A 72,089-nucleotide genomic window follows, 5' to 3' on the forward strand; every position below is an offset into this window, starting at 1 on the left:
TAATTTGATTTGATTTGTGTGTTACTTAGTACAACTGGCCAGAGATGGGAGGAGTTTCAAAACTGTAACTTGGGAACTGGGTTTCCAGGTTAAAGTCTAGAGTTTAATTTAGCTTCACATCATTACATGTTGAATAAATGAATCTATTTTCTTTAACTATTTAACTCTGAAAATATCTAATTGGTTTGTTGTAGAGTGTAGAGTGTGGGACACATGTTCAACATGTGTGAAGAAACCAAGAGAAAAGTTACAGGGGAAAGCAGTTACAGACTTTATCTTTAGTTGGTATGCTATGGTAAACATCTGGGGTTTCTTATCGCCCCCTTCAGGGACAGGCCTGTAACTACTCCACATTCTTGTGGATCACAATATCGAAACTAATCAATCAATCAATCAATCAATCAAATGTATTTAAAAAGCCATTTTTACATCAGCAGATGTCACAAAGTGCTATACAGAAACCCAGCATAAAACAATAAACAGCAAGCAATGCAGATGTAGAAGCACGGTGGCTAGGAAAAACTCAGATCGGTAAGCGCAATGTAAAATATATTATATAGATTCATTTTTTTCACATTTTCAAACAGTCCATTTATATTTTCCAACGGGGCTATACATTTAGGTGAGTTTTTTTTCTCACCTGAGAAGTCTCGTTTCACTGCCAAAAATAAAATGAAACCATCTAGTGTTCATCGAAACAACAGCACAATGTCAAATACAGGGAGCCTAGTTAAATAATTAACATCCAATCACATTAACTGTTACTCTCTCGCGGGAATTCCACTAATGGTTAATATGTAGCCAAACGTAGCTGCTGCTCATTCCGTTTGCTCGAAAATGTATAAATGGTTAAAAAGTAAGGCCCGCATTCATAGAGACACATACCAGCTCTACTGGTAGTACTAATACTACCAGCAGTACTACACCTGCACCTGTCAATGACACAAGTTGTTCTGCTTCCACGAGCACATCCAATGCTAGCATCAGTAATTCTACATTTGTTGTTAGACCAGCTAGCATGGGCACTGACAGTTGTGAATCTGATGCAGCCGAAGAGCTACTGCCCCCTTACCCGGGAAAGCACCGAACAACAGACAGGGACCATCGAAGAGGCGCAAATATGATGAGAATTACATTGATTTGGGGTTCACTTATATTGGGAGCAGTGCTTTTCCTTAGCCACAGTATGTTATGTGTGCAAAAGTACTATCTCACAACTCGATGAAACCTTCAGTCTTGCGCAGACATTTAGAAACAAAACATGCCAATTTGAAAAATAAGCCACAGGAGTTTTTTGAGCGAGAATTAAGACAACTTTCGAGTAGTACGACATGTATAAAATCAACAGATACCATTAATAAGAAAGTGCTAGAAGCATCTTATGTTGAGCTAAAGAGTGGCTAGGACAGGCAAGCCCCCCCATACTAATGTGGATGACTTAATTCTTCCTGCTGCCGTGGATATGGCTGGGGCAATGATGGGGGAAAAGGCAAAAAAAAACTATACAGACAATGCCTTCATCAAACAACACTGTTTTAAAACGCATCAGTGACATGGCAGGAGATGTTTTGAAACAATTACTGCTTCGCATACAAGCCAGGGAATTCTATGCGTTACAGCTGGATGAGTCAACAGACGTGGCGGGCTTGGCACAGCTCCTGGTATATGTCTGTTACGTTTATGTGGGGTCAATTAAGGACCTACAAACCACTGGAAACCAGGACAACAGGAGAGGATATTTTTAAAATACTGGACAGCTTTGTGACATCAAACGGACTTTGGTGGTCAAGATGTGTTGGTATCTGTACTGATGGCGCAAAAGCCATGACAAGAAGACATAGTGAAGTGGAAACGCGCGTGAAAGCAGTTGCTCCCGAAGACACTTGGGTATACTGCAGCATCAACTGAGAGGCTCTTGCTGCCAAGGGAATGACTGACAGCTTGAAAGACCTTTTGGACACTACAGTGAAAATGGTTAACTTTGTTAAAGCATGGCGCCTGAATTCTCGTGTATTTTCTGCACTCTGCAATGATATGGGCAGCGACCATGTAACACTTTTGCAACATACAGAAGTGCGCTGGTTATCAAGGGGCAAAGTATTGACAAGTTTTTTTTAATTGAGAGACAAGCTTAAAGTTTTCGTTACTTACCATAATTTTCACTTGTCTGACCGCTTGTATGATGACGAGTTTCTCACACGACTGGCCTATTTTGGTGATGTTTTTTCTCGCCTGAATGATCTGAATCTAGGATAACAGGGACTCTCCGGCAAATATATTCACAAAAATTGAGGCTATGATTAACAAGGACAACACACAGGTCTTTCCATCATTGTATGATTTTTTGTGTGCAAATAAACTCAAGCTTACGGACAATGTCAAATGTGATATAGCGAAACACCTGAGTTGGGTTCGCAATTACGCAGGTACTTTCCCGAAACGGAGGACACAAACAACTGGATTCGTTATCCCTTTCATGCACTGCCTCCAGTCCACTTACCGATATCTGAACAAGAGAGCCTGATCAAAATTGCAACAAGCGGTTCTGTGAAAATTGAATTTATTCAGAAGCCACTGCCAGATTTCGGAATTTTGCTGCACTCAGAGTATCCTGCCTTGGCAAATCGCACTGTTCAGACACTGATGCCCTTTGCATCCACGTACCTATGTAAGAGTGGATTCTTGGCCATCACTAGCAAGAAAACTAAATATAGGCACAGACTGTGTGTGGGAAATGATCTAATACAACCCAACATTGCAGAGTTATGTGCATCCTTTCAAGCATACCCTTTTCATTAACCTGTGATGAGTTATTCACAATTTTCGATGAACAAATAAGGTTTTATTTGTAAGATGGTTGAATAAAGAGCAAAATAATTGATTATTATTATATTATTATTTGTGCCCTGGTCCTAAAAGAGCTCTTTGTCACTTCCTATAAGCCGGGTTGTGACAAAAACTATTAAGTTTAATAAATGTATTGTATAGTGTGTGTGTGTGGCAGGCTTACAATGATGCCAAAAAGACAACATTTGAGAGTGCGCTGACCCTGGTGCTAGAGGGAGTACGCAGCTGGAGTTTGAATGTTTGAAGGGGTACGGGACTATAAAAAGTTTGGGAACCACTGGTGTAGACCAATTAGGGTTTCCAATCTCTCCAAAATAATGTGGTGATCGATGATGTCAAAAGCAGCACTAAGGTCTAGGAGCACGAGGACAGATGCAGAGTCTTGGTCTGACACCATTAAAATGTAATTAACCACCTTCACGAGTGCAGTCTCAGTGCTATGATGTGGTCTAAAACCAGACTGAAGCATTTCGTATACATTATATTTCGTCAAGAAGGCAGTGATTTACTGCGCAATAGCTTTTTCTAAAATGTTTGAGTGGAATGGGAGACTCGATATAGGCTGATAGTTTTTTACATTTTCCGGGTCAAGGCTTGGCTTTTTCCAGAGAGGCTTTATCACTGCCACTTTTAGTGAGTTTAGTACACATCCGATGGATAGGCCACCATTTATTATCTACAACATAGGAGGGCCAAGCACGGGAAGTAGCTCTTTCAGTCGTTTAGTTGGAATAGGGTCCAGTATGCAACTTGAGGGTTTAGAGGCCATTCCTATAGAGTCCGTAATTTACTTTCTAATGATCATCCTCTTTTCATCGAAGAAGTTCATGAATTCATCACTGCTGAAGTGAAAACCATCCTTTCTTGTTGAATGCTGCTTTTAAGTTAGCTTTGCGAAAGTGTTGAAAACACATTTAGGATTGTTCTTATTCGCCTAAATTAGGTTGGAAAAATAGGAAGATCGAGCAGTACTGATATTGCACGGTACTGTCTTTCCAAGCTAGTCGGAAGATGTTTTGTGGAGCGACATTTCCGTTCTAATTTTCTGTTTCCCAGGGAGCAAATTTCTTTTCACAAATATTTATTGTTTTTAGCTGTGCGACTACATCTAGGGTATTACGCAAGTTTAAATTTAGATCCTCAGTTAGGTGGTTAACCGATATTTGTATTCTGACGTCCTTGGGTAGGTGGAGGGAGTCTGGAAGGGCATCTAGGAATCTTGTGGTTGTCAGAGAATTTATAGCACGGCTTTTGATGATCCTTGGTTGGGGTCTGAGTAGATGACTTGTTGCGATTGCAAATGTAATAAGATGGTGGTCCGATCGTCCAGGATTATTTAGACCTACAATATGTATTCCACAGGACAAAATTAGATCCAGGGTATTTTTATATATATATATATATTATTATTTTATTTTTTTTCACCTTTATTTAACCAGGTAGGCAAGTTGAGAACAAGTTCTCATTTACAATTGCGACCTGGCCAAGATAAAGCAAAGCAGTTCGACAACATACAACAACACAGAGTTACACATGGAGTAAACAACATACAGTCAATAATACAGTAGAAAAAAATAAGACTATATACAATGTGAGCAAATGATGTGAGATAAGGGAGGTAAAGGCAAAAAAATGCCATGGTGGCAAAGTAAATAAAGTATAGCAAGAAAAACACTGGAATGGTAGATTTGTAGTTTGAAGAAAGTTCAAATGTAAATAATATGGTGCAAAGGAGCAAAATAAATAAAATAAATAAATACAGTAGGGGAAGAGGTAGTAGTTTGGGCTAAATTATAGATGGGCTATGTACAGGTGCAGTGATCTGTGAGCTGCTCTGACAGCTGGTGCTTTAAGCTAGTGAGGGAGATAAGTGTTTCCAGTTTCAGAGATTTTTGTAGTTCGTTCCAGTCATTGGCAGCAGAGAACTGGAAGGAGAGACGACCAAAGGAGGAGTTGGCTTTAGGGGTGACCAGAGAGAAGTACCTGCTGGAGCGCGTGCTACAGGTGGGTGCTGCTATGGTGACCAGTGAGCGGAGATAAGGGAGGACTTTACCTAGCAGGGTCTTGTAGATGACCTGGAGCCAATGTGTTTGGCGACGATTATGAAGTGAAGGCCAGCCAACGAGAGCATACAGGTCGCAGTGGTGGGTTGTATATGGGGCTTTGGTGACAAAACGGATGGCACTGTGATAGACTGCATCCAGCTTGTTGAGTAGGGTATTGGAGGCTATTTTGTAAATGACATCGCCGAAGTCGAGGATTGGTAGGATGGTCAGTTTTACGAGGGTATGTTTGGCAGCATGAGTGAAGGATGCTTTGTTGCGAAATAGGAAGCCAATTCTAGATTTCACTTTGGATTGGAGATGATTGATGTGAGTCTGGAAGGAGAGTTTACAGTCTAACCAGACACCTAGGTATTTGTAGTTGTCCACAAATTCCAAGTTAGAACCGTCCAGAGAAGTTATGCTGGATGGGCGGGCAGGTGCAGGCAACGATCGGTTGAAGAGCATGCATTTAGTTTTACTTGTGTTTAGGAGCAGTTGGAGACCACGGAAGGAGAGTTGAATGGCATTGAAGCTCGTTTGGAGGGTTGTTAACACAGTGTCCAAAGAAGGGCTAGAAGTATACAGAATGGTGTCGTCTGCGTAGAGGTGGATCAGAGATTCACCAGCAGCAAGAGCGACATCATTTATATATACAGAGAAAATAGTTGGCCCAAGAATTGAACCCTGTGGTACCCCCATAGAGACTGCCAGAGGTCCAGACAGTAGGCCCTCCGATTTGACACACTGAACTCTGTCAGAGAAGTAGTTGGTGAACCAGGCGATGCAATCGTTTGAGAAACCAAGGCTACTAAGTCTGCCGATGAGGATGTGGTGATTAACAGAGTCAAAAGCTTTGGCCAGGTCAATGAATACGGCAGCACAGTATTGTTTCTTATCGATGGCGGTTACGATGTCGTTTAGGACCTTGAGCGTGGCTGAGGTGCACCCATGACCAGCTCTGAAACCAGATTGCATAGCGGAGAGGGTGCGGTGGGATTCGAAATAGTCGGTAATCTGTTTGTTGACTTGGCTTTCGAAGACCTTAGAAAGGCAGGGTAGGATGGATATAGGTCTGTAGCAATTTGGGTCAAGAGTGTCACCTCCTTTGAAGAGGGGGATGACAGCAGCTGCTTTCCAATCTATGGGAATCTCAGACGACACGAAAGAGAGGTTGAACAGGCTAGTAATAGGGGTTGCAATAATTTCGGCAGATAATTTTAGAAAGAAAGGGTCCAGATTGTCAAGCCCAGCTGATTTGTAGGGGTCCAGATTTTGCAGCTCTTTCAGAACATCAGCTGAATGGATTTGGGAGAAGGAGAAATGGGGGAGGCTTGGGCGAGTAGCTGTGGGGGGTGCAGTGCTGTTGAATGCAGTAGGGGTAGTTAGGTGGAAAGCATGGCCAGCCGTAGAAAAATGCTTATTGAAATTCTCAATTATAGTGGGCTTATCGGTGGTGACAGAGTTTCCTATCCTCAGTGCAGTGGGCAGTTGGGAGGAGGTGTTCTTATTCTCCATGGACTTTACAATGTCCCAGAACTTTTTAGAGTTGGAGTTGCACGAAGCAAATTTCTGTTTGAAAAAGCTAGCCTTGGCGTTTCTAACTGCCTGTGTGTATTGGTTTCTAACTTCCCTAAAAAGTTGCATATCGCGGGGGCAGTTCGATGCTAATGCAGAACGCCACAGGATATTTTTGTGTTGGTTAAGGGCAGTCAGGTCTGGGGAGAACCAAGGGCTATATCTGTTCCTGGTTCTAAATTTCTTGAAAGGGACATGCTTATTTAAGATGGAGAGGAAGGCATTTTTAAAAAATAACCAGGCATCCTCTACTGACGGGATGAGGTCAATATCCTTCCAGGATACCAGGGCCAGGTCGATTAGAAAGGCTTGCTCGTTGAAATGTTTCAGGGAGCGTTTGACAGTGATGAGTGGAGGTCGTTTGACCGCTGACCCATTACGGGTGCAGGCAATGAGGCAGTGATCGCTGAGATCTTGGTTGAAAACAGCAGAGGTGTAATTAGAGGGCACATTGGTTAGGATGATATCTATGAGGGTGCCAGTGTTTGCGGCTTTGGGGTTGTACCTGGTGGGTTCATTAATAATTTGTGTGAGATTGAGGGCATCAAGCTTGGATTGTAGAATGGCTGGGGTGTTAAGCATGTCCCAGTTTAGGTCGCCTAGTAGCACGAGCTCTGAAGATAGATGGGGGGCAATCAGTTCACATATGGTGTCCAGAGCACAGCTAGGGGCCGAGGGGGGTCTATAGCAGGCGGCAACGGTGAGAGACTTGTTTTTGGAGAGGTGGATTTTTAAAAGTAGAAGTTCAAATTGTTTGGGTACAGACCTGGATAGCAGGACAGAACACTGCAGGCTATCTCTGCAGTAGATTGCAACACCGCCCCCTTTGGTCGTTCTATCTTGTCTTACTGTGGCAATGAGTAGGTCCGGAGACATGTTGGACAAAACCCACTGTGTCGATGATGGCTCCGAAAGCCTTTTGGAGTGGGTCTGTGGACTTTTCCAGGTGAATATTAAAGTCACCAAAAATGTGAATATTAAATGCCATGACTACAAGGCCCAATAGGAATTCAGGGAACTTCGTGAGGAATGCTGTATATGGCCCAGGAGGCCTGTAAAGAGTAGACGTAAAAAGTGATTGATTATGTTCCATAGATTTCATCACTAGAAGCTCAAAAGACGAAAATGCAGTTATTATTATTTATTTTTAAATTTGCTGTCGTAAATGTTAGCAACACCTCCCCCTTTACGGGATGCACGGGGATATGGTCACTATTGTATCCAGGAGGAGAGGCCTCATTTAACACAGTAAATTCATCAGGCTTGAGCCATGTTTCAGTCAAGCCAATCACATCAAGATTATGATCAGTGATTAGTTCATTGACCATGACTGCCTTGGAAGTGAGGGATCTAACATTAAGTATCCCTATTTTGAAATGTGAGATATCACCATCTCTTTCAATAATGACAGGAATGGAGGAGGTCTATATTCTAGTGAGATTGCTAAGGCGAACATTGCCATGTTTAGTTTTGCTCAAACTAGATTGAGGCACAAACACGGTCTCAATGGGGATAGCTGAGCTGAATACACTTACTGTGCTAGCGGCAGACTCCACTAAGCTGGCAGGCTGGCTAACAGCCTGCTGCCTGGCCTGCACCCTATCTATTTGTGAAGCTAGAGGAGTTAGAGCATTGTCTATGTTAATAGTTAAGATGAAAGCACCCCTCCAGCTAAAATGGAATCCGTCAATCCTCAACAGGAAAAATTCTATATTTTGGTTTTCAACCAGCGATTGAGTTGTGAGACTCTGCTGTAGAGCTCATCACTCTCCCCAACTGGGAGGGGGCCATTGGTCACATAGCAACAACATAACCCCTCAGTCTACTGGGTCTGTCCTCTTATTCCTTCCTCTCTCTATGGCATCATATTAGTACAGACATGGACCACTTCTGAATGGGTTCATATCAGTAGAAATCAAATCTTAATTTGGTTTACAGAAGACTGACAGCAATATGGTGCATAAAGTACCAGTCAAAAGTTTGAACACATCTACTCATTCCAGGGTTTTTATTTTTATTTTTACTATTTTCTACATAGAATTATAGTGAAGACATCTGAACTATAACACATATGGAATCACGTATTAACCAAAAAAGCGTTAAACAAATCAAAATATATGTTATAATTTAGATGCTTCAAAGTAGCCACCCTTTGCCTTGATGACAGCTTTGCACACTCTTGGTATTCTCTCAACAAGCTTCATGAGGAATGCTTTTCCAACAGTCTTGAAGGAGTTCCAACACATGCTGAGCACTTGTTGGCTGCTTTTCCTTCACTCTGTGGTCCAACTCATCCCAAACCATCTCAACTAGGTTGAGGTCGGGTGATTGTGGAGGCAAGGTCATCTGACGCAGCACTCCATCACTCTCCTTCTTGGTCAAATAGCCCTTGACCCAAAACACAGCCTGGAAGTGTGTTTTGGATCATTGTCCCGCTAAGAGCAAACCAGATGGGATGGCGTATCACTGCAGAATGCTGTGGTAGCCATGCTGGTTAAGTGTGCCTTGAATTCTAAATAAATCACTGACAGCGTCACCAGCAAATCACCCCCACACCATCACACCTCCTCCTCCATGCTTCACGGTGAGAACCACACATGCGGAGATCATCCGTTCACCTACTCTGCATCTCACAAAAGACACGGCGGTTGGAACCAAAAATCTCAAGTTTGGACTGCTCAGACCAAAGGACAGATTTCCACCGGTCTAATGTCCATTGCTCGTGTTTCTTGGCCCAAGCAAGTCTCTTCTTCTTATCGGTGTCCTTTAGTAGTGGTTTCTTTGCATCAATTCGGCCATGAAGGCCTGATTCACTTTGATTCCTCTGAACAGTTGATGTTGAGATGTGTCTGTTACTTTAAAATGGTGTAAAATAGTCATATGTTTGAAAAATTGAAGTTTTTGGATTTCTGAGGTGTTTGTAATTCGCGCCACGCTCTATCTTTGGATATTGGCGAGGCGTTCCGCTAGCGGCACATCTAGATGTAAGAAGTTAATCTTCATCAGAAGGCACTTCCAGAAACCCCAGGTCCACAACAAATGTTGTTTTGTTCGATAAAGTCCATAATTTATGTCCAAATAGCTCCTTGTTGTTCGCACGTCCAGTGAGCTACTCCAAATGTACTAAGCGCCCGGACAATTTCACGACGATAGTCCAAAAAATATATATTTACGTTCGTTCAAACATGTCAAACGTTGTATAGCATCAATCTTTAGGGCCTTTAGAACGTGAAGATTCAGTAATATTCCAACCGGAGGAAACCAGTGTCGTGAAAAACGTTTTGGAAAACAGCTAACTCTCGCGTGGACGCGCACCCAATGAACAGATGTCCTTCCCTGTGTGACCAACTTTCCGGCCTTCCTGTTGGGTCTCTGTTCACCATAGAATCCTCAAACAACTTTGTAATGACTGTTGACATCTAGTGGAAGCCTTAGGAAGTGCACAATGATTCCTGAGTCACTGTGTGATCAATAGGCAAAGACTTGAATAAAGCCCACACATCCAGATTTCCACTTCCTGTTAGGATTTCTCTCAGGTTTTTTTTGCCATATGAGTTCTGTTATACTCACAGACACCATTCAAATGGTTTTAGAAACTTCAGAGTGTTTTCTATCCAAATCTAGTAATATTATGCATATCCTAGCTTCTGAGTTTGAGTAGGAGGCAGTTTAATATGGGCACATATTTTTTCCGGAATTCTCAATACTGCCCCCTATCCTTAAAGAGCTGTAAGAGGATGATGGATCATATCTGCAGTAATTGTATCTGCTTTGTATTGTGTATTAAATTGTGTTGTTGATAGAATAACATATTTGTATATGAATTTCCCAAAAAGTATTATTCACGTTTTCTTCTAACGGCCTGTACTTTTACAATATCTTTGCATTGTGCTTTTTTAATAAACAATTTTTTTATCCACCAGATGGTATGAGTGCTTTCTTACAGTACATGGATATTGTCATCTTCAATTTTTTCATACAACCTAATTTGGACAAACCTCCTTTCAGCCTAGTATAGATCTTATGCTCCACAATGTGTGATTTAAAGGGGCAATCTGCTATTTCTACATAAATATTTGGACTTTTATATCTACCCATTGAATCTTGATAAATATAACATAAACGACCCATGAGTAAAGTTCAAAAGCCGTACCCAATCAACTGAAGACCCATTGAGATTTTCAGAATTACTTTTGGGGAAAGAGTGTGCCTGAAAATAACAGTTCTTCTCAGTTTTATGATGTCATATACTCTGCAGGAGTTCTGAGGAGCTGGTTGGTACTGGTACTGTGTATCACTTCCTTTTTAATATTGAAATGTGGACATGCACGTCTATGATTGCAAAAGGATCTTCCAAGTAAGCAAAGGTAAGACACATTAGCCAGGGTGTGGTATTTAAATGGAAACAATATTTAATATTTTAATTTCTGTATTGAATTCTACATAGTAACCTACGTATGCATGACTACCAGTTCTCCCATATTGCCTCCTTATCCTACAGACAGGTCATGATGATTAATGACATTAGTGTTGTATGACTCTGACTGCTATTTTCAGTGTCCCTGCATGGTCTGGAAGGTTACTGTTCCAGTTAGGGTGTTTCCGTGTCTATGTGTTTATGTCTATGTTGTCAGACAGACACCCAGCAGCCTGGTCATTGTCACTGCTCCTGAGAAACAGAAACAGGTCGCCACAGAGACCACAAGTCACAGGAAGTGACATCACCACAAGAGGGCCTTTGTCAGTAATCTGGGACCCACTACCTCCCGATAAAGTTGGCAGGTGTTTCATGTCCCTCAACCACACTGACCTATGAGCATGCAGAAGATGTCATGCAAACAATTCTGTAGGCATATGAAGCCAAGATGAAAATGAACACACTGTTATATTTTTGCTCTCTCTCGCTCGCTCTCTCTAACCCCCCCTTTCTCTTTCTCTTTTGTTCTCTCTCTCTCTGTATCTATTTCTCTATCATTTTTTCTCTTTCTCTCTCTGTCTCACTCTCTCTTCCCCCGAGACCTCTAGCTCCCTCTGTCTTTCTCTACAACTTTGAGTGGTCTGCTCATAAAGTAACTAAGCTACCGGTATCTGTGAAACGCCATGACCATTAACCACACAACCAGCAGCTAGGAAACACATGCTCCAAAACCCCCACCATCAGACTGATCAACACAGTGACAGACCCCAAACACACCCACGCCTCATCTTCTAACTCTCAAGCTGAGTGAAGTGTTATTTTCAGAGAGCAACTATAGAATGTGACTTCCTTTTCAACTAACATACAGGAATTATTTTATAGAACAGCAGCCCTCATCAAAAGGAAGTCTCTGCTCCTTCTCCTCTTTCTTCTCTGTGTGTTTTGGTTAGTCAACTGCTAGCTATCAGTGACAGTGATAGATACAGTGCCTTGCAAAAGTATTCACCCCCTTGGCATTTTTCCTATTTTGTTGCAGTACAACCTGCATTTTAAATAGATTTTTATTTGGATTTCATGTAATGGACATCCACAAAATAGTCCAAATTGGTGAAGTGAAATGAAAAAAATTACTTGAAAAGTGGTGCGTGCATATGTATTCACCCCCTTTGCTATGCCTTCCCTAAATAAGATCTGGTGCAACCAATTACCTTCAAAAGTCGCATAATTAGTTAAATAACGTCCACCTGTGTGCAATCTAAGTGTCACATGATCTGTCACATGATCTTAGTATATATACGCCTGTTCATACGCCTGTTCTGTTCCAACATCTAGCGGAAAGCCTTTCCAGAAGAGTGGAGGCTGTTATAGCAGCAAAGGGGGAACCAACTCCATATTAATGCCCATGATTTTGGAATGAGATGTTCGACGAGCAGGTGTCCACATACTAAAAGGCTGAGGAACTTTACATTAGGTCACAGGTTTGTCATAGTTGAGTGGTCATGGTTTGCTCTCTTCCTCTTCAGCAGTGTGGATTTGTGAAGAAAGGCATTGTGTGAAGCTTTCTTTTCCCATCGTGATCAGAGTCAAATAGAGAAATGGTTGCAATCATATGCAAAAACCTGTGAAAACCTAGTTGTTGGTTTGATGAGTACACATGAAAAGGTGTGTAGGGATGTATGTCCTTTCAGAGAGAAGAATGACAATGTTCTTTCAGCATACAGTTCACTTTTTAATTTCTCTTTTACATTCAATCCTGTGATCACTACATTGCTGGGTTATTACTTTGAACAGTGGACAGACTGTAACTCAAGAACATCAACAACATGCAGTTGACCTCCAAGTAGCTAAAACATAAACTAAATTATAAATATGCCATGAAGTCAAACTTTTGACACCTCTCCTAGTGACATTAAAGATTGGACTAAATATGTTTTTATCCACAAAATTCATCCCCCAAATCTTTACTAAAGTTTATTTCCCTCTTCCACCCACAGAAAGACCACATTGTTGCTGTGTCCACGCCTTTCACAGTAAGATGAAGTTGTGTAGACATCAGATGCTATTTTTTTCTGTTTCGCTTTAAGCATCTGTACCTTTGTAATTTAGACAAAACCCCATTCGTGTCACAGCCGCAGGAACTGTAGGGGTCCGGAGGACATGCTGGTGTTGACAGTCACTTACCAGCGGCTCAGAATGGAGCACACTTCACTTTACGTGATACTCTGTGAGTGTGATTAATGTATTTATCTGTATTTTGAATATTGTTAGCTAACTATTTCCTTTATTGGAAGAGAAAATGTTTCATTCATAGTATATGAAGTATGTCATATATGCACAATAAATGTGGTAACAGATGATGACGTTGTTTGATTACACTGTGTTGACCGACTACAGAGAAATGGAGTTGTCTCCAATAACAGCTCAAATGTGGAAATGTATCCAAATAAAGTAGAAATAATTGCATTAATAATAAAAAATAAATAAATTGCCCTGCCCAACAGCTACACTGACTATGAAGCAAAATCCTGCGGCCAAATCTGAAGATGGAGAATCACCAGAATGCTGGGTGACAGTGAGAGGTGTGAAGAGCTGTGTGTGTGTCTAGATGGTAAAACATGTGTTACGCTAGTCTGTCTAGGTTCTGTTGTCTCCATCTCTATGCTGCCTAGGCTGCTGTGTGGTCTCCCTTGATATTCTCCTTCTTTATGTAATTCTCTTATATCCCTGTTATCAAGTAATGTTGACTCAAATGGTTCATTTCAAATGTAAATAGACAAAGTGCCCAGGGGCAGCTATTTCTGTTAAATGTCTTTTATAGAAATCTTCTACCCTCAAAAAAGGCAAACTAACATTTTCATTACTTCTGATGGATTACATGTTAGAGCGGTGCAGTTGGAAGAGCAGTTGAATCAGTTACATATTTCTAAATGCATGTGTTCAACAGCCAAATCTGCTCAAAACGAGGATACAAAATATTACTTACCTCTCTTTGATTTCAGTTTGTCAATTAAATAAGAGTGTATTGTCTGTTTTTGTTTAACGAGAGTCTTGTCTTTAAAATGGTGTAAAATAGTCATATGTTTGAGAAATTGAAGTAATAGCATTTCTAAGGTATTTGAATATCACGCCACGGGATTACACTGGCTGTTGAGTAGGTGGGACGCAAGCCCAGAGAGGTTAACTGGGGCTGTACCTGGCTTCAATTGAGAATAGACCGAATCTACCTCATGTGGGGTTGTATAACAGTTATATACAGAATATTATGCATCTAGTCAATTTGGGGTCAGAGGTGTGTGGTTATGATAGGGGGAAAATGAAAGGAGGGATGTCCAATCTTACCTTTCTTCTTCTTGGCTTTGGCTTTCTGTTTAAGGTCAACCTCAGCATAGGTCACATCAACAAGTCCAGTTGCTGCTGAAAATGGACATTTCCAGTCAATAAATTAAGGAATTAGATTATTCAGCATCTTTTTTGAAACTCCAAAAACACACATTTAGATTTCACTGACTGCCAACCTGTAGAATGGGTCTCACCTTTGGTCTTCCCGGTCTTGACCTCAGAATAGATTGGATTTTCTTCTGGATCAGCTGTCATTTCTGAGGAGGAGGAGAGAATTTGTTCGTTTTTATCAAATTTGATGAGTAAAAAACACTGCTACATTTTATATTCATTTATGTGACAGTTGAGAATTACTTTTCTTTTTCTTGTCCAACTTTTTGAGTTGAATCTGTGCGTACATCACATCACTTGATCCAGCAGTAGCAGCACCAGCATCTGAAATATACAGGTAATACACTAATATCTCTACTTACTGTTAGTATATTAGTAATATTAAACATATGAAGAACAAAAGCAACAACAACTCCATACGGTATCCATGCTAAATTTAAAATACAGGTAGCCTAGTGGTTAGTAACCAAAAGGTTGCTGGGCCAGTAACCGAAAGGTTGCTGGATCGAATCCCTGAGTTGACAAGGTAAAAATCTGTCATTCAGCCCCTGAGCAAAGCAGTTAACCCACTGTTCCCCAGGTGCCGAAGACGTGGATGTTGATTAAGGCAGCCAACCGCATCTCTCTGATTCAGAGGGGTTGGGTTAAATGTGGAAGACATATTTTATTTGAAGGCACTCAGTTGTACAACTGACTAGTTATCCCCCTTTCCCAGTACCATTGTCATTATTGTCTGAGGGTGTGATTGTGTCATAGATGTTAATGCCACCTGTTGGTCAAAGAAGAGAGAGAAAGATTCATAGGTTGGTTTTCCCTCAGCTTGATAAGGGACATAGAGTACAGTAACATGTATGTAAAGTGAATGGTGAAAAGTCACTATGTGAAGTTACAGAGAGGAGAGTGACCATGGTGTAGATGTGTATACTCAGCATCAGGAGCCTGGCCCTGGGTAGATCGTCGGCCCTGTTGGGGGTCCAGGTTGGTCCTCTGGGGCTGGGGGGCCTACAGGGAGAGAGATACTCATGAAACACACAGATTATATTTTACTGTATGAAAAGGATCGTAGTTGAAAGACAGGTGTACTCACCAGAATATTCTGTTGCAAAAGGAACCTGTAATGAGAAATGTATAATATTATACTGTATCAAGTCGTTACTGTTTTAAACTTTTGGAATTAGATATTTTCTCCTAAACATGAACCAAAAAGTTCATTGAGAATTGATAAAAGCCTCACCTTTGGCTTTTTTATATCGACACAGCAGTACCAGGAGAATGGCCAGTAGAACACCAGCAACAACCAGGCCCACAACCACTCCTACAAGGACTGATGTAGAGGGTCCAGAAGTTACGCCTGAAGAGAGAACAGCAAATTACCGTCAGACTCTGAGGTAGTTGTAGAAAATTTTAAAAAGTAGTGGACAAAGCAAAACATTACTACACATTTCTACACAGACATGTACACACACACAACATCATTCACAGTGAAAGTGACAGGATCACTGATGATTGATGATATGGATCTGGACTGGATCTCTCCCTGACACCAGTAGAGACCCTGGTCAGACTCAGCAGCTCTACTGATGGTGAAGGTGGCTCCTGTTGTAGTGTGTCTGCCAGACAAGGTCACTACTTTCTTAGTGTTGTCTTTGTACCATGTATAGATCCAGCCACTGTCAGACCCCACTGAACATGTCAGAGTTACTGTCTTTCCAGTGTCTGCAGGGTTTGGATTTACGGTCAGCGTAGTTTCAGGCAGAGCTAAGAAAACAAAGATCAGAATGTAAAATTTGGATACATGCATGGTTATTAAAAATAATATATCTGTTGTAGTTAAGTTTTGATGAAAGTTGAGTTTACAAACTGTAGGGGTATGTTGACTCTATTCAGTTAGAATTTACAGTGTTTACAGTACGGTATTTACATTAACCCTCCTTGGCTCAGAATTCAGAAAGTCCAGATAGTGATTGAAGATAAATAATAATGAACTCATCAGTGACGTTGATGTGGAGAGATAAGCTGAGATATGAATTTTGATGCGGTCTTGTCCTTGTCCCCTCGCACTGGTTCTGACCAGCCTGGTCAGAGAGAGAGATGGTGATGGTTTTACTGGTCTGACCTGAAATCTGTTCTTTATTTATTAACCAGTGGTAAGTCCAGCCTGTGAAGTCTGATATGTCACAATTCAGCTTCTATCAGATACAGAGGTACCATTCTGGAATTCTTATCTTCACATTGTCAAAACCTCATCATCCCTCAATAACTTCAAGCGAAGACTGGGGGTCAGCCTGATGAACCAAACTACCCAATAATCCCCTTCATGTTGCCTAACTCTCACTCACACACACAAACAAATGTACACACATATAATCAAATATGTTTTTTCTTGTTTACTGAATATATTATGTACACTTGTAATTAATATGCTTTGTTTAACTGATTGAACAAACTTTTTTTTAACTTATATTTGTGGTGGTGTTTTTCATATCAGCCATTTTGGGCTTCTAACCTCAATAAACAAAAGATAGATAGATAGTGTTGGCCTCCCCTCAAACCGTTGCTAAGTTGTCAGGTGGCAAGCCTAGACAGCTAACCTTAGTTGTCCCCCCACACACACAGAGTGTAGTTTAATTTTGCTTCACATCATTACATTTTGAAGACATGAATCCATAGTTTTTTTTTTACTATTTACCTTGTAGTGTGTAGAGTTTGAGACGCTGTGTGAAGAAACAAGGTAAACATCTGGGGTTTCTTATCGCCCCCTTCAGGACAGACCTGTAACTACTCCACATTCTTGAGGAACACAACATAGAAACTAAGATGTGATTGGTCACATAGCAACAACATAACCCCTCAGTCTACTGGGTCTGTCCCCTTATTCCTTCCTCTCTCTATGTCATCATATTAGTTTATATTATATGTTTCTCAGGCTCATGCTACAACCTGATTAAAAGCTGTAGTGACCAACAACTCCATTACTCTGCAGTCGGTAAACACAGTGTAACCAAACAACGTCATCATCAGTTACCACATTTATTGTGCATATATGACATACTTCATATTCTATGAATGAAACATTTTCTTGTCCATCAAAGGAAATAGTTAGCTAACAATATTCAAAATACAGAGAAATACATGAATCATCATCATTGCAGAGTTGCACATAAAGTGTACTCCATTCTAAGCCTCTGGCAAGTCTTCCGGACCCCTACAGTTCCTGTGGCTGTGACACGAATGGGGCTTTGACAGAATTAGAAAGGTACAGATGCTTAAAGAGAAATAGAAAAAATTGCATCTGATGTCATGTTCATCTCTACACAACTTCCTCTTACTGTAAAAGTAAATGGAAACATCAGCACTATGGTCTTTCTGTGCGAGGAAGAGAGAACTATAGTATATATCAGAGAAAGAAACTTAGTGGATAAAACATAGTTGTACAAAAAGTGAAGTATATATGGCATTTATCATACCTGGTCATGTTCACATGTTCAGTACAATCTTTAATGTCACTAAGAGAGGTGTCAAAGGTTTGACGACATGGCATGTTTATCATTTGGTTTATGTTGTAGCTATTTGGAGGACAACTGCATGTAGATGTTCTTGAGTTACAGTCTGTCAACGATAGATTGAATGTAAAAGAGAAATGAATAAGTGAGCTACAGAAAATGTATGCTGCAAGAACAATTGTCATTCTTCTCTCTGAAATGGACATAAATCTCTGCACAACTTTTCATGTGTACTCATCAGCCCTGCAACTAGGTTTTCACAGGTTTTTGCGTATGATTACAACCAATTCTCTATATGACTCTCTCTGACCACGGTGGGAAAAGACAGCTTCACACAGTGCCTTCCTTCACAAACCCACACTGCTAAATTTGGAGAGCAAACCATGACCGCTAAACTACGACAAACTAGTGACCTAATGTGAAGTTCCTCAGCCTTTTCATTTCATACACTTTGCACTGGAAAAAGTCAAACTTAAAACTTCTTCAGCCTACCATCCCGTTAGCGGGATCATTTTCCAGCGAAAACTCCTAGCGACATTAGCATAACGAAATTCAATATTTTTTTTTTTCAAATATAGGGCTGTCTCATATCGTTTTATAGATACACCTCTCTTGAATCGACCCTCGTTGTCCGATTTCAAAAAGGTTTTACAGGAAAAGCACAATATTAGATTATGTTAGAGGAGTACATTGTAAAAGTCGCATCATATGAATTTTCCGAGCAAGCACACCCATCACATATAACCAAAAAACAGCTAAATGCAGCACTAACCTTTTACAAACTTCATCAGATGACACACCTAGGACATCATGTTACACACAGCATGCAATCTTTTGTTCAATAAAGGTCATATTTCTATATAAAAACAGCATTTTACATCGGCACCTGAGGTTGACTAACTATTTTCCCAATATAATGCGTCCCGGGAAACAGTGCCACAATTTTATAAATTACTATTCGAAAACGATTTTTTTAATATATATTGTCAATCTAAGATTTATAGATGAATATCTCTTGAAAACACCTGTCAAAACAGATTTTAAATTAACTTTACAGGGTAATCACACTTTGAGATCAAATGGGATGCGATACCCAGAAATTGAGCTCGAAAACCTAGCTCGGCGCCATCTTTGAACATTTGAGCAAGTAACATCTGATATTGTATAATATCGCCAATAATCCCTCACCTTTAGTTGTCTTCATCAGAAAACACTTCCCGATGTCCCAGGTCCATGACAAATGTATTTTCGGTCGAAAAAGTCCATGCTTTATGTTCCATTAGCTTCCTGTCGTTAGCGCGTCCTAAGGCTGTAATCAAATGTTGTTCCGTGCGCGGCACCTGTCTAACGCAAAATGACTGTTTACGGTTAGTTAGGTTCGTTCAAACATGTCAAACGTTGTATAAAATAATCGTCAGGGCCTGTTTCAACAAGAGAGCCAATCAGATTCGAGTGGGACGATGTCATTGTGTTTCAAAAGGCTTCCAAAGGTGGGGGCAGACACGGCCGCCGACGTCACAATGCTCATGGCCCTACTACTCTGACCAATTGCCACATCGTCTCTTTCACTGAGTTTCTACCGCAGAACCCTCAAAACACTTTGTAAAGACTGGGGACATCTAGTGGAAGCACTGGAAAGTGCTCAATTTTCATTTTTTTACGTTGTGATTTATAGGTAAGGCTGTGAAGTCGAGTCCACAATTCAGATTTCCACTTCCTGGTTCAATCGGTCTCGGGGTTTTGACTGCCATACGAGTTCTGTTATACTCACAGACACCATTCAAACAGTTTTAGAAAATTTAGGGTGTTTTCTATCCATATAAAATAAGTATATGCATGTCTTAGCTTCTGACTTTGATTAGTAGGCCGTTGAAAATGGGAACGATTTTTTTCCAAAATGCGCTGTGGCGCCCCCTATCCTAGGGTAAATCCAACAGGTTAACCAATTGCTTATTTAGCATTATTATGCAAGTTGAGTGGACTTAAAAATGACAAGAATTCAAGCCAAAGTGTTAGAGTCTTTAATCAACAAACTCTGCTTGAAGTCAGTTGTATTTGAACAAGCTTGTTGAGTAAAATACAAAATTAATGTTTGCTCAAAACAACTCAAAACGACACCAATCATCATCATTATTTTATTCCAGCATGATCTCTTGCAGGTTGATTTTCAGAATGGTTTGTTTCAATAACTGTGTATTTGTATGTACTATGATTGGTTGATTAATCTTATGCTACACAAACACAGAGAACATAGATTTTTGTAAACTAATCCAATCTGTTAGTAGTTGGACTTATTTCACCCATTACTGATATGTTTGTTCCAGTTTATATGAATTAGATAATCTCAATAATCAATCTTCCCTACCCCAACAGTCATTCTGAATGCAGGTTGCGTGTGACTGAAAGTTTCAATTGTTGGATATTGTCACGGTTGTCGTAGGGTAAAGTGGACCAAGACGCAGCGGGAATATGTGCACTCATCTTCTTTTTATTAAATGGACAAAGAAGGTAAACCAAAACAAACACGTACACAAAAAATCCACAACGACGAATAACAGGCCGGTAAGGCACAAAGCTATACACAGCACATAATCTCCCACAAAATACCAAAACAAACACATACCTATTTATAGGACTCTCAATCAGAGGCAACAAGAAAACACCTGCCTCCAATTGAGAGTCCAACCCCCAATTACCTAAACATAGAAATACAAATGACTAGACTAAACATAGAAATACATAAACATAGAACATTGCCCAAAACCCGGAATAATAAATCAAACACCCCACTAAACACACAACCACCCCGAACCACATAAAACCCTCTGCCACGTCCTGACCAAACTCCAATAACAAATAACCCCTATTACTGGTCAGGATGTGACAGATATCCTAACTTTAGCTGGATTCCAATAGAAATGACACATCACTTTGCAAGCCGGCATAATTTGACTAAACCAGGAGTTTCAGACCAGTGTGTTAGGGTGTAACTAGGCCCTCAGGGGCTTTATGATATATGTAATGTGTTGTCATAATGAGTTTAATTTTAAAGATAACATATTCACTTAGACATTCACTAGGTGAAGGCTACAGTACTGAAAACCATTCAATACAACAATCATGTCTCTGTCGCTAACAAATACAGTCGTGAGTGGTAATTGCAATTCACTCTAAATGCAAGGCACTCAAGGTATGCTAATAAAGTATAATTATTTTTAATTCACTGAACAGCATATTTTTTTAGAATGAACTGAATTCCATCTGGTTATTGGGACAGACATGAATGCCATTTTGGAAATGCAGACAAATCAAATAAGACCATCTACATTTCACACGCTCCTCAGCATATACTCCCTGATTACAACCTCATTGATGCCTGCGAGCACATACTCCTAATGCAAAAGAGTACACAGGCATAAATCAACCTCACTAATCAATGTCTTACTAGTATCTAACACAATTTTCTTTCATCTAGAAAATAGAAATTCGACATATGAGCTTGTCTATATCACCACGCCTTCTACTGCCTATTACACATTTCAGAATCTCCTAATTGTAACTAGGCCCTCAAAGAAAGGCATACGGCCTGATGATATACTGTATATATGAAAATCAACAAAGGGAGAAGGAAGTAAAAGTAAGCAAATAGTGTAGTTTGTGATGAAATTAAAGAGTAACATCTCAGCCTATTTACAGAATATACACGTGTAAGATGCAGAGGATGCAGAGGGTCCTATATTTATGGAATGCCAAGTTTATGACCACATCCTGTTCAGCTCACATTACTTTCTGGCAGGGAGAGGAGGGTTCATTCTGGGCGTCCAAATTTGATCTTGTCATGTAGAGGCTGTCGCTACATCTGACAGATAATCAAGAAGAAACTGTTTCAGCATCAAGAAAGGTAGTGACTATTCTCAAAGTAGACTACATAGTCTTCCATTCAATCACAGACATTTTACCATTATGACCATTTATATCTTACCTTGTTCAATCTTGGGATAACCAGATCATTGACAGTTTCATAGATGGATATTGGGTTTACATGACTGTTTGATCTTGTCTGGAATCAAAATACAGCCAATTACAATACAGTACATACAACTTCCACACATTCAGATACATGATAACGGCAATGCATACTTACATCTCTAATTCCTGTGTTGTCCTTAATAACCTGTTGGGGCTAGGGGGCAGTATTTACACGGCCGGATAAAAAACGTACCCGATTTAATCTGGTTACTAATCCTACCCAGTAACTATAATATGTACATACTTATTATATATGGATAGAAAACACCCTAAAGTTTCTTAAACTGTTTGAATGGTGTCTGTGAGTATAACATAACTCAATTTGGCAGGCAAAAACCTGAGAGATTCCTTTACAGGAAGTGGCCTGTTTGACCATTTATTTGCTTTCTTTGACATCTCTTCCAAAAACTCAGGATCTCTGCTGTTACGTGACACTTCCCACGTCTCCAATGGGGTCTCAGAGCCCGGGAAAAACCTGAATGACGTAATTCAAAGCCCTGGCTGAAACACAGGAGCGCTTTTGCTAAGTGGTCTATCAGAGGACAAAGGACTTCATGCTCGTGCACTGTCCGCCCCCGTCTTTTTGTTTTTCCCTCTGTTTACAGACAGGCAGATTCCCGGTCGGAATATTATCGCTTTTCTACGAGATAAATTGCATAAAAATTGATTTTAAACAGCGGTTGACATGCTTCGAAGTACGGTAATGGAATATTTCGAATTTTTTTGTCACGTTATGCGCAATGCGCACGACCGTGATTTACCATTCTGATAGTGTCTAGAACGCACGAACAAAACATCGCTGATGGAACATAACGATGGATTATTTGGGACCAAACCTACATTTGTTATTGAAGTAGAAGTCCTGGGAGTGCATTCTGACGAAGAACAGGAAAGGTAAGACCATTTTTCTTATAGGAAATATGATTTTGATGAAGGCTAAACTTGCCGGGTGTCTAAATAGCTAGCCCGTGATGGCTGGGCTATGTACTTAGAATATTGCAAAATGTGCTTCATCCGAAAAGCTCCTTCCTTAAAATCGGACATATCGAGTGCATAGAGGAGTTCTGTATCTATAATTCTTAAAATAATTGTTATGCTTTTTGTGAACGTTTATCGTGAGTAATTTAGTAAATTGTTAGTAAATTCCCCTGAAGTTTGCGGGGGGTATGCTTTTTCTGAACGTCACATGCTAATGTAAAAAGCTGTTTTTTGATATAAATATGAACTTGATTGAACAGACATGCATGTATTGTATAACATAATGTCCTAGGTGTGTCATCTGATGAAGATCATCAAAGGTTAGTGCTGCATTTAGCTGTGGTTTGGGTTTTTGTGACATTATATGCTAGCTTGAAAAATGGGTGTCTGATTATTTCTGGCTGGGTACTCTGCTGACATAATCTAATGTTTTGCTTTCGTTGTAAAGCCTTTTTGAAATCGGACAGTGTGGTTAGATTAACGAGAGTCTTGTCTTTAAATAGCTGTAAAATAGTCATATGTTTGAGAAATTGAAGTAATAGCATTTCTAAGGTATTTGAATAACGCGCCACGGGATTCCACTGGCTGTTGAGTAGGTGGGACGATTTCGTCCCACATACCCTAGAGAGGTTAATAAAAGTGTGCAGCGCATCAACTCTTTCGTTTAACGGATTACAGTTTGAATCAGACAACAGCCAATCAAATTGTGCCAGCTGAGAAAAAGTTGAGCGTGGCAGTGCAGAGGAACGTCGGCGGATGAATTCAGATGGAGCCTTTGGAAAGATGATACCCAAAAGTATTATTTTCGGATATAAAGACGACGCTGTATAAACAAAAAATGGATTGCAACTTGCAAAACATGCGGGAAGAAAATTACAGACGGATGCGCAACAATTTCCAACTTTGTTTGACATTTGAAGCTGCACAAAGAACGGTAAGTCGTGGCTAAAATAGCTGCCAGCTATATAATTTACAACTTTTCTAGTGTAGCATGAAGGCTAACGTAACGTTAAATCAATGAGCCGCCACACAGTCAGTCAGTGATGGAACGTGATCATTGCACCCAAGATTGAGCTACAACATCGCCCGATTGTGCCCCATAGCAATCTTCGACAGTCGATCACTATTGGGGGGGGGGGTCTTTCTCATGGCTACCCATGTATTTCCATGGAAATATAACGTTTATTCGGAATGTAATAAATATATAGATATTTTTAAAAGCATTCATGATTTGCGTAAATGTAATATATTAACTATTACTCTTGTTAAAAATATGAAATGGTAATACATTTGGTGAAGAGCACATTATGAATTGTTTAGGACTCGATACTCAAAGTTTAGGACTTGAGACTTGACTCGTACTAGCCTGTCTTGACTTGGGACTTGACTGGGGACTTGAGTGCTAAGACTTGAGACTTACTTGTGACTTGTAAAACAATGACTTGGTCCCACCTCTGCATCACACCAGAGCCAGTGTTGCCAATATGAGACCAATGCTCTATAGGTATCACGCCTGCTCCCGCTCCCCCTCCCTGGAGCACGAAGGCGCCAGGCTCCCCAGCATTACGCACTCCTGCCACCATCATTACGCAACCTGCCATTCCCCCGCCACTCGCATTATTGGACTCAGCAGGACTCAATCACCTCTGTCATTACCTACCCTATATCTGTCTGGTTCCCCGCTCTATGGGGTACGACACATCACTTGGTCCAGCAGTAGCAGCACCAGCATCTGAAATATGCAGGTAATACACTAATATCTCTACTTAATATTAGTATGCTAGTCATGTTAAACATATGAAGAACAACAGCAACAACACCTCTATACTGTATTCATGCTAAATTTAACATACAGGTAGCCTAGTGGTTAGGTTGCTGGTCCAGTAACCAAAAGGTTGCTGGATCGAATCCCCGAGCTGACAAGGTAAAAATCAGTTGTTCTGCCCCTGAGCAAGGCTGTTAACCCACTGTTCCCCAGACGCCGAAGATGTGGATGTTGATTAAGGCAGCCCCCCTGCACCTCTCTGATTCAGAGGGGTTGGTTTAATGTGGAAGACACATTTCATTTGAAGGCATTCAGTTGTACAACTGACTAGGTATCCCCCTTTCCCAGTACCATTGTCATTACTGTCTGAGGGTGTGATTGTATCATAGATGTTAGTGCCACCTGTTGGTCGAAGAGAGAGAAAGATTAATTGGTTGGTTTTCCCTCAGCTTGCCTAGAGACATAGAGTATGGTAACATGTATGTAAAGTGAATGGTGAAAAGTCAGTATGTGTAGTTACAGAGAGAGGAGAGTAACAGTGGTCTGGGATGAGAGACTGACCACGCTGCAGATTATCAGGAGCCTGGCCCTGGGTAGATTCTTGGTCCTGTTGCGGGTCCAGGTTGGTCCTCTGGGGCTGGTTGGGCCTACAGGGAGAGAGAGAGTCATGAAACACTGATAGTATTTTACAGTATGAAAAGGAACATAGTTTAATGACAGGTGTACTCACGAGAATATTCTGTTGCAACAGGAATCTGTAATGAGAAATGGATACTATTATACTGTATCAAGTCGTTACTGTTTTAAACTTTTGTAATTAGACGTCTTTCTCCTAAACATGAACAAAAAGTTTAATGAGAATTTATAAAAGTCTCACCTTTGGTGTTTTTATATCGACACAGCAGTACCAGGAGAATGGCCAGTAGAACACCAGCAACACACTACAAATGACTGATAACCACAGATATTATCCTCATGCATTGTGTCCCACCACCCGCCAACCCCTCTTTTTACACTACTGCTACTCTCTGTTCATCATATATGCATAGTCACTTTAACCATACCTACATGTACATACTACCTCAATAAGCCTGACTAACCGGTGTCTGTATAAAGCCTTGCAACTCTTATTTTCAAATGTCTTTTTACTGTTGTTTTATTTCTTTACTTACCTACACACACACATACACACACACACACATACCTTTTTTCGCCCTATTGGTTAGAGCCTGTAAGTAAGCATTTCACTGTAAGGTCTACTACACCTGTTGTATTCAGGGCGCACGTGACAAATAAACTTTGATTTGATTTGATATTATGAAAAGGTCATGTGATCATGACCATTTTCTCACCTCTCACTGTCCCCCAGCTCTCTGGTGATTCTCCTTCATTAGATTTACACTTATAGAAGCCTTCATCTGACTTGGATACTACAGGGATGGTCATCTCTCCTGTGGTCGCATTCCTGATGAGTACTCCATCTTTGTAGAAATCAACCTTGGGGATCGGGTTTGTTTGCTGATATCTATATGTACAGTGTAGAGTCACAGAGTCTCCCTCAGTTATGGGATAGGGAGGGCTCTGCAGGATCAGAGGGCCATCTGTGTAACATAACATATCAATAAAACTGTAAATCTGGAGTACAGAATTGAACATCATTATCATACATTGTAATGTAAAAAAGGTTAATGAATGTTGTACAACAGACGTACCAGCCACTGTGATGTTGACAGCATTACTGTACTCTCCTGATCCAGACTCACACCAGTACACTCCACTGTCCTTTTTACGTGTTGACCTGATGGTACATGTGGACCCTGCTATTGATCCCCAGTTAGAGCCACACTCTGACTCCACTGCTTTCTCTCTGTATCTCTTCAGTCTCCATCCAGTAGAGTTACTCTTCTCCTCACAGCTTAGTGAGAGAGACTTTGATGTAAAGTGTTGAGTTCTGTTAGGTCTTATTTTGAGAGACACTGAAGTTTGCGGATCTGAAACAAAGAGTGACATAGTCAAAGGTATACAGTAGTTATATATACACATGATGGTGATTTAAATATGATTAAATGCAGTTTCAATGCAGTTAGTTACCTCCTGACCAGAAAAACTGAGGTTCACTGTAGAGTGTGTCATAGACTGGGTCTCCTCTCCCAGCTCTACACACATATCCTCCTGTGTGACTTGGACCAGCAGGGATCAGAGTGTAGGAGTCTTCACTAGTACCATTGCCAGATAGAGGCTCTACAGAGTAGGACCTGCCTGATAGGGAGAGTAACCCAGCTGTGTAGGGAACAGTTTGGTACCAGAAGAACCTCCAGCCTGTAGATGACTCTTTAACCCCACAGCTCAGAGTAACTCAGTCTCCAGGGTTCAGCCACTGAGGAGAGACAATTAGGACAGCTTGGGGTTTATCTGTTATGAAGAAAATGACACAAATCAAATGTTCAGTCTTTAAAATGTTTACCCATTTTGTTATTATGGGATAGTACATTACCCCAAAATCTAACTATAGTTTTGTTCCATCATTGATCTCACTGTCTGCTATTTGACCTCATTCCTTCTGTCTTTCTCTTGCAATCCCATAAAAACAGACTTACCTAACATGGTCAATTGTATAGCATTACTTGTCTGGGAGTGTTTTAAGCCATTTCTTTTCTGAAGACCTTCACAGGTATATAGATCATTCTTTGCAGGACTGATTCTGTACTCAGGCTCTGTTTTGGAGAAGACCAACATCCCACTGTTATTAAAAATAATGCTCAATCTCTTCTCTCCTGTATGTCATATCTGAGAGTGACAGTCTCTCCACTGAATGTCTGTGGCCAGCTGGGTTGGATGGTCAGAACAGGCACAAGTCAGTCTGGACAGACACAACACAGACAACTAACTGAATGAACATTTGCACAATTTTATCACACACCTTAGAAAGTAAAATAATGTGGATCAGTATTTATCACAAAATGAACATATCAAAAGTTGTCATTTCTGAACATACAGTATGCAGTCTGAACTGTCTGACTTACCAAGATCTATCAGAATACATATACAGTGATGTCCGCACACACACACACACACACACACACACACACACACACACACACACACACACACACACACACACAACAATAGTAATTTACAACATTAACAATGTCTGAAAAATGTGCTTTTCTTTCAAAAACAAGGACATTTCTAAGTAACCCCAACACTTTTGAATGGTAGTGTTCATCAGAGGCAGCTGTGCGGAATGTTTTACCACTGACCAGAGACGGGGGGAGTTTGAAAGTTGTAACTGGGGAACTGGATTTCCAGGTTAAAGTTTAGAGTTTAATTTTGCTTCACATCATTACATGTTGAATACATTAATCCATTTTTAAACTATTTACCTCTGAACATATCTAAGTGGTTTGTTGTAGACTGTGAGACACAGTGTGAAGAAACAAGGTAAACATCTGGGGTTTCTTATCACCCCCTTCAGGACAGGCCTGTAACTACTCTACGTTCTTGTGGATCACAATATAGAAACTAATATAGTCATTGGTCCATAGCGACAACATAACCCCTCAGTCTACTGTGTCTGCCCTCTTATTCCTTCCTCTCTCTATGGTCCCGTGTGGCTCAGTTAGTCTAGCATGGTGTTTGCAATGCCAGGTCTGCAGGTTCGATTCCAATGGGGGACCAGTAGAGAGAAAAAATGTATGAAATGTATGAATTCACTACTGTAAGTCGCTCTGGATAACAGCGTCTGCTAAAATGTAAATGTATAGTTATCATATTAGTACAGACATGGACCACTTCACAATGGGTTCCAATCAGTAGAAGTCAAGTCTGGATGTGCTTTACAGAAGACTGACAGCAATATTTTCAAAGGAATACAATGATGTAGGGAATCATCACTTTTTGTTTGACATATGAGATTTAATACAACATTTAAAATCCAAAATACAACACACCCTCCATTGTCTTACGTTGGTTTGCGTCACTCTTATGCGATCATCATCGTGCGGAATCATTGCGCTATCTGATGTAAGACAACAAACACTCTCTTCATTCAAGTTCCATAGTGGAATACTAATCTGGCTCCTATAATTACTGTAAAAATGCAATTTTACAAAAAACATAGAGACATAGAAGTGAAAATGATGTACAATGTATAAAAAAAAATTATATATGTGCCAACTTAACTGTTAAAGTTGTATTAGCAGGTCAGCCAACCAAGTATAAACCCACCTTTAGGTTTTTTTTTTTATTATGAAAATGTATATAAAAAGCTTGACATTATGTAAAACACAAAAGAAAAAAAATGGAAATTCAGCTTTTAAACAAAACAAGCACTTCACTATTGTTTAATCAACAAACTGAAGTCAAAGAGGGGTCAGTGTAATATTTCAAGAAAATGAACAACAATCAAAAATAACAAAGCCAAGCATACAAGCCCCCAAAAGCTGAAAACGGCAACTTGCTAAATCATAACATTTAGTATTTGTAAAATTACATTCAGTGATATTTGACTCAGTAAACACTGTCATAAATCAATGTAAAGGCAATGGCAAAAACGTAAAAATCCCAAAATGGTTGTTCAGTTTACAGTTCTTACTGTAATGATCACACGGATGATTCAGTCTGTTCAATGACATCATCAGATCGTAACTCATATTGAAGAGATTTGGCTGTTGAACACAGGCCTATGGGAATATAACGGACAGAGAGTAGCATTGGAGTTAAACTGATTCAACTGCTCTTTCAACTGCTCAGCACTAAAATGTAATCCATCAAAAGTAATAAAAAGGTTAGTTTGCCTTTTTTGAGGGGAGAAAATTTCCATAGAACATATTTAACAAAAATAGCTGACCATGGTCACTTTTCTATTTACATTGGAAATGAATCATTTGAGTGATATAAGAGCATGACATAAAGAAGGAGAATATCAAGCTGGATAAGTTGATTGTCGATACACACTGAAATAAAGAGGTCACCTCGAGCCCTGCAGCATTTCACCAAAAGCACGATAGACACCAGTAGAAAGGGAGACACCACCAGCAGACTACAAAGCAGCCTGGGCAGCAGAAAGATGGAGAGAACAGAACCTGGAGGGACAAGCATAACACATGTTTAACCATCAACACACACACACACACACACACGCACACACACACACAGTCACAATTACTCACCTTTCACAGTGATAGTGACAGGATCACTGATGATTGATGATATGGATCTGGACTGGATCTCTCCCTGACACCAGTAGAGACCCTGGTCAGACTCAGCAGCTCTACTGATGGTGAAGGTGTCTCCTGTTGTAGTGTGTCTACCAGACAAGGTCACTACTTTCTTAGTGTTGTCTTTGTACCATGTATAGCTCCAGCCACTGTCAAGCCCCACTGAACATGTCAGAGTTACAGTCTCTCCAGAATGGAGGGGACCCTATGGAGAGGCTTCACTGAGGCCGTGGGCAGAGCTGTGGAAACACAGTTATATATGAAGACAAATGCAGTCAGTGCACAAATCTCTCCAACGTATGATCATACTAGGTAGGTCGTACTGTAACTATTCATTTTTCCATTCATACTGACACACAGACCACATCTACATGATTGACTCAATATAAATAGTGTCCATTTGTTTAATTAAAAAAACACATAACAAAGTAACTCACCAATCACAGTTATAGTGACAGGATAACTGATGATTGATGATATGGATCTGGACTGGATCTCTCCCTGACACCAGTAGAGACCCTGGTCAGACTCAGCAGCTCTACTGATGGTGAAGGTGGCTCCTGTTGTAGTGTGTCTGTCAGACAAGGTCACTACTTTCTTAGTTTTGTCTTTGTACCATGTATACCTCCAGCCACTGTCAGACCCCACTGAACATGTCAGAGTTACAGTCTCTCCATTGTATGCAGGGTTTGGATTCATGGTCAGTGTAGTTTCAGGAAGAGCTAAGAAAACAGAGAACAGAATATCAAAACATCTGGATTCATGCTTGGTCATTTAAAATAATTGATCTGTTGCAGTTAAGTTTTGATTAAAGTTGTATGTTGACTCCATTCACTTAGAATTTACAGTCTATACAGTATATCTGTGTTAAGATTAACCCTCATTGACTCAAAATTCAGAAAGTCCAGATAGTGATTGAAGATTAATAGCAAGCTCACCAGTGACAGTAATGTAGAGAAATGGGGCCCTATGTCAAGTGGTTATGTGTATGGAGGCACTGATGAGAATGAGAGATAAGATGATATACCTGTTACTGTCAGTCTGACTGCATCACTCCACTCAGAATGCTTCTTCTGATCAATATGTGTACCCAGACACCTGTAGTCCCCATTGTCTGAAATCTTAACCTCACTGATCTCATATTCATTCTCCCTACTGATTGAGTCTACATCATCCTTGCGCCATGTGTATTTCCAGTCAGTGACTTTTCCCCTCTGTATGTTACATCTGAGAGTGACAGACTCTCCACTGAATATCTGGGAGTATTTGGGGTGTATGGTCAGAACAGCCTTTGCCTTTCCTGCACAAAATAAAACCAGCATGATACAATTGTTTTTTTGAGACACTCAAAACTAAAAATATGTCTAGTCAAAAGAAGCTTTAAAAATCTAAAATAAAACATTTGATGAAGCATTAAGAGATGAAGGCTTGATCAAGTGTACACATATCTACCATCATCATCTTCAGAGTGTCCAGAGTAGATGTGTGTACTCAGCACTACAACAAAGAAAGTCACATTGCTCCAATATTAGATAGAACTAAATAACACCACGCCATATTCATGTTACTGATTACCAAATCCATCCTGTACTTTATTTTAATGTTGCAATCTATGATTTCTACAAACATTTTTTACCTTTAAATTAGTAATATGCATTTATTCTTGAAGAGTATAACTTTTAATTCCCTCAACTTATCTTATCCCATCATAAACCGAAATATATGGTTATTTTATGACAATTATTATAAACAATATAAATGAATGAATTTCCTTTGCCCCATCCCTCAGCCATATACCACAAAAAGTGTCAGGAAGGCCATTTTGTGGCAGCTTGAATTACGGACTGCAGCTTTAAATGGCAGCTAACTTCCCATGTTCTGCACACAGAGAGTGTACAGAGACCAAAAACACCAAAACACCACTCATTAATCTCTTAACACAGTTTACTATAACTGTAGTGAAGGAACCCTCAACCATTTACAATAATCACAACTTGATACTACAACACATCCAACAAATATTGCATTTTATATTCATTGACAGCACATTTTGCAACCACTGAGTTAGCACCACTCTTTAGTTCCTGAGTGATGAGCTGGTTAAATGCACACAACCACACTAACAAGGTCTACATGGCATCGGCTATACAAGCTCAGGTTCTCAAAGTGATGCAACATCAATGTAGAATGGTCACTTTCTACACCATATTTGCTGCAATTTCCTTTGAGTGACTCTTACTAAAACTTTCTTAATAAGTGCTGAAACACCAAAAACAAAGCTAAAGCATGAAACTGTCTTCATTTCGATTAATGTCTTATTCCCTTTTCCCTTAAATTCTTAGTAAATGAGGTAATTAGTGTTCATAAACAAACACACTAACTCAGTACTTACATAGTAGCAAACAGAGCAAGGTGTGCTCCATTCTGTCCCTACAGACAAGTGACTTTCTCTACAACTACAGTCCTTCTAACAAACCCCTCTACTTCCTATATGATGACAGTCTGCTTAGATCACACCACATCATGCTTAGATCACACCTCTTCACCGTACACAGAAAAGCAGAGAAATATTCTAGAGAATTGTAAAAATAGATAGATAGTGTAGGCCTTCCCTCAAACCTTTGCTCAGTTGTAAGGGGGCAAGCCAAGCCAGCTAACCTCACAATGGAAATGGACATCTCCAGCCACTTCTCACTCACTCACTCACTCATTCACTCACTCACTCACTCACTCACTCACTCACTCACTCACTCACTCACTCACTCACTCACTCACTCACTCACTCACTCACTCAATCACTCACTCACAACCTCAGATGGTTCTGTTATGAGTAATATGTTTAGCTACTGTCTACATAGATATGTTTGTTATTGTGTTGTTTATGGTTGTATTTAAATGTGTCTGTATATGTGATGTGTATCAGGGCTATTGTTCATTTACTGTATTGTGTGTTTGTGTGTGTGTATGTGTGTATATATTGTTTGTTTTTGTCTATTGTTTATTATTTTCATAATGTTTTACTTTTTTTCACTTGCTTTTCTTTATGTAAATTATTTTTGTACTTATTTATTTTTATGTACATGATTTTTTTACTTTTTGGGGGGTATTTTCTAAAAACTGCATTGTTGGTTAAGGGCTTGTAAGTAAAGTGTAGAGTGTAGAGTGTGGGACACATGTACAACATGTGTGAAGAAACCAACATGGGGAGAGAAAGGTTACAGGAGCAAGCAGTTACAGACTTCACCTTTAGTTGGTATCCTATGGTAAACATCTGGGGTTTCTTATCGCCCCCTTCAGGGACAGGCCTGTAACTACTCCACATTCTTGTGGATCACAATATCGAAACTAATCAATCAATCAATCAAAATGTATTTATAAAGCCCTTTTTACATCAGTAGATGTCACGCTATACAGAAACCCAGCCTAAAACACCAAACAGCAAGCAATGCAGATGTAGAAGCACAGTGGCTTGGAAAAACTCTGTCTCTGAGGGGTGGCCAGTCTGCTTCTGGCTGTGCCGGGTGGAAATTATAAGAGTACATGGCAATTAAGGCCAGATTGTTCTTCAAGATGTTCAAATGTTCATAGATTACCAGCAGGGTCAAATGACAGTGGTTGAAGAGGGTGCAACAGGTCTGTACCTCAGAAGTAAATGTCAGTTGGCTTTTCATAGCTGAGCATTCAGATGTCGAGACAGCAGGTACGGTAGAGAGAGAGAGTCGAAACAGCAGGTCCAGGACAAGGTTGCACGTCAGGTGAACAGGCCAGGGTTCCATAGCCGCAGGCATTTTCAAACAGTCAAGAAGCGTCTTATATGTTGAGCTACCGAATGGCTAGGACAGGCAAGCCCCATACTATTGTGGAGCACTTAATTCTGCCTGCTGCCGTGGATATGGCTGGGACAATGCTGGGGGGAAAGGCCCAAAAACTATACAGACAATGACTTCATCAAACAATACTGTTTCATGACGCATCAGTGTCATGGCAAGAGATGCTTTGAAACAATTACTGCTTTGCATACAAGCCAGTGAATTCTATGCGTTACAGCTGGATGAGTCAACAAATGTGGCGGGCCTGGCACAGTCCCTGGTATATGTCCATTATGTTTATGTGGGGTCAATTAAGGAAGACATCCTCTTCTGCAAACCACTGGAAACCAGGACAACAGGAGAGGATATTTTTTAAGTAATGGACAGCTTTGTGACATCAAATGGACTTTGGTGGTCAAGACGTGTTGGTGTCTGTACTGTTGGGGTAAAAGCCATGACAGGGAGACATAGTGGAGTGTTAACGCGTGTGCAAGCAGTTGCTCCCGACGCCACTTGTAACGCTTTTACAACATATAGAAGTGCGGTAGTTATCAAGGGGCAAATTATTGACACGTTTTTTTAAATTGAGAGACAAGCTTAAAGTTTTCTTTACTGACCATAATTTTCACTTGTCTGACCGCTTGCATGATGACGAGTTTCTCACACGACTGGCCTATCTGGGTGATGTTTTTTCTCGCCTGAATGATCTGAATCTAGGATTACAGGGACTCTCCGCAAAAATGTTCAATGTGCTGGACAAAATTGAGTCTATGATCAAGAAGTTGGAGCTCCTCTCTGTCTGCATTAACAAGGACAACACACAGGTATTTTCATCATTGTATGATTTTTTGTGTGCTAATAAACTCAAGCTTACGGACAATGCCAAATGTGATATAGCGAAGCACCTGAGTGACTTGGGTGCGCAATTACGCAGGTATTTTCCCGAAACAGATAGCACAAACAGCTAGATTCGTTATCCCTTTCATGCCCTGCCTCCAGTCCACTTACCGATAACTGAACAAGAGAGCCTCATTGAAATTTCAAAATGCAGTTCTGTGAAAAATGTATTTAATCAGAAGCCATTTCTGGATTGGGCTGCTCTCAGAGTATCCTGCCTTGGCAAATCGCGCTGTTAAGACACTGAGGACCTTTGCAACCACGTACCTATGTGAGAGTGTATTCTCGGCCCTTACTAGCATGGCAACTAAATATAGCCACAGACTGTGTGTGGAAAATGATTTAAGACTGAGACTCTCCAAAACAACCCAACATTGCAGAGTTATGTGCTTCCTTTCAAGCATACCCTTCTCATTAACCTGTGGTGAGTTATTCACAATTTTTGATGAACAAATAAGGTTTTATTTGTAAGATGGTTAAATAAAGAGCAAAATGATTGATTATTATTGTATTATTATTTGGTGCCATTGCCCTATATTAGCTCTTTATCACTTCCATGAGCCGGGTTTTGAGAAAAACTCACTCTTATTCTTATCATTAATAAATGTATCGTATAGTGTGTGTGTGGCAGGCTTACAATGATGGCAAAAAACAACATTTGAGAGTGCGCTGACCCTGGTGCTAGAGGGGGTACGCAGCTGGAGTTTGAATGTTTGAAGGGGTACGGGACTATAAAAAGTTTGGGAACCACTGGTGTAGACCAATTAGGGTTTCCAATCTCTCCAAAATAATGTGGTGATCGATGATGTCAAAAGCAGCACTCAGGTCTAGGAGCACGAGGACAGATGCAGAGCCTTGGTCTGACACCATTAAAATGTAATTTACCACCTTCACGAGTGCAGTCTCAGTGCTATGATGGGGTCTAAAACCACACTAAAGCATTTCATATACATTATATTTCTTCAAGTAGGCAGTGAGTTGCTGTGCAACAGATTTCTCTAAAATGTATGAGTGGAATGTTAGACTCGATATCGGCTGATAGTTTTTTATGTTTTCAGGGTCAAGGTTTGGCTTTTTCCAGAGAGGCTTTATCACTGCCACTTTTAGTGAGTTTGGTACACATCTGTTGGATAGGGCGCCATTTATTATGTTCAACATACGAGGGCCAAGCACGGGAAGTAGCTCTTTCAGTAGTTTAGTTGGAATAGGGTCCAGTATGCAGCTTGAGGGTTTATGGGCCATGACTATTTTAATAAATGTGTCGAGATAGGATTAAAAAACTTGATTGACTCTATTGATCCTAGGTCCTGGCAGTTCTGTGCAGACTCAGGACAACTGAGCTTTGGAGAAATATGAAGATTCAAAGAGTCCGTAATTTGCTTTCTGATGATCATCATCTTTTCATCGAAGAAGTTCATGAATTCATCACTGCTGAAGCAAAAACCATCCTCTCTTGTTGAATGCTGATGTTTAGTTTAGCTGTCAACTCTTGTCATTTTAATCCGTTTCACATTTGCTAGCTACCTTTTAGATCGAAGCCCAAATAGAATGATAAAAGATAAGATGATAGAAGCCCATCTCCTACTGTAAATAACCTACACACTGTGTGTGTGTGTAGCCAGCCAGCCAGGTAGAAAAATGGCAGAAAAATAAAAGACGGACATCAGAGTATTTTTCAGTACACCAAAACGTAAAGAACCCTAGTAGCCTAATATCTCAAAGACTAGTTGATAAAATGTTCATAAGAAAGAAATGAAATTCTAATGGAAATGTTTCACAATGATGTCATTAGGCAGAGCAGGCAACAGATGGCACACAGACAGCAGAGTTGGGGACAGATATGCAGGGACAGACTGGCAGAGACGGAGTCTCAGGTAAGTTTGTTGAGTCTTTGTTTGGCAACATTATGAAAGGTTCTCAATTTTTTTGACTTGTAAAATAGGAACATAATTGGAAAATGCCATGGATACCCCCACTCTCAACTTAAACTGGTGACTGAACTAAGATTTGTTAAAGGCAATGGTATTGCTGTTGTGAGTAGTTGTGTAGTTTTGGGTACCGGTAGTTAGGAGTACGGCAAACACCTTATTTCTTTGGTTCCTCAATATACATTTACCATATTACAATGTAGGCTATGTGTTACAGCACTACTTTTGGTGTCCCCCTCAGGAATTGCTCTTGAGAAAATTTCATGTAATTGTCCCCCCCAAAGTTGATATCAGATTTTTGCCCCTGGATGTGGCATGTAAACCAGGAGTTTCAGACCAGTGTGTTAGGGTGTAACTCGGCCCTCAAAGGCTTTAAGATATTTGTAATGAGTTTAATTTAAAGATAACATATTCACTTAGACTCTCCCTTGGTAAAGGCTATAGTACTGAAAACCATTCAATACAACAATCATGTCTCTGTCACTAACAAATACAGTCATGGGTGGTAATTACAATTCACTCTAAATGCAAGGCACTCAACATATTAAAGGTATAAAAAAAAAAATAATCTGTGAACGGCATATTTTTGGGAATTAATTGAATTCTATCTGGTTATTGGCACAGACATCAATGCCATGTTGGACATGAGGACAAATCAAATAAGAACAACTACAATTCACATTTAACAAAGGCTCTACAGCAAATGCTCTCTGATTACAACCTCATTGATGCCTGGCGAGCACATAATCCTAATGCAAAATAGTACACTTTCTATTCACAGGCATAAATCAACCTCACTAATCAATGTAATACTATTAACTACAACATTTTCTTTAATCTAGAAAATAGAAATTTGACGTATGAGCTTGTCTATATCACCACGCCTACTACACATTTCAGAATCTCCTAATTGTAACCAGGGAAGTCAGTTAAGAACAAATTCTTAATTTCAATGACGGCCTAGGAACATTGGGTTAACTGCCTTGTTCAGGGGCAGAACGACAGATTTTTACCTTGTCAGCTCGGGGATTCAATCTTGCAACCTTTCGGTTACTAGTCCAACACTCTAACCACTAGGCTACCTGCCGCCCTACCATAAATGAACCCTACCATAGCCATACCACCAGGAGAAAGACAACTGGAAAATTTGATGGATATTTAACAAAGCATGGTGAGTAAGGTCAGTATAATACCACAATACCTGTGTTATAGTGTAAAGATCATCAGCCATGGTTATGGATATAAATAAGAATGATGTCAAAATAGGATGCAAAAATGGTGATAACAGCCTACTGTGAACCTTCAGAGTGATGGTCTTACTGTCAATCTGACCTTTGTCCCCTTCTCCTGTAAGTAGAAAATCCCCTGAGTCTTGCAGTGTCAGTTCTCTGACTGTTAAACTGAAGTTTTTGGTGCTCATCTTTAGTCTCCCCTCAAACTGGGATCCAGGTGAATATACAACTTCTGAGATGAATTCTGCAATATCTTTTCCCATATACTTCCACACCAAGGATTTGAAATGTTCCCTCTCTAAGCCTGCCAGCAGCTCCATGGAGTCCCCCACTCTCTTGTTGATTATCAGAGGAACACCTACACCTGAAACACACAAATACACACGTTATTCTGACATCAATCAATGGTTGCACACTATATTACATATTATTCATGTAGTACAATGTAGCAAGTGTTGTAGTTACTCATTGTTACACTGTAATACTTGTAACAGTGTGACTGCAATACTTGTTACAGTGTGTCTACATGAATAATTACACAATAATAAACTGCAATGCAAAGTCCTACCTAATCAATAATAGATTATAATGGATTGGATTTATATAGCACATTTCCAGGTTTCATTTATGCTGTACGTGGCACTTTACATATTATAACCTTATATCTTTACGTATCTGAGTGTGTGGGTCATTTTTGACTTCATTAAAGTCCCCTCCTCCCCCACATTCAGTAGAACAGGATTAGATGACATAAAAAAGAGAAGTGGAGGTGGATCTGATAACCCCTCAGCTCACAAGAACAAATACCAATGTGTTTACTGTGTACTTATTCACCAGAAATGCATAATATACTGCATGGGCAACATTATAATTACATATCAGTCTGAAGTAATGTTTTATAAACCCTTACACTAAAAAATGTCAATGAATTAAGAAAAAAATAAAGTTACAGTTCATTGATGTATTAAAGACGTAACTGCAGTTATCCTAGTCTGGCAATGTATCATATTATGTAATAGAAACAGTAATTTGATACAGTCCCATATCGCCTTAAGTTTAATGAATGACAGCCATTAGGCACAGGGTCTTAAGATCTGTTGCGTTCTAGAAGTACTGCAACAGCTGCTGATCCAACCACACCATTGGCACTCATTCAAAACTGCAGAATACATACATCATGACATGTTCCTGAATATATGTATTATGTAGGTGTTAGCAAACAGTAATAAAGCAAAATATTCTAAATATCCAACCAATCACTGATGACTTGGCATTCTACAGTCAACACACACCATGTAGAGACCAACAATGACGTTAGAGAAAGCTGACGGTTTTCATTACTTTATCATGCAAGCATGCACATGCAATAGATCCTGTTTGGGGATGATTCTACCCTCTTGTTTTCACATTAGAATTAGGAGACCGTTGAAAAGACCCTAAGCAGCCAACTGACTAAAGTCAGTATGTGGTTATCCATTTAGGCAAGACAGAATGGGTCCTGTTTGGGTCCAAACACAAAGTGAAAAACTCTCCAACTTCTCAGTCAAGTTTAATGGTGTGGCGATGAAGGAAAACTTCACTGTTTCATACATTGGGATGTGAACTGGACCAACACATGACATGCGAACTTGTGGCTCTGAAGGCCATTGGGTATGTTCTCTCCAGGACAAAGTTCCTGGGAAGGGTAGCCAAGTTCCTGGATAGAGAGACTATGAGGACCCTGGCAACATCTCTGATACAGTGCCACTATGACTATGTTTGTATCTCATGCTTCAGTGGCATAACAACAAATCTGAAGGACAAACTTCAAACGGCCCAAAACAAACTAATGAGAATTATACTCAAGCTCAGCCATAGAGACGCACGTTGGTCCTAATCATTTCAGGGAACTGAACTGGCTTCCAGTTGATCTGGTGGTGGTGCAGATTAAACTGTTGATGGTTTTTAAAGTGATACATGACCTTTCCCCAGTTACCTGTCTGGTTATTTTAATTTCATTAGAGACTCTCATAGCCATCACACCAGAGCCAGTGTTGCCAATATGAGACCGCTGATCTATAGGTGTCACGCCTGCTCCCTCTCCCCAGCATTACGCACTCCTGCCACCATCATTACTCAACCTCATCCAGCGATTATTGGACTCAGCTGGACTCAATCATTTATGTCATTACCTCCCCTATATCTGTCTGGTTCCCCGCTCTATTCCCTGTTGCAGCATTGATTGTCATGTCCTTGTTTTCCCGTGTGCTGACGCTGTGCCTGTCTTGTTTCATGTCTGTTAATTAAATGTTCAACTCCCCGTACCTGCTTCTCGACTCCAGCCTCGGTCGTTACAATAGGAGCATGGCTGGAAGAAGCTATTTACTTAACACTGGTGCAGTGGAATGGTGTACCAAACCATATTAAAACCATGAATAAGCTTGGGAGTTTTATGATTAACCTTAAGAAACTGTGCAAGAAAGAATAATTGTTTCAATGCTTTTACGGTTTCCTCCCTATTAATGAGACATATTTGAGATATATTGTGTTTTCATGTTACCTTGTGTATTTTTTTTTTTTCAAGAGGACCACAATGGGGATACGTTTTTTAACCTGTTTGTGTCATCCTCGTTGCGGTTTTATTGTGTTTAAAATGTTCAAATAAATAAAAATAGTTACAAAACTTACCATAGTGGAGGTTGGAGAGTAGGAGAAGTAGTATTCCCTGTTTGGAGAAGCAGGAGAAGGGACCATCAGACATCTCTTTAAGGCGTTGACTGTTTCCTCTGGCTGTATGTCCTTATCTATCACTGTCACTGATAGCTAGCGGTTGACTAACCAAAACACACAGAGAAGAAAGAGGAGAAGGAGCAGAGACTTCCTTTTGATGAGGGCTGCTGTTCTATATACAATTCCTGAATGTTAGCTGAAAAGGAAGTCACATTCTATAGTTGCTCTCTGAAAATAACCCTTCACACTCGTTAGACAATGAGACGTGTGTGGGTTTGGGGTCTGTCACTCTGTTGATCAGTCTGATGGTGGTGGTTTAGGAGCATGTGTTTCCTAGCTGCTGCTGGTTGTGTGGTTAATGGTCATGGTGTTTCACAGATACCGGTAGCTTTGTTACTTTATGAGCAGAACACTCAAAGTTGCAGAGAAAGAGAAAGTAGGGAGATTGAGAGAGAGACAGAGACAGAGAGAAAGAAGGACAAAGAGCGAGGGGGGAGAGAGTGTGTGGGGGGGGTTAGAGAGAGAGAGAGTGAGAGCAAACTGTCATAACAGTGTCTGTGCAGTTTCATCTTGGCTTCATATGCCTGCAGAAGTGTTTGCATGACTTCTTTTGCATGCTCATAGGTCAGTGTGACTGAGGGACATGAAACACCTGACAACTTTTTCGGAAGGTGGTTTGTCCCAGGTTACTGACAGAGGCCCCCCTTCTACGTTTAAGGTAACATCTTGTGGTGATGTCACTTCCTGTGACTGTTTCTCAGGAGCAGTGACAATGACCTGGCTGGCTGCCGGCTGTCTGTCTGACCACATAGACATAAACACATAGACACAGAAACCCCATAACTGGAACAGTGACCTTCCAGACCATGCAGGGACACTCAAAAAAGCAGTCAGTCATACATCACTAATTTCATTATTCGTCGTGACCTGTCTGTAGGATGAGGAGGCAATATGGGAGAATTGGTAGTCATTCATACGTAGGTTACTAGATCCTCAGAACTCCTGCATAGTATATGACATCATAAAACTGAGAAGAACTGTTCTTTTCAGGCACACTCTTCCCCAAAAAGTCATTCTGAAAATCTCAGTGGGGCTTCAGCTGATGGGGTACGACATTTGAACTTTGCTCTTGGGGCATTTACATTTACATTTACGTCATTTAGCAGACACTCTTATCCAGAGCAACTTACAAATTTTATGTTATATTCTTCAAGACTCAATGGGTAGATATAATTAAGTCCAAAAATGGATGCAGAAATACCAGATCGCCCTTTAACTCACACATTGTGGAGCCTGAGATCTATACTAGGCTGAAAGAAGTTTTGATCAAATTAGGTTGTATGGAAAAGTTGATGACGATGACAATATCCATTTACTGTAAGAAAGCACTCATGCCATCCGGTGGATAAAAAATGGTTTATTAAAGAAGCACAATGCAAAGATATTGTAAAAGTACAGGCCGTTAGAAGAAAACGTGAATAATACTTTTTGGGAAATTCATATACAAATATGTTATTCTATCATCTGAATAAATCAACAATAAAACTCAATAGAAAGCAGATACAATTGCTGTAGCTGCAGATAATATGCATCATCATTGCACCATATAGTAAAAAAAGAGAAGCTTTTACAGTGAAACACTGTAAAACCATGCTTAAATACAATAAAATAAGAACTCCTTAATGTACAAGGTGTTATTGCGTATGTGTTTGTGCATGTGTGTGTTTGCTTGTGTGTGTTGAGCGTACAAAATCCATGTTCCGGGTTCCTTCTGCTCCTCTGATGGTCTGTCCTTCCATCCTTCCATCCCTCCAACCCTCTTTCCCTCCACCCTTCCATCCCTCCATCCCTCCATCCCTCAAGTATCTGCAACATATCACCACACAAAGTTGTTTAGGACATGCAGTCAAAGAGACATACTTTAAATAGATACATTATACTTTGATATCAGAGCATTAGTTCCATATTAGTATCATATTAAGTATTAATAGCATATGGCTATTAGTCTAACCTGGGGCTGTACCTGGCTTCACTTGAGAATAGACTGAATCTGCCTCAGATGGGGTTGCTGTTACTTTAAGGTCAACCTCAGCATAGGTCACATCAACAGGTCCAGTTGCTGCTGAAAATGTACATTTCCAGTCAACAAATTAAGGAATTAGCTTATTCTGCATCTTTTTTGAAACTCCAAAAACACACATTTAGATTTCACTGACTGCCAACCTGTAGAATGGGTTTCACCTGTGGTCTTCCCTGTCTTGACCTCAGAATAGACTGGATTTTCTTTTGGATCAGCTGTCATTTCTTAGGAGGAGAGAATTTGTACGTTTTTATCAAATTTGATGAGGAAAAAAACACCGGCACAATTTGTATTCGTTTATGTGATAGTTGAGAATTACTTTTCTTTTTCTTGTCCAACTTTTTGAGTTGAATCTGGGCGTACATCACATCACTTGATCCAGCAGTAGCAGCACCAGCATCTGCAATATACAGGTAATACACTAATATCTCTACTTAATGTTAGTATGCTAGTAATATTAAACATATGAAGAACAACAGCAACAACAACTCTATACTGTTTTCATGCTAAATTTAACATACAGGTAGCCTAGTGGTTAGTAACCAAAAGGTTGCTGGGCCAGTAACCCAAAGGATGCTGGATCGAAACCTTGAGTAGACAAGGTAAAAATCTGCCGTTCTGCAACTGAGCAAAGCAGTTAACCCACTGTTCCCCAGGCGCCGAAGACATGGATGTCGATTAAGGCAGCCCAACCGCACCTCTCTGAAACGGAGGGGTTAGGTTAAATGCGGAAGACACATTTCATTTGAAGGCATTCAGTTGTACAACTGACTAGGTATCCCCCTTTCCCTTTCCCAGTACCATTGTCAGAGGGAGTGATTGTATCATAGATGTTAGCGCCACCTGTTGGTCAAAGAAGAGAGAGAAAGATTAATAGGTTGGTTTTCCTCAGCTTGATAAGGGACATAGAGTACAGTAACATGTATGTAAAGTGAATGGTGAAGAGTCAGTATGTGAAGTTACAGAGAGGGGAGAGTGACAGTGGTCTGGGATGAGAGACTGACCATGCTGCAGATTATTATACCCAGCATCAGGAGCCTGGCCCTGGGTAGATCCTTGGTCCTGTTGGGGGTCCAGGTTGTTCCTCTGGGGCTGGTGGGGCCTACAGGGAGAGAGATACTCATGAAACACAGATTATATTTGACTGTATGATAAGCAACGTAGTTGAATGACAGGTGTACTCACCAGAGTATTCTGTTGCAACAGGAACCTGTAATGAGAAATGTATAATATTAAACTGTATCAAGTCGTTAATGTTTTAAACTTTTGTAATTAGACGTCTTTCTCCTAAACATGAACCAAAAAGTTGAATGAGAATTGATAAAAGTCTCACCTTCGGCTTTTTTATATCGACACAGCAGTACCAGGAGAATGGCCAGTAGAACACCAGCAACAACCAGGCCCACAACCACTCCTACTAGGACAAATGTAGAGGGTCCAGGAGTTACACCTGGAGAGAGAACAGCAAATCACTATCAGGTTCTGAGGTAGTTGTAGAAAATAAATAAAGTAGTGGACAAAGTGAACATATATTTGACAACTGACTTGAGATCAGATGACCAGCCTGAGCTTGCAACTCCAAACCTACAGAATGCTTTTTAACACTACAAATGACTGATAACCACAGATATTACCCTCATGCATTGTGTTCCACCACCCGCCAACCCCTCTTTTTACACTACTGCTACTCTCTGTTCATCATATATGCATAGTCACTTTAACCATACCTACATGTACATACTACCTCAATAAGCCTGACTAACCGGTGTCTGTATATAGCCTTGCAACTCTTACTTTCAAATGTCTTTTTACTGTTGTTTTATTTCTTTACTTACCTACACACACACATACACACACACACACACACACACACATACCTTTTTTCGCACTATTGGTTAAAGCCTAGAAGTAAGCATTTCACTGTAAGGTCTACTACACCTGTTGAATTCGGCGCACGTGACAAATAAACTTTGATTTGATTTGATATTTTGAAAAGGTCATGTGACCCTGAACGTTTTCTCACCTCTCACTGTCACCCAGCTCTCTGGTGACTCTCCTTCATTAGATTTACACTTATAGAAGCCTTCATCTGACTTGGATACTGCAGGGATGGTCATCTCTCCTGTGGTCTCATTCCTGATGAGTACTCCATCTTTGTAGAAATCAACCTTGGGGTTCGAGTTTGTTTCCTGATATCTATTTGAACAGCTCAGAGTCACAGAGTCTCCCTCAGTTACGGGATAGGCAGGGCTCTCCAAGATCAGAGGGCCAACTGTGTAACATAACATATCAATAAAACTGTAAATCTGGAGTGCAGAATTGGACATCATTGTCATACATTGTAATGTAAAAAAGGTTAATGAATGTTGTACAACAGACGTACCATCCACTGTGATGTTGACAGCATTACTGTACTCTCCTGATCCAGACTCACACCAGTACACTCCACTGTCCTTTTTACGTGTGGACCTGATGGTACATGTGTACCCTGCTATTGATCCCCAGTTAGAGACACACTCTGACTCCACTGCTTTCTCTCTGTATCTCTTCAGCCTCCATCCAGTAGAGTGCCTCTTCTCCTCACAGCTTAGTGAGAGAGACTTTGATGTAAAGTGTTGAGTTCTGTTAGGTCTTATTTTGAGAGACACTGAAGGTTGCGGATCTGAAACAAAGAGTGACATAGTCAAAGGTATACAGTAGTTATATATACACATGATGGTGATTTAAATATGATTAAATGCAGTTTCAATGCAGTTAGTTACCTCCTGACCAGAAAAACTGAGGTTCACTGTAGAATGTGTCATAGACTGGGTCTCCTCTCCTCTCCCATAGACTGGGTCTCCTCTCCTCTCTACATATTCCTTGCGCCATTTGTATTCCCAGTCAGTGACTTCTCCCCTCTGTATGTTACATCTGAGAGTGACAGACTCTCCACTGAATACCTGGGAGGATGTGGGGTATATGGTCATAACAGCCTTTGCCCTTCCTGCACAAAATATAACCAGCATGATACAATTGTTTTTTTGCGACACTCAAAACACAAAATATGTCTTGTCAAAAGAAGCTTTAAAAATTACAAATAAAACATTTGATGAAGCATTAAGAGATGGAGGCTTGATCAAGTGTTCAAATATTTACCATCATCTTCAGAGTGTCCAGAGTAGATGTGTGTACTCAGCACTACAACAAAGAAAGTCACATTGCTCCAATATTAGCTTGAAATAAATAACACCACGCCATATGCATGTTACTGATTACCAAATCCATCCTGTGCTTTATTTTAAAGGTGCAATCTATGATTTCTACACACATTTTTTAACTTTTAAATTAATCTTAGGCATTTCTTCTCGAAGAGTATAAATGTTAATTCCCTCAAAACTGTCTTATCCCACCATATACCAAAATATATGGTTATTTTATGACAATTATTATAAACAATGTAGATTAATGAATTTCCTTAGCCCCATCCCTCAGCCATATACAACAAAAAGTGTCAGGGTGGCCATTTTGTGGGAGTTTGAATTACGGACTGCAGCTTTAAATGGCCGCTGACTTCCTATGTTCTGCACACAGAGAGTGTACAGAGACCAAAAACACCAAAACACCACTCGTTAATCTCTTAACACAGTTTACTATAACTGTAGCGAAGGAACCCTCAACCATTTACAATAATCACAACTTGATTATACAACACATCCAACAAATATTGCATTTTATATTCATTGTCATTGACAGCACATTTTGCAACCATTGAGTTAGCACCACTCTTTAGTTCCTGAGTGATGAGCTGGTTAAATGCCCACCACCACACTAACCAGGTCTGCATGGCATCGGCTATACAAGCTCAGGTTCTCACAGTGATGCAACATCAATGTAGGGTGGTCACTTTCTTTCTTCTTATCTACACCATATTTGCTGCAATTTCCTTTGAGTGCCATTTACTAATATTTTCCCAATAAGGGCTAAAATAAACAAAGCTAAAGCATGAAACTGTCTTCATTTCGATTAATGTCTTATTCCTTTTTCCCTTAAATTCTTAGTAAATGAGGAAATTAGTGTTCATAAACAAACACACTAACTCAGTACTTACATAGTAGCAAACAGAGCAAGGTGTGCTCCATTCTGTCCCCACAGACAAGTGATTTTCTCTACAACTACAGTCCTTCTAACAAACCCCTCTACTTCCTAAATGATGACAGTCTGCTTAGATCATGCCACTTCACCGTACACAGAAAAACAGAGAGAAATATTCTTGAGAAATGTAAAAATAGATCGATACGTAAGTGTAGGACTTTCCTCAAACCTTTGCTCAGTTGTCAGGTGGCAAGCCAAGCCAGCTTATCTCTGTTGGGGCACAATGGAAATGGACATCTCCAGCCACCCCTCACATCTCTCTCTCTCTCTCTCTCTCACACACACACACCCACACACACACACACACACACACACACACACACCACACCTCAGATGGTTCTGTTATGAGTAATACATTTAGTTAGCTACTGTCTACATATATATGTTTGTTATTGTGTTGTATTTCAATTTGTCTGTATACAGTATGTGATGTGTATCAGGTCTATTGTTCATGTACTGTATTATGTGTGTGTTGTTTGTGTGAGTGATGGTGTTTGTGTGTGTGTGTTGTGTGGCTTGTTTGTGTGTGTGTATATTGTTTGTTTGTCTATTGTTTATTTTAGTCATTATTTGTTTTACTTTTTTCACTTGATTTTCTTTTTGTAAATTATTTGTTTTACTAATTTATTAATATATTTTTATATACATTATATTTATTTTTTTGTGTGTATTTTCTTAAAACCGCGTTGTTGGTTAAGGGCTTGTAAGTAAGCACTTCACTGTTGTATTCGGCGCATGTGACAAATAACTTTAGATTTATTTGCATTATTTATTACCACTGACCAGAGATGGGAGGAGTTTCAAAGCTGTAACTGGGGAACTGGGTTTCCAGGTTAAAGTCTAGAGTTTCATTCAGCTTCACATCATTACATGTTGAATACATTAATCTATTTTCTTTAACTAATTACCTCTAAAAATATCTAAGTGGTTTGTTGTAGAGTATGGGACACATATACAACATGTGTGAAGAAACCAAGAGAAAGGTTACAGGGGAAAGCAGTTACAGACTTCACCTTTAGTTGGTATGCTATGGTAAACATCTGGGGTTTCTTATCGCACCCTTCATGGACAGGCTTGTAACTACTCCACAGTCTTGTGGATCACAATATCAAAACTAATCAATCAAATTTATTTTTAAAGCCCTTTTTAAATCAGCAGATGTCACCAAGTGCTACACAGAAACCCAGCCTAAAACACCAAACAGCAAGCAATGCAGATGTAGAAACACGGTGGCTAGGAAAAACTCTAGAGAGGAACCAGGCTCTGAGGTGTGGCCAGACCTCTTCTGGCTGTGCCGGGTGGAGATTATGTAACGGTTGTCGTCTGGAATGGAGGACCAAAACGCAGCAGGAATGTGGATGCTCATCTTGATTTATTTTTAAATAAAGTGAACACCAAAATAACAAACAACGAAGAACTCACGAACAACAAAACAGTCTTGTAAGGCTCACACAGGCAAAACAAGAAACAATCTCCCACAAACACTAACCCAAACAATGACTCATATATAGGACTCTCAATCAGAGGCAATGAGAAAGCACCTGCCTCCAATTGAGAGTCCAACCCCCCATTAACCTACACATAGAAATACACCAACCCCGAAAGAACATAGAAGTACAAAACATAGAACATAAACCAAAACCCGGAAATAATAAATCAAACGCCCTACTAAATAAACCACCACCCCGAACCACCTAAAACAAATACCCTCTGCCACGTCCTGACCAAACTACAATAACAAATGACCTTTATACTGGTCAGGACGTGACAGTACCCCCCCCCCCCCCTAAAGGTGCAGACCCCGGATGCACCTCATAAATAATATATATAAAAAAACAACAACAACAACAAAAAATCCCCCTAAACTAAAGGGAGGGAAGGGAGGGTGGCTGCAGTCACCGACGGCACTTGTGCTACACCCCCCCCCCCCCCCAACCCACCTATACAGGAGGTGGTTCTGGCTCCGGCCTATGCAGACAGACTTGATTAGTTTCGGGCCGTAGGCAGACTCCCCTTGTTCCGGATCGTAGGCAGACCTCTTCCTTTTCACACTGTAGGCAGACTCATTAAATACATAGTTAATCATTTTTAGTTCCGGATCTTCAACTGACTTACTTAGTTCCGGGTTGCTGATAGACTCCTTTGGTTCCGGGTCATAGGCAGACTCACCCGGTTCTGGGTCGCTGATTGACTCCCTTGGTTCCGGGTCATAGACAGACTCACCCGGTTCCGGGTCATAGGCAGACTCACCCGGTTCCGGGTCACAGGCAGACTCACCCGGTTCCGGGTCACAGGCAGACTCACCCGGTTCCGGGTCCCAGGCAGACTCACCCAGTTCCGGGTCCCAGGCAGACCCCTTTGGTTCCGGGTCACAGGCAGATCCCTTTGGTTCCGGGTCGCAGGCAGACCCCCTCGGTTCCGGGTCGCAGGCAGACTCGCTCGTTTCCGGGTCGCAGGCAGACTCGCTCGTTTCCGGGTCGCAGGCAGACTCGCTCGTTTCCGGGTCGCAGGCAGACTCCCTCGGTTCCGGGTCGCAGGCAGACTCCCTTGGTTCTGGATCACAGGCAGTCTCCCTCGGTTCTGGACTAGACACTGTTGCCGGATACTCTGGACTGCACACCGTTGCCGGATACTCTGGACTGCACACCGTTGCCGGATACTCTGGACTGCACACTGTTGCCGGATACTCTGGACTGCACACCGTTGCCGGATACTCTGAACTGCACACTGTTGCAGGATACTCTGGACTGCACACTGTTGCCGGATACTCTGGACTGCACACTGTTGCCGGATACTCTGGACTGCACACCGTTGCCGGATACTCTGGACTGCACACCGTTGCCGGATACTCTGGACTGCACACCGTTGCCGGATACTCTGGACTGCACACCGTTGCCGGATACTCTGGACTGCACACCGTTGCCGGATACTCTGGACTGCACACTGTTGCCGGATACTCTGGACTGCATACTGTTGCCGGATACTCTGGACTGCACACTATTGCCGAACTCTTGAGGCTGGGCTGACGCACTGGAAGCCTGATGCGTGGTACTGGTACTGGATGTGCCAGTCTGGGGACACGCACCTCAGGGCTAGTGCGGGGAGCGGGAACAGGCCGAGTCGGACTGGGTTGACGCACTGGAAGCCTGATGCGTGGTGCTGGTACTGGAGGTATCAGCCTGGGAACACGCACCTCAGGGCTAGTGCGGGGATCGGGAACAGGCCGAGTCGGACTGGGTTGACGCACTGGAAGTCTGGTGCGTGGTGCTGGTACTGGACGTACCAGACTGGGGTTTCGCACATCCGGGTCCGCACGAGAGACAGGAACTGGAAACACCGGGCCATGGAGGCGCACAGGCGGTCTTGGTCTCACCTCCTGCACAACCCGTCCTGGCTGGATGGAACTAGTAGTCCTGTACAAGCGGGGTGCTAGCACACGGCGAATTGGGCTGTGCTGGGGCCTGCTGGTTGCCGTGCGTAGAGCGGGCGTAGGGTAGCCTGGTCCTAGGAGGTGCACCGGTGACCAGACACGCTGTGCAGGCATCCTCCTACCAGGCTGGATGCCCACTCTAGCACGGCATCTGCGAGGGGCTGGAATAACTCGCACTGGACTGTGCGTGCGTATGGGCGAGATTGTGCGATTATCCCAATGACACAAGTTGTTCTGCTTCCACGAGCACATCCAATGCTAGCATCAGTAATTGTACATTTATTGTTAGACCAGCTAGCATGGATACTGACAGTTGTGAATCTGATGCAGCCGAAGAGCTACTGCGGTCCTATATAGAGGGGTGTTTTTGTAATGGGTTTTGTGGGAAGTTGTTTTTGCATAGCTGTGTGTATTCTGCATTACTGTTCGTTCCTTCGTTCGTTCCTTCCTTCCTTCCTTCGCTCCTTCGTTCGTTCCTTCGTTCGTTCCTTCGTTCGTTCCTTCGTTCGTTCCTTCGTTCGTTCGTTCGTTTTCTTGTTTTGTTTTTCAGTGTTCAAATAAAAGTTAAAATGAGCAATCAACCCGCTGCGCCTTGGTCCATTACATACGACGACCGTTACAGCAATGCCTTAATCAAACAATACTGTTTCACGCCGTATCAGTGACATGGCAAGAGATGTTTTGAAACAATTACAGCTTCGCATACAAGCCAGTGAATTCCATGCGTTACAGCTGGATGAGTCAACAGATGTGGCGGGCCTGGCACAGCTCCTGGTATATGTCCATTACATCTATGGGGGGGTCAATACATTTTTTTAAGTACTGGACAGCTTTGTGACATCAAATGGACTTTGGTGGTCAAGATATGTTGGTATCTGTACTGATGGGGCAAAAGCCATGACAGGGAGACATAGTGGAGTGGTAACGTGAGTGAAAACAGTTGCTCCCGATGCCACTTGCGTACACTGCAGCATCCACCGAGAGGCTCTTGCTGCCAAGGGAATGCCTGACACCTTGAAAGACGTTTTGGACACTACAGTGAAAATTGTTAACTTTGTTAAAGCAAGGCCCCTGAACTCTTGTGTATTTTCTGCATTTTGCAATGATATGGGTAGTGACCATGTAACGCTTTTGCAACATAGAGAAGTGCGCTGGTTATTAAGGGGCAAAGTATTGACACATTTCTTTAAATTGAGAGACGCGCTTAAAGTTTTTATTACTGATCGTAATTTTCACTTGTCTGACCGCTTGCATGATGAAGAGTTTCTCAAACGACTGGCGTATCTGGGTGAGGTTTTTTCTTGCCTGAATCTAGAATTACAGGCTCTCAGCAATTACATTCTATGAGCCGAAGTTGGAGCTCTTCTCTGTCTGCATTAACAAGGACAGCACACAGGTCTTTCCACCGTTGTAGGATTTTTTTGTGTGCAAATGAACTCAAGCTTATGGACAATGTCAAATGTGATATAGCAAAGCACCTGAGTGAGTTGGGTGTACAATTATGCAGGTACTTTCCCTAAACGGATGACACACACAGTTGGATTCGTTAGCCCTTTCATGCCCTCCCTCCCTCCCTTTCATGTCCACTTACCGATATCTGAACAAGAGAGACTCATCGAAATTCCAACAAGCGGTACTGTGAAAATTGTATTTAATCAGAAGCCCCTGCCAGATTTCTGGATTTGGCTGCGCTCAGAGTATCCTCCCTTGCCAAATCAAGCTGTTAAGACACTGATGCCATTTGCAACCACGCACCTATGTGAGAGTGGATTCTCGGCCCTCACTAGCAAGAAAACTAAATACAGGCACAGACTGTGTGTGGGAAATGATTTAATGCAACCCAACATTGCAGAGTTATCCTTTCAAGCACAGCCTTCTCATTAACCTGTGATGAGTTATTCACAATTTTTGATGAACAAATAAGGTTTTATATGTTTATATGGTTAAAGAAAGAGCAAAATCATTGATTATTATTATATTATTATTTGTGTCCTGGTCCTTTTAGAGCTCTTTGTCACTTCCTACGAGCTGGGTTGTGAGAAAAATGCACACTCATTCTTATGTTTAATAAATGTATCGTACAGTGTGTGTGTGTGTGTGTGTGGCAGGCTTACAAAAAACAAAAAACAACATTTCAGAATGCGCTAACCCTAGTGCTAGAGGGGGTACGTGACTATACAAGGTTTGATAACCACTGGTGTAGACCAATTAGGGTTTCCAATCTCTCCAAAAGAATGTGGTGATCGATGATGTCAAAAGCAGCACTAAGGTCTTGGAGCACAAGGACAGATGCAGAGCCTTGTTCTGACACCATTCAAATGTTATTTAGCACCTTCACGAGTGCAGTCTCAGTAGTATGATGGGGTCTAAAATCAGACTGAAGCATTTCGTGTACATTATTTGTCTTCAAGAAGGCAGCGAGTTGCTGCGCAACAGATTTCTCTAAAATGTATGAGTGGAATGGGAGACTCGATATAGGCCGATAGTTTTAAAAGAAATTCTGGGTCAAGGTTTGGCTTTTTCAAAAGAGGCTTTATTACTGCCACTTTTAGTGAGTTTGGAACACATCCGATGGATAGGGCGCCATTTATAATGTTCAACATAGGAGGGCCAAACACGGGAAGTAGCTCTTTCAGTAGTTTAGTTGGAATAGGGTCCATTATGCATCTTGAGGGCTTAGAGGCCATTACTATTTTCATAAATGTGTCAAGAGATAGGATTAAAAAACTTGATTGTCTCCATTGATCCTAGGTCCTGGCAGTTATGTGCAGACTTAGGACAACTGAGATACGGAGAAATACGCAGATTCAAAGAGGAGTCCGTAATTTGCTTTCTGATGATCTTCATCTTTTCATCTAAGAAGTTCATGAATTCATCACTGCTGAAGCGAAAACCATCCTTTCTTGTTGAATGCTGATTTTTAGTTAGCTTTGCGATAGTATTGAAAATACATTTTGGATTGTTGATTTTGTTTTTAGGGGTGCGACTGCATCTAGGGTATTACGGAAGGTTAAATTTAGATCCTCAGTTAGGGGGTTAACCGATTTTTGTATTCCAACTTCCTTCGGTAGGTGGAGGGAGTCTGGAAGGGCATTTCGGAATCTTGTGTTTGTCAGAGAATTTATAGCACGGCTTTTGATGATCCTTGGTTGCGGTCTGAGCAGATTACTTGTTGCGATTGCAAATGTAAAAACAGTACCTATAAAAAGTGATTGAGTATGTTCCATAGAGTTCAGTAACAAAACTTAACCAGCGATTGAGTTTTGAGACTCTGCTGTAGAGCTCAGCACTCCCCCCAACTGGGAGGGGCCATTGGTCACATAGCAACAACATAACCCCTCAGTCTACTGTGTCTGCCCTCTTATTCCTTCCTCTCTCTATGTCATCATATTAGTACAGACATGAAGCACTTCTGTATGGGTTCATATCAGTAGAAATCAAATCTAAATGTGGTTTACAGAAGACTGACAGCAATATGGTGCATAGAGATTTTGTTAGAAAGTGTTGCTTTACACATGTCACGCCCTGACCATAGAGAGCCCTCGGGGTTCTCTATGGTGTAATAGTTCAGAGCGTGACTAGGGGGGTTTTCTAGTTATTATAGTTCTATGTTGGTGTGTGAGAATGGTTCCCAATTGGAGGCAGTTGAATATCGTTGCCTCTAATTGGGGATCATACTTAGTGTGTCCCTTTTCCCACCAGCGTTGTGGGATATTGTTTATAGTTAGTGCCTATGTGCACTACGTATTGGCACGTTCGTTAAATCTTTGTTGTTGTTTTGTAAGTTTCACTTTAATAAATATGTGGAACTCAACTCACGTTGCGCCTTGGTCCCATTATTTATTCAATGAACGTGACAACATAGTAACAAGTGTATAGGAATGTTCAAGATGTAAATGCATTGTTTCAACTCAGTAATACAGACCGTAAAAGGAATATGTCCTTAAATGAAATTATATTTTAAAGATATACAATGATGTGGGGAATCATCAGTTTTTACTTGACATATGAGAATTAATACAACATACAACACGCCCCCCATATACAGTACCAGTCAAAGGTTTTGACACATCTACTCATTCCAGGGTTTTAATTTTACTATTTTCTACATAGAATAATAGTGAAGACATCTGAACTATGAAATAACTCATATGGAATCACCTAGTAACCAAAAAAAGTGTTAAACAAATCAAAATATATTTTATATTTTAGATGCTTCAAAGTAGCCACCCTTTGCCTTGATGACAGCTTTACACACTCTTGGCATTCTCTCAACAAGCTCCATGAGGATTGCTTTTCCAACAGTCTTGAAGGAGTTCCAACACATGCAGAGCACTTGTTGGCTGCTTTTCCTTCACTCTGCGGTCCAACTCATCCCAAATCATCTCTACTGGGTTGAGGTCAGGTGATTGTGGAAGCAAGGTCATCTGACACAGCACTTCATCACTCTCCTTCTTGGTAAAATAGTCCTTACACATCCTGAAGGAGTGTTTTGGGTCATTGTCCCGTTAAGTGCAAACCATATGGGATGGCGTATCGCTGCAGAATGCTGTGGTCGCCGTGCTGGTCAAGTGTGCCTTGAATTCTAAATAAATCACTGACAGCGTCAACAGCAAATCACCCCCACACCTCGTCCTCCATGCTTCACGGGGGGAACCACACATGCGGAGATCATCCGTTCACCTTTTCCGCGTCTCACAAAAGACACGGCGGTTGGAACCAAAAATCTCAAGTTTAGACATTTCAGACCAAAGGACTGATTTCCACCGGTCTAATGTCCATTGCTCTTGTTTCTTGGCCCAAGCAAGTCTCTTCTTCTTATCGGTGTCCTTTCGTAGTGGTTTCTTTGTAGAAATTCGACCATGAAGGCCTGATACACTCTGATTCCTCTGAACAGTTGATGTTGAGATGTGTCTGTAAATTGAACTCTGTGAACCATTTATTTGCAGCAGAGGTAACTCTGTGTCTTCATTTCCTTTGGCGGTCCTCACGAGAGCCAGTTTCGTCATTGCGCTTGATGGCTTTTGCAACTGCATTTGAAGAAACGTTTACATTTCTTGAAATGTTCTGGATTGACTGACCTTCATGTCTTAAAGTATTGATGGACTGTCGTTTCTCTTTGCTTATTTGAGCTGTTCTTGCCATAATATGGACTTGGTCTTTTACCAAATAGGGCTATTTTCTGTATACCACCCCTACCTTATCACAACACAACAGATTGGCTCAAACACATTAAGAAGGAAAGTAATTCTACAAAATAACTTTTAACAATGCTCACCTGTTACTTGAAATGCATTCTAAGTGACTACTTCATGAAGCTGGTTGAGAGAATGCCAAGAGTGTGCAATGCTTTCATCTCAAATATAAAATATATTTAGATTTGTTTAAAACTTTTGTGGTTACTACATAATTCCATATGCGTTATTTCATAGTTTGGACGTCTTAACTATTATTCTACAACGTAGATAATAGCAAAAAATAAAGAAAAACCCTTGAATGAGTAGGTGTGTCCTAACTTTTGACTGGTACTGTATATAAAACACAGCAATGTCAATTGTTTTACTGAAATGGGCCTTTTAACAATAACAGATGATACACTCTTGTTTAATTGACAAACTGAAATCAAAGAGAGGTAATGTGTAATATTTTGTATCCTCGTCTTGAGCAGATTTGGCTGTTGAACACATGCCTTTAGAAATATATAATGGACGGAGAGTAGCGTTAGACTTAAACTGATTCAACTGCTCGTCCAACTGCACAGCCCTAACATGTAATGCCTCAGAAGTAATGAAGGTTTGTTTGCCTTTTCGAGGGCTGAAGATTTCTTTAGAAGAAATGTATCAGAAAAAGTTGGCCCTGGGCACTTTGTCTATTTACATTTGAAACAAACCATTTGAGTCAATTTTACTTGATGACAAGGATATAAGAGAATGACATAAAGAAGGAGAATATCAAGCTGGATAAGTTGATTGTAGATACACACTGAAAGAAAGTGGTCACCTCGAGCCCTGCAGCGTTACACCATAAGCATGATGGACACCAGTAGAAAGGGAGACACCGCCAGCAGACCACACAGAAGCCTGGGCAGCAGAGAGATGGAGACAACAGAACCTGGAGGGACTAGCATAACACATGTTTTACCATCTAGACACACACACACAGCTCTTCGCACCTCTCACTGTCACCCAGCTTTCTGGTGATTCTCCATCTTCAGATTTGGCTGCAGGATTTTGCTTCATAGTCAGTGTAGCTGTTGGGCAGGGCATTTAAGTTTTTTATTATTAATCCAATTATTTCAATTTCATTAGAGACTCTCATAGCCATCACACCAGAGCCAGAGTTGCCAATATGAGACAGATGCCCTATAGGTGTCACGCCTGCTCCCTCTTCCCCTCCCTGGAGCTCAAAGGCGCCAGGCTCCCCAGCATTACACACTCTGCCTTTCCCCCGTCACGCGCATTATTTGACTCAGCTGGACTCAATCACTTCTGTCATTACTTCCCCTGTATCTATCTGGTTCCCCGCTCTATTCCCTGCTGCAGCATTGATTGTCATGTCCTTGTTTTCCCGTGTGCTGATGCTGTGCCTGTCTTGTTTCATGTCTGTTCTTCATTAAATGTTGAACTCCCCGTGCCTGCTTCTCGACTCCAGCATCGGTCATTACAGAATGCTGCAGCCACCTAAGCCTTCTGTATTTTTTTCAAGAGGATCGCAATGGGGATAGATTTTTAATCTTGTTTGTGTCATTCTCGTTGATGGTTGCATCGCGTTTATTTTATATTTAAAATGTTTAAATATATAAAAATAGTTACAATACTTACGATACTGGAAGGTAGAGAGTAGGATAAGTAGTATTCCCTATTTAGAGAAGCAGGAGAAAGGACCACCGGACATCTCTTTAAGGTGTTGTATGACTGTTTCCTCTGGCTACATGTCCTTATCTATCACTGTCACTGGTAGCTAGCAGTTGACTAACCAAAACACACAGAGAAGAAAGAGTAGAGAGGAGAAAGGACAGAGACTTCCTTTTGATGAGGGCTGCTATTCTATAAATAATTCCTGTATACTAGCTGAAAAAGAAGTCACATTCTATAGTTGCTCTCTGAAAATAACCCTTCACTCAGCTTGAGCGTTAGACGATGAGACGTGGGTGTGTTTGCGGTGTGTCACTGTGTTGATGTCTGATGGTGGTGGTTTTGGAGCCTATGTTTCCTAGCTGCTGCTGGTTGTGTGGTTAATGGTTAATCGTTTTGTCACCAAAGCCCCATATTCTACCCACCACTGCGACCTGTACGCTCTCGTTGGCTGGCCCTCGCTTCATACCCGTCGCCAAACCCACTGGCTCCCGGTCATCTACAAGACCCTGCTAGGTAAAGTCCCCACTTATCTCCGCTCACTGGTCACCATAGCAGCACCCACCTGTAGCACGCGCTCCAGCGGGTATATCTCTCTGGTCACCCCCAAAACCAATTGCTCCTTTGGCCATCTCTCCTTCCAGTTCTCTGCTGCCACTGACTGGAATGAACTACAAAAATCTCTGAAACTGGAAACACTTATCTCCCTCACTAGCTTTAAGCACCAGCTGTCAGAGCAGCACACAGATCACTGCACCTGAACATAGCCAATCTATAATTTAGCCAAAACAACTACCTCTTCCCCTTCTGTATTTATTTATTTATTTATTTTGCTCCTTGGCACCCCATTATTTCTCTTTCTATTTTGCACTTTCTTCCACTACAAATCTACCATTCCAGTGTTTTACTTGCTATATTGTATTTACTTTGCCACCATGGCCTTTTTTGCCTTTACCTCCCTTATCTCACCTCATTTACTCACATTGTATATAGCCTTATTTTTCTACTGTATTATTGACTGTATGTTTGTTTTACTCCATGTGTAACTCTGTGTTGTTTTATGTGTCGAACTGCTTTGCCTTATCTTGGCCAGGTCGCAATTGTAAATGAGAACTTGTTCTCAACTTGCCTACCTGGTTAAATAAAGGTGAAATAAAATAAAAAAAATGGTAATGATGATTCACATATACCGGTAGCTTTGTTACTTTGTGAGCAGACAGCTCAATGTTGCAGAGAAAGAGAAAGGAGGGAGATAGAAGGCTTGGGAGATGAGAGAGAAAGACAGAGAGCGAGATTGAGAGTGAGACAGAGACAGAGAGAAAGAAAGACAAAGTGCAAGGGGGAGAGAGAGTGTGTGTGGGGAGGTTAGAGAGAACGAGAGCAAAAATGTCATAACAGTGTCGGTGCAGTTTCCTCTAGGCTTCATATACCTGTAGAAGTGTTTGCATGACTTCATCTGCCTGCTCATAGGTCAGTGTGGCTGAGGTACAGGAAACACCTGCCAACTTTTTCAGAAGGTAGTGGGTCCCATGTTACTAATAGAGGCCCCCCTTCTACGTTTCAGGTAACATCTTGTGGTGATGCCACTTCCTGTGACTGTTTCTCAGGAGCAGTGACAATGACCTGGCTGGCTGCGGGCTGTCTGTCTGACCACATAGACATAAACACATAAACACAAAAAAACCCTAAGTGGAACAGTGACCTTCCAGACCATGCAAGGACACTGAAGATAGCAGTCAGAGTCATACACCACTAATGTCATTAATCGTTTTACCTGTGTTGGAGTCGGCTAAACTTTGGACATTGAGATATTAAATAAATGACAGAGAAGAAGCCTTGAATAGAAAGAGTGGTAGAGAATGGGTTTTATGTCAGAAGTTAAGGGTTCTCTGTAGAAAGCCAGAAGGCTTTGAAATGTGTTTGATGGAGGAGAGCAGAGTGACGTGTTGATATAGGGAAGACAGATGGATATGTGTGGATTAGGTGAAGGAGGGGTTGAGGTCAGGAGGTGAGGGGTTGAGGTCAGTTCACCTTAAGGGAGTAATCAGGGTGTAGTATCTGGTTACCTTCTTCCTGTTTGGCATAAACTGTAAGGATTGGAGAGAGGGAGTGTCTTAAGTAGGATGGATATAACTGTGATGGAGAGAAATGTTTTGCTGTCTGATTACAGCTGTACAGAACCTTTGGGAAGAATTAAACTTGGTTAAAGCTTCTCTAGTATCCGTGAGTGATTTACTCTGAAAAATAAGAACCTAACACCTGTCTGTAGGATGAGGAGGCAATATGGGAGAACTGGCAGTCAGTCATATGTAGGTTACTAGATTCTCAGAACTCCTGCAGAGTATATGACATCATCAAACTGAGAAGAACTGTTATTTTCAGGCACACTCTTCCCCAAGAAGCAATTCTAAAAATCTCTAAGGGTCTTCAGCTGATGGGGTGCAGCTTTTGAACTTTGCTCTTGGGGCATTTATGTTATATTCTTCAAGATTCAATGGGTAGATATAATTAAGTCCAAAAATGGATGCAGAAATAGCAGATTGCCTTTTAACTCACACATTGTGGAGCCTGAGATCTATACTAGGATGAAAAGAATTTTAACCAAATTAGGTTGTATGGAAAAGTTGACGATGACAATATCCATGTACAGTAAGAAACACTCATGCAATCTGGTGGATAAAAAATAGTTTATTAAAAAGCACAATGCAAAGACATTGTAAAAGTAGAGGCCATTAGAAGAAAATGTGAATAATATACAAATATGTTATTCTATCATCTGAATAAATCAACAATAAAACTCAAATCACAATACAAAGCAGATACAAATGCTGTAGCTACAGATAAGATGCACCATAATTTCACCATAAGGAAAAGAAAAAAGCTGTTACAGTGAAACAATTAAACCATGCTTAAATACAATAAAATAAGTAAATAAAATAAGTAAGAACTCCTTAATGTACAAGTTGTTTTGGCATGTGTGTTTGTGCGTATTGAGCGTACAAAATCCATGTTCCGGGTTCCTTCTGCTCCTCTGATGGTGTGTCCTTCCATTCCTCCGTCCCTTCATCACTCCAACCTTCTATCCCCCCATCCTTCCATCCTGTCACGGTTGTCGTCGGTTAAGGAGGACCAAAACGCAGCAGGTATGTGCAGGCTCATCTTTATGTTTATTTACTTTCAAAAATGAACGTACAAAAATAACAAAACACGAACCATCAACAAAAACAGTCTGGTAAGGCACAAGGCGAAACACAGAACAATCACCCACCAAAGACAAACACAAACACACCCACATATATGGGACTCTCAATCAAAGGCAAATAGACAACACCTGCCTTCAATTGAGAGTCCCAGCCCCAATTAATCCAAACATAGAAACAGACACACTAGACTCAACATAGAATTCATGAAACTCACCCAGGGCCCAAAACCCCGGAAAACTAAATCAAATGCCCTCCTAACTCATACAACACCCAGAACCACATAAACAAATACCCTCTGCCACGTCCTGACCAAACTACAATACTAATTAACCCTTATACTGGCCAGGACGTGACAGTACCCCCCCTTAAAGGTGCTAACCCCGGAAGCACCTTAAAAACAAAAAACAAAAAAAACAACAACCTCAAACAACAACAACAAAAAAATTCCCCCTTACTAAAGGGAGGGAAAGGAGGGTGGCTGCCGTCAACGACGGCACTGTGCTACACCCCCCCTCCCCAACCCACCTATATCAGGAGGTGGCTCCGGTTCTGGCCATTCCAGGCAGTCGGGCCACTCTGGCAGTTCGGGGCAGTCTGGCCAGTCTGGCCGCTCGGGGCAGTCTGGCAGCTCGGTGTAGTCTGGCAGCTCGGGACAGTCTGGGACAGTCTGGCAGCTCGGGACAGTCTGGGACAGTCTGGCAGCTCGGGACAGTCTGGGACAGTCTGGCAGCTCGGGACAGTCTGGGCAGTCTGGCAGCTCGGGACAGTCTGGGCAGTCTGGCAACTCGGGGCAGTCTGTCAACTCGGGACAGTCTGGGCAGTCTGGCAACTCGGGACGTTCAGGCAGTCTGGCCACTCGGGACGTTCAGGGCAGTCTGGCCACTCCGGCAGTTTCAGGCAGTCTGGCCGCTCCGGCAGTTCAGGGCAGTCTGGCCGCTCCGGCAGTTCAGGCAGTCTTGGCCGCTCCGGCAGTTCAGGCGCAGTCTGGCCGCTCCGGCAGTTCAGCGCAGTCTGGCCGCTCCGGCAGTTTCAGCGCAGTCTGGCCGCTCCGGCAGTTCAGCGCAGTCTGGCCGCTCCGGCAGTTCAGCGCAGTCTGGCCGCTCCGGCAGTTTCAGCGCAGTCTGGCCGCTCCGGCAGTTCAGCGCAGTCTGGCCGCTTCGCGGACTGTTGATGGCTGGCAGCTCCGACGACTGTTGACTGGCGGGCAGCTCCGACGACTGTTGACTGGCGGGCAGCTCCGACGACTGTTGACTGGCGGGCAGCTCCGACGACTGTTGACCGGCGGGCAGCTCCGACGACTGTTGACTGGCGGGCAGCTCCGACGACTGTTGACTGGCGGGCAGCTCCGACGACTGTTGACTGGCGGACAGCTCCGACGACTGTTGACTGTCGGGGCTGGGTTTACGCACTTGAAGGCTAGTGCGGGGAGCGGGAACAAGACGAGTCGGACTGGGTTGACGCACTTCCGGGTCCGCACGAGAGACAGGAGCTGGAAACCCAGGGCTATGGAGGCGCACAGCCGGTCTAGATCTTACCTCCTGCACAACCCGCCTTGGCTGGATGGAACTAGTAGCCCTGTACGAGCGGGGTGCTCGTACACGGCAGACTGGGCTGTGCAGGGGCCTGATGGTAGCCGTGCGTAGAGCGGGAGTTGGGTAGCCTGGTCCTCGGAGGCGTACCGGCGACCAGATGCGCTGCGCAGGCATCCTCCTACCAGGTTGGATGCCCGCTCTAGCACGGCACCTGCGAGGGGCTGGAATAACTCGCACCGGACTGTGCGTGCGTATGGGTGAGAGTGCGCTCCTCAGCGAAACATAGCGCTCTCCACCCCATACGCTCCTCCATGTAACCACGGGTAGCTGGCTTCCGGCTCTTCCTACGCCTAGCCAAACTACCCGTGTGCCCCCCCCAAAAAATGTATTGGGGTGCCTCTCGCGCTTCAACGCTAGTCGTGTACCTCGGAAACGTTCCCGGTCCATACCAGCCTTTCGCCTTTCCTCTCTCTCTCTTACCACCTGTCCCCATGGAAGGCGATCTTTCCGGCTTGGATCTCCTCCCAAGTGTAGGAGCCTTCTCCCTTCAAGATCTCCTCCCAAGTCCATCTCTCACCATAGTCCAACTCAAAATCCCACTGCTCCTTCTTCTGCTGCTTGGTCCTGGTTTGGTGGGAGATTCTGTCACGGTTGTCGTTGGTTAAGGAGGACCAAAACGCAGCAGGTATGTGCAGGCTCATCTTGATGTTTATTTACTTTCAAAAATGAACGTACAAAAATAACAAAACACGAACGATCAACAAAAACAGTCTGGTAAGACACAAGGCGAAACACAGAACAATCACCCACCAAAGACAAACACAAACACACCCACATATATGGGACTCTCAATCAAAGGCAAATAGACAACACCTGCCTTCAATTGAGACTCCCAGCCCCAATGAATCCAAACATAGAAACAGACACACTAGACTCAACATAGAATTCATGAAACTCACCCAGTGCCCAAAACCCCGGAATACTAAATCAAATGCCCTCCTAACTCATACAACACCCAGAACCACATAAAAAAAATACCCTCTGCCACGTCCTGACCAAACTACAATACTAATTAACCCTTATACTGGCCAGGACGTGACACATCCCTCCATCTCTGACCCCCTCAAGGACCTGCAACATATCACCGCACAAAGTTGTTGTGGACATGCAGTCAAATAAACTCTTAAGAATTAAACAAAGAGACATACTTTAAATAGATACATTATACTTTGATATCAGAGCATTAGTCCTATATTAGTATCATATTAAGTATCAATGGCATATGGCTATTAGTCTTACCTGGGGATGTACCTGGCTTCACTTGAGAATAGACTGAATCTGCCTCAGGTGGGGTTGCTGTTTCTGTAAGGGGTGAGGATAAAACATCAGAATAATATAACAGTTATATACAGAATATTATGCAGCTAGTCGATATGGGGTCAGAGGTGTGAGGTTATGATACAGGGAATATGGAAGGGGGAATATGGAAGGAGGGATGTCCAGTCTTACCTTTCTTCTTCTTGGCTTTGGCCTTCTGTTTAAGGTCAACCTCAGCATAGGTCACATCAACAGGTCCAGTTGCTTCTGAAAATTGACATTTCCAGTCACAAATAAAGGAGTTAGATTATTCAGCATCTTTTTTGAAACTCCAAAAACACACATTTAGATTTCATAGACTGCCAACCTGTAGAATGGGTTTCACCTGTGGTCTTCCCTGTCTTGACCTCAGAATAGACTGGATTTTCCTTTAGATCAGCTTTCATTTCTGAGGAGGAGAGAATTTGTTTGTTTTATTCAAATTTGATGAGTAAAAAACACTGCTACATTTTGTATTAGTTTATGTGACAGTTGAGAGTTACTTTTCTTTTTCTTGTCCAACTTTTTGAGTTGAATTTTGGCGTACATCACATCACTTGATCCAGCAGTAGCAGCACCAGCATCTGAAATATACAGGTAGTACACTAATATCTGTACTTACTGTTAGTATGTTAGTAATATTAAACATATGAAGAACAACAGCAACAACAACTCTATACTGTATTCATGCTAAACTTAACACAGTGTACAGTACCACTGTCATTATTGTCTGAGGGAGTGATTGTATCATAGATGTTAGCGCCACCTGTTGGTCAAAGAAGAGAGAAAGATTAATAGGTTGGTTTTCCTCAGCTTGCTTAGGGACATAGAGTACGGTAACATGTATGTAAAGTGAATAGTGAAAAGTCAGTATGTGAAGTTACAGAGAGAGGAAAGTGACAGTGGTCTGGGATGAGAGACTGACCATGCTGCAGATTATTATACCCAGCATCAGGAGCCTGGCCCTGGGTAGATTATTGGTCTTGTAAGGGGTCCAGGTTGATCCTCTGGGGCTGGGGGATCTGCAGGGAGAGAGATACTCATGAAACACACAGATTACATTTTACTGTATGAAAAGGAACATGGTTGAATGACAGGTGTACTCACCAGAATATTCTGTTGCAACAGGAATCTGATATGAGAAATGTATACTATTATACTGTATCAAGTCGTTACTGTTTTAAACTTTTGTAATTAGACGTCTTTCTCCTAAACATGAACCAAAAAGTTAAATGAGAATTTATAAAAGGCTCACCTTTGGCTTTTTTATATCGACACAGCAGTACCAGGAGAATGGCCAGTAGAACACCAGCAACAACCAGGCCCACAACCACTCCTACTAGGACTGATGTAGAGGGTCCAGGAGTTACACCTGGAGAGAGAACAGCAAATCACTATCAGGTTCTGAGGTAGTTGTAGAAATAAATAAGTAGTGGACAAAGTGAATATATATTTGACAACTGACTTGAGATCAGATGACCAGCCTGAGCTTGCAACTCCAAACCTACAGTATGCTTTTTAACACTACAAATGACAGATACCCACAGATATTACCCTCATGCATTGTGTCTCACCTTTTTTTACACTACTGCTACTCTCTCTTCATCATATATGCATAGTCACTTTAACCATACCTACATATACATACTACCTCAATCAGCCTGACTAACCAGTGTCTGTATATAGCCTTGCAACTCTTATTTTCAAATGTCTTTTACTGTTGTTTTATTTCTTTACTTACCTTCACACACACATACCTTTTTTTCGCACTATTGGTTAGAGCATGTAAGTAAGCATTTCACTGTAAGGTCTACTACAACCTGTTGTATTCGGGGCGCACGTGACAAATAAACTTTGATTTGATTTGATATTATGAAAGGTCATGTGACCATGACCATTTTCTCTCACCTCTCACTGTCACCCAGCTCTCTGGTGATTCTCCTCATTAGATTTACACTTATAGAAGCCTTCATCTGACTTGGATACTACAGGGATGGTCATCTCCCCTGTGGTCTCATTCCTGATGAGTACTCCATATTTGTAGAAATCAACCTTGGGATCGGGTTTGTTTGCTGATATCTATTGTACAGTGTAGAGTCACAGTCTCCCTCAGTTAAGGTAACGCCAACACTTTTGAATGCTAGTGTTCATCAGAGGCAGCTGTGTGGAATGTTTTACCACTGACCAGAGATGGGGGGAGTTTGAAAGTTGTAACTGGGGAACTGGATTTCCAGGTTAAAGTGTAATTTTGCTTCATTAATCCATTTTTAAACTATTTACCTCTAAACATATCTAAGTGGTTTGTTGTAGACTGTGAGACACCGTGTGAAGAAACAAGGTAAACATCTTGGGGTTTCTTATCGCCCCCTTCAGGACAGGCCTGTAACTACTTCTACGTTCTTGTGGATCACAATATGAAACTAATATAGTCCATTGGTCATAGCGACAACATAACCCCTCAGTCTACTGTGTCTGCCCTCTTATTCCTTCCCTCTCTCTATGGTCCCGTGTGGCTCAGTTAGTCTAGCATGGTGTTTGCAATGCCAGGTCTGCAGGTTCGATTCCAATGGGGGACCAGTAGAGAGAAAAAATGTATGAAATGTATGAATTCACTACGATAAGTCCGCTCTGGATAACAGCGTCTGCTAAATGACGTAAATGTGATAGTTATCATATTAGTACAGACATGGACCATTTCACATGGGTTCCAATCAGTAGAAGACAAATCTGGATGTGCTTTACAGAAGACTGACAGCAATATTGTCAAAGAATACAATGATGTAGGGAATCATCACCTTTTTGTTTGACATATGAGATTTAATACAACATTTAAAATCCAAAATACAACACACCCTCCATTGTCTCTTATGCGATCGTCGTGCGGAATCATTGCGCTATCTGATGTAAGCAACAAACACTCTCTTCATTCAAGTCCATAGTGTAATACTAATCTGGCATCCTACAATTACTGTAAAAATACAATTTACAAAAAACATAGAGACATAGAAGTGAAAATGATGTACAATATATACTAAAATAAGCGTTAATTGAATTAAAACAAATAATAAATGTGCAACTTACTGTTAAAGTGGTATTAGCAGGTCAGCCAACCAAGTATAGCCCACCTTTAGGTTTTTTCTTAATTATGAAAATGGATATAAAAGCTTGACATTATGTAAAACACAAAATAGTTTAAAAAAGCTAATTCAGCTTTTAAACAAAACAGGCACTACACTATTGTTTAATCAACAAACTGAAGTCAAAGATGGGTAACTGCAATATTTCAAGAAAATGAACAACAATTAACGAAAACAAAGTCAAGCTTACAAGCCCCCAAAAGCTGAAAACGGCAACTTGCTAAATCATAACATTTAGTATTTGTAAAATTCCATTCAGTGATATTTGACTCAGTAAACACTGTCATAAATCAATGTAAAGGCAATGGCAAAAACATAAAAATCCCAAAATGGTTGTTCAGTTTACAGTTCTAACTGTAATGATCACACGGATGATTCAGTCTGTTCAATGACATCATCAGATCGTAACTCGTATTGAAGAGATTTGGCTGTTGAACACAGGCCTATGGGAATATAACGGACAGAGAGTAGCATTGGAGTTAAACTGATTCAACTGCTCTTTCAACTGCTCAGCACTAAAATGTAATCCATCAAAAGTAATAAAAAGGTTAGTTTGCCTTTTTTGAGGGGAGAAAATTTCCATAGAACACATTTAACAAAAATAGCTGACCATGGGCACTTTTCTATTTACATTTGACATGAACCATTTGAGTGATATAAGAGCATGACATAAAGAAGGAGAATATGATGACTACTCCATCTTTGTAGAAATCAACCTTGGGGTTCGAGTTTGTTTCCTGATATCTATTTGAACAGCTCAGAGTCACAGAGTCTCCCTCAGTTATGGGATAGGCAGGGCTCTCCAGGATCAGAGTGCCATCTGTGTAACATAATATATAAATAATACTGTACATGTGGAGTTATCACTCACATGAGCTTGTATTTTATTAGATGCATACATTCAATCCAGAATTAAACATCATTAACATACATTATAATGTAAAAAAAGGTTAGTGAATGTTGTACAACAGACATACCATCCACTGTGATGTTGACAGCATTACTGTACTCTCCTGATCCAGACTCACACCAGTACACTCCACTGCCCTTTTTACGTATGGACCTGATGGTACATGTGGACCCTGCTATTGATCCCCAGTTAGAGCCACACTCTGACTCCACTGCTTTCTCTCTGTATCTCTTCAGTCTCCATCCAGTAGAGTTCCTCTTCTCCTCACAGCTTAGTGAGAGAGACTTTGATGTAAAGTGTTGAGTTCTGTGAGGTCTTATTTTGAGAGACACTGAAGGTTGCGCATCTGAAACAAAGAGTGACAGAGTCAAACGTATACAGTAGTTATATATACACATGAGGGTGACTTAAATATGATTAAATGCAGTTTCAATGCAGTTAGTTACCTCCTGACCAGAGAAACTGAGGTTCACTGTAGAGTGTGTTATAGACTGGCTCTCCTCTCCCAGCTCTACACACATATCCTCCTGTGTGACTAGGACCAGCAGGGATCAGGGTGTGGGAGTCTTCACTAGTCTCATTGCCAGATAGAGGCTCTACAGAGTAGGACCTGTCTGATAGGGAGAGAAACCCAGCTGTGTAGGGAACAGTTCGGTGCCAGAAGAACCTCCAGCCTGTAGATGACTCTTTAACCCCACAGCTCAGAGTAACTGGGTCTCCAGGGTTCAGCCACTGAGGAGACACACTCAGGACAGCTTGGGGTTTATCTGTTATGAAGGAAATGACAGAAATCATATGTTCAGTCTTTAAAATGTTTACCTATTTTGTTACTATGGTATTGTACCTTACCCCAAAATCAAACTATAGTTTTGTTTCATCATTGATTTCACTGTCTGCTATTTGTCCTCATCCTTTCTGTCTTTCTCTTTCAATCCCATAAAAAGACTTACCTAACACGGTCAATTGTATAGCATTACTTGTCTGGGAGTGTTTTAAGCCATTTCTTTTCTGAAGACCTTCACAGGTATATAGACCATTCATTGCAGGACTGATTCTGTACTCAGGCTCTGTTTTGGTGTAGACCGACTTCCCACTGTTATAAAAAGCATACTCAATCTCTTCTCCCCCCTGTATGTCACATCTGAGAGTAACAGTCCCCCCGGAATATCTGGGCCAGTTGGGTTGGAGGGTCAGAACAGCCACAGGTCTCTCTGCACAGACACAACACAGAGAATAAACATTATCACACACCTTAGAATGTAAAATAATGTTGATCAGCATTAATCACAGCATGATCATATAATAAGTTGAAATTTCTGAAAACACAGTATGCATTCTGAACTGTCTATCAGAATACTGACATATACTGACATGGTGTGATGTCCACACACAAGCACAAGCACACACACGCACGCACGCACGCACACACACACACACACACACACACACACACAGTCACACTTACTCACCATTCACAGTGATAGTGACAGGATCACTGATGATATGGATCTGGACTGGATTTCTCCCTGACACCAGTAGAGACCCTGGTCAGACTCAGCAGCTCTACTGAAGGTTGAAGGTGGCTCCTGTTGTAGTGTGTCTGCCAGACAAGGTCACTACTTTCTTAGTGTTGTCTTTGTACCATGTATAGATCCACCCACTGTCAGACCCCACTGAACATGTCAGAGTTACTGTCTCTCCTTTATTTGCAGGGTTTGGATTCACGGTCAGTGAAGTTTCAGGAAGAGCTAAGAAAACAGAGAGCATAACATCAAAACATCTGGATACATGCTTGGTCATTTATAATAATTTAACAGTTGCTGTTAAGTTTTGATTAAAGTTTATTTTATATAGGGTTATGTTGACTCCATTCAGTTAGAATTTACAGTCTATACAGTATATTTAGATTTTCCCTCATTGCTCAAAATTCAGAAAGTTCAGATTTTATTTGAAGATAAATAATGAACTCACCAGTGACACTAATGTAGAGAGATGAGCTGAGATATGATTTTGGGGCCGTTTTGTCCTTGTCCCCTGACACTGGTACTGACCAGCCTGGTCAGAGAGAGAGATGGTGCTGGTTTTACTGGTTTGACTGGAAAGCCGTTCTTTATTTATTAACCAGTGGTACGTCCAGCCTGTGTAGTTTGATATGTCACACTGCAGCTTGACTGCTTGACCGGGATACAGTGTCTCCTGGGTAGTGACCATCTTCACTGAGGCTGTAGGCAGAGCTGTGGAAATAGTTCAAGAAGACAAATACAGGTAGTGCACCAATCAGTTAAAAGTATGATCTTAGTACCGTACAACATTTTTCTTCAATTATTACATGAAATGAGAATAAAATAACAGAAGAATCTGAACTGCAACTAAAATGACAAAATAGAATCCTTAAAATGGGGCCCAATGTCAAGTGGTTATGTGTATGGAGGCACTGATGTGAATGAGAGATAAGATGACCTACCTGTCACTGTCAGACTGACTGCATCACTCGACTTAGAATGCTTCTTCTGATCAATATGTGTACCCAGACACCTGTAGTCACCATTGTCTGAAATATTAACCTCACTGATCTCATATTCATGCTTCCTACTGATTGAGTCTACATCATCCTTGCGCCATGTGTATTCCCAGTCAGTGACTTTTCCCCTCTGTATGTTACATCTGAAAGTGACAGACTCTCCACTGAATATCTGTGAGGATTTGGGGTGTATGGTCAGAACAGCCTTTGCCCTTCCTGCACAACATAAAACCAGCATGAAACAATTTCTTTACACATGTTATTTTGAGACACTCAAAACACAAAATATGTCTATCCAAAAGCAGCTTTAAAAATGTCAAATAAAACATTTGATGAAGCATTAAGAGATGAAGGCTTGATTAAGTGTACAAATATCTACCATCATCTTCAGTGTCCAGAGTAGATGTGTGTACTCAGCACTACAACAAAGAAAGTCACATTGCTCCAATATTAGATAGAAATAAATAACAATACGCCATTTTCATGTTACTGATTACCAAATCAATCCTGTAATTTATTTTAAAGGTACAATCTAAGATTTCTACACACATGTTGGATCTTTCAGTTAATTATAGAAATGTATTCTTGAAGAGTACAACTTTTAATTCCCTCAACTGTCTTATCCCATCATAAACCCAAAAATATGGTAACTTTATGACAATTATTGTAAACAATGTAGATGAATGAATTTCCTTAGCCCCATCCCTCAGCCATATACCACAAAAGTGTCAGGGTGGCCATTTTGTGGGAGTTTGAATTACGGACTGCAGAGTTAAATGGCAGCTAACTTCCCGTGTTCTGCACACAGATAGACCAAAAACACCATTCATTCATCTCAGTTTACTATAACTGTAGTGAAGGAAGTCTCAACCATTTACAATAATCACTTCTTGATTATACAACACATCCAACAAATATTGCATTTTATATTCATATAGCACATTTTGCAACCACTGAGTTAGCACCACTCTTTAGTTCCTGAGTGATGACTGGTTAAATGCCACCACCACACTAACCAGGTCTGCATGGCATCGGCTATACAAGCTCAGGTTCTCACAGTGATGCAACATCAATGTAGGGTAGTCACTTTCTTACTTCATATCTACACCATATTTGCTGCAGTTTCCTTTGAGTGACATTTACTAATAGTTTCTCAATAAGTGCTAAAACACCAAAAACAAAGCTAAAGAATGAAACTGTCTTCATATCGATTAATGTCTTATTCCTTTTTCCCTTAAATTCTTAGTAAATGAGATAATTAGTGTTCATAAACAAACACACTAACTCAGTACTTACATAGTATCAAACAGAGCAAGGTCACTTGTCCCCACAGACAAGTGATTTCTCTACAACTACAGTCCTTCTAACAAACCCCTCTACTTCCTATATGATGACAGTCTGCTTAGATCACACCACATCATGCTTAGATCACACCTCTTCACCACCGTACACAGAAAAGACAGAAATATTCTAGAGAATTGTAAAAATAGATAGATAGTGTAGCCTTCCCTCAAACCTTTGCTCAGTTGTAAGGGGGCAAGCCAAGCCAGCTAACCTCACAATGGAAATGGACATCTCCAGCCACATCTCTCTCACTCTCACTCTCACTCACTCATCACTCACTCTCTCACTCACTCACTCACTCCCTCACTCACTCACCCACACACCACACCCACACACACACCACACACACACACACACACACACACAACACCCACACACACACACACACACACACAACCTCAGATGGCTCTGTTATGAGTAATACGTTAGCTACTGTCTACATAGATATGTTTGTTATTGTGTTGTTTATGGTTGTATTTAAATTTGTCTGTATTTGTGATGTGTATCAGGGCTATTGTTCATGTACTGTATTGTGTGTGTCTTGTGTTGTGTGTATATTGTTTGTGTTTGTCTATTATTATTTTCATAATGTTTTACTTTTTTTCACTTGCTTTTCTTATGTAAATTATTTTTTTTTTATTTATTTTTATGTACATGATTTTTGTTACTTTTTGGGAGTATTTTCTAAAAACTGCATTGTTGGTTAAGGGCTTGTAAGTAAGTGTAGGGACACATGTACAACACTGTGTGAAGAACCAACATGGGGAGAGAAAGGTTACAGGGGAAAGCAGTTACAGACTTCACCTTTAGTTGGTATGCTATGGTAAACATCTGGGGTTTCCTATCGCCCCCTTCAGGGACAGGCCTGTAACTACTCCACATTCTTGTGGATCACATTTTTACATTTTACATTTTAGTATTTAGCAGACGCTCTTATCCAGAGCGACTTACAGTAGTGAATGCATACGTTTCATTTCATACATGTATTTTATTTTTTTCTGTGCTGGCCCCCCGTGGGAATCAACCCACAACCCTGGCATTGCAAACACCATGCTCTACCAACTGACCTACAGGGAATGCCACAATATCGAAACTAATCAATCAATCAATCCAATTTTATTTATAAAGCCCTTTTTACATCAGCAATATCACGCTTTACAGAAACCCAGCCTAAAAAACACCAAA

General features: G+C 41.2%; 2 protein-coding genes and 1 long non-coding RNA gene across 3 annotated transcripts; all 3 read right to left on the reverse strand.

The window, feature by feature from the left end:
- Positions 1-14,223: 14,223 nt before the first annotated feature.
- LOC115187821 (low affinity immunoglobulin gamma Fc region receptor II-like) lies at positions 14,224-45,784 on the reverse strand (the record flags this gene model as incomplete). The annotated part of the gene is made up of 10 exons (XM_029746864.1): positions 45,622-45,784; positions 45,246-45,469; positions 44,867-45,145; positions 44,507-44,755; positions 43,817-43,933; positions 43,669-43,693; positions 43,488-43,585; positions 42,803-42,883; positions 42,645-42,707; positions 14,224-14,298 (listed from the first exon to the last, which is right to left on the reverse strand). Coding segments are annotated over exons 2-10 (1,096 nt in total), but the record flags the coding sequence as incomplete, so codon positions are not given.
- A 17,155-nt stretch (positions 45,785-62,939) lies between these two features.
- On the reverse strand, positions 62,940-63,385 carry LOC115187823 (uncharacterized). Its single transcript, XR_003876138.1, has 3 exons — positions 63,339-63,385; positions 63,146-63,220; positions 62,940-62,998 (listed from the first exon to the last, which is right to left on the reverse strand). It is a non-coding gene; the product is annotated as an uncharacterized LOC115187823 (long non-coding RNA).
- A 5,181-nt stretch (positions 63,386-68,566) lies between these two features.
- LOC115187822 (Fc receptor-like protein 4) lies at positions 68,567-69,945 on the reverse strand. Its single transcript, XM_029746865.1, has 3 exons — positions 69,504-69,945; positions 69,011-69,273; positions 68,567-68,787 (listed from the first exon to the last, which is right to left on the reverse strand). Exons 1-3 carry the CDS (start codon positions 69,796-69,798, stop codon positions 68,767-68,769), a joined length of 579 nt encoding a protein of 192 aa, XP_029602725.1. The 5' UTR covers positions 69,799-69,945; the 3' UTR covers positions 68,567-68,766.
- Between the last annotated feature and the right edge of the window lie 2,144 nt (positions 69,946-72,089).

This window comes from Salmo trutta, unplaced genomic scaffold (genome assembly GCF_901001165.1).
Source record: "Salmo trutta unplaced genomic scaffold, fSalTru1.1, whole genome shotgun sequence".
Taxonomy (NCBI): Eukaryota; Metazoa; Chordata; class Actinopteri; order Salmoniformes; family Salmonidae; genus Salmo; species Salmo trutta.

Bases quoted from the DNA above. Each gene is read 5' to 3' on its own strand.
- LOC115187822 (XM_029746865.1), bottom strand. From the start codon at position 69,798: ATGCTGGTTTTATGTTGTGCAGGAAGGGCAAAGGCTGTTCTGACCATA. The intron at 69,274-69,503 runs GTAGGTCATCTT...CTATTTCCACAG, and splicing joins AGTCAGTCTGACAGTGACAG to CTCTGCCTACAGCCTCAGTG. The intron at 68,788-69,010 runs GTGAGTTCATTA...CTGTTTTCTTAG, and splicing joins TCTCTACATTAGTGTCACTG to CTCTTCCTGAAACTTCACTG.